The sequence below is a fragment of the Durio zibethinus genome, chromosome 27, assembly GCF_047325235.1.
Source record: "Durio zibethinus cultivar Kanyao isolate XHJ-2024 chromosome 27, ASM4732523v1, whole genome shotgun sequence".
Lineage (NCBI taxonomy): Eukaryota > Viridiplantae > Streptophyta > Magnoliopsida > Malvales > Malvaceae > Durio > Durio zibethinus.
The window spans coordinates 4,967,354-5,039,442 of record NC_143188.1 but is presented as its reverse complement, the minus strand read 5'-3'; the positions used below and the strand labels follow the sequence as shown (position 1 = coordinate 5,039,442).

Below are 72,089 nucleotides of genomic sequence, written 5' to 3'. Positions count from 1 at the left end.
GAAGTGCGGGTAGGTGCGTGGGTCATCGGGTCAACGCACAAATCTTGGATTATCCAAAATGACATCATTCCGGATCAGTATAAAAGGCACTTTCCAACATTTTTTCTTTAGATGCCCTCTGTTTCCTCTTTCCCTACCCTAATTTCCTCTGCCTTTTCTCTAGAATTTTCCAAGAAACCTATCAGAAATTGAGAATTTCACTAGTTTCTAGAAAAGTTGCCAGGAAATTCAACTAAAAACTGGAAAACCCATATGTTTCCAAAAAACTGGTCTGAATATGACTGAAAAATTAATCGATCATCGAAAAATTCATCGAAAAACTCATGTTCATCCTAAAAAACCCAGAAAACCTAGAAATTAAAAAAAAATAGATTTCCCCAAAATTTTTATTTAATTTTATTATTTCTTATTTTAAATTAAAAAAATAAATTACTTATTATTATGATTTTTTAGTACTTATTTATGAAATAAATAAAAAAAAACATTTTAAAATAAGCTTAAAAGAATAAATAAAAAAAATCTTTTTTTCAAATAAAAATCCTTACAAAATAAATTCATGAATTCTACCAAATTATTGCAGAATTTTCATGGATTTAATTTTTAAAATAGAATCCACCAAACTATTGAAAAATTTCATAAATCAGTTTTCAAAAAAATAAAAAATAAAAAAATAATTTTTATCCTCGAAACTATTGGAAGATTGCTTCATAAATTAAGTTCTACCAAACTATTGGGAGGCTTAATGAAATTCTTAAAAAATTTTACAAATCTTTTGGCAATAAAAAAATAATAAACAAAAAAAAATTTATTCTCTAAACTATTAGAGGATTAATTCAAATTAAGTCCTACCAAGCTATTGGGCGACTTAATAAAATTCTCAAAAATTTTGTTTATAAATCTTTTTACAATAAAATCTCATCAAAATATTGAGAGATCAACTTCAAAATAAGTCTTACCAAACTATTGCATGACTTTACTAATTTTTTTGAAATATAATAAATTAATAAATTCGACGAAGGAGCCTCTTTAAAGTGGGACACTAGTCTTTATGAATACTCCTAAGGTGAGAGATTTATCTTAAATTGCTACCAAACTATTGTGGGTAATTTTAAGATTAATTTTCAATATTAAACATTTAGGTAAAGCATAAATATTTTTTAAAGCTTAGATAATTTGAAATCAAACTAGTACCATCTTTGGATGGGCGCTATAAGGGTATTGTAATCTTTCTTACGCGTAACCGTACTCTTGAACCTAAATCTGGTTTCGTGGATCAGATTCAATCAAGTGACCAATTACACCTAAACAAAAAATATTTGTGGTAACTCTTCTAATCCATGTCTAGCAGTAGGTTTATAGATCTATACGTTATGACAGATTGGTAATTCCACTAGGGATATCGAGAATCAAGCCAATAAATAATTTCTTATTATCCAAGCCTTGCTTAATAAACTTGAGATTTTTTTTTTCTTTCCTATTTTTTTCTTTTCATTGTCTATATTTGATTAATTATTTATTTATTTTCACTTCTTCTCATTGATTATATTTGCTTAATTACATGTTTATTGTATATATACCTATCATTTATTTACATATGCATGACATAAGCTTTCCATCGGGGTTCACCTTTAGGAGGGAGTGACGTACCTATACCATCGTGAGATTTTATGTCTCCGCATGGGTTTGCAAAACACTTTCACTCAGATTAAACTCTTTTCACTTATAGCCTATGATGGGTAAGAATTGGAGTACCTTATTGGTCTACAATGATGTAAGGAATAATTTGAGAACTTTTTAGAAGTAATCCAAATCACATATAGCTAACTTTAAGAGCCTAAACATAGATAGAGCCTAACCATAGATAGAGCCATGTCCTTTCACCGTTTATAGTTAACCCAAAATTTAGGGTCATGTTATTATTTTACTTGCTTTATAATGTTTATTCTTTATTTTTATTGAGGTGACTAACTGATCTTTTTATCTTTTTTTTTATTTATTTTCTTCTTATGCATATTCATAAACATACATGTAAATTACATATTATGCTACTAGCCCTTTTTTTGTGTATGCATGCATTCATTATCATGCACAATCTGATGGATCCATAAACATTGTTCTAAATTTGCATTATAATTATGGGGAATCAAGGTTCAAGGATAGATCAACACTAGTACTACACTCAAGCTAGAGCTAGAAAAATGGAGCAAGATAATGCAAGTCATCTTGAAAGGATAAAAAATGCCAAGAAGATACTTGAGGAAAAATTAAGCAAAATTATGGGCGCTCTTAAAAAGATAAAACAAAGGAAAATAGGTGAAAGAAGATGGTTCACATAGAGTTACTGAATCACCAAATCCACCAAGTTTTGGTCCATATCGAACCCAAACTACTTTAAGTCTGTAGCCATAATAGACCAAGTTACAAAATGCCTTATGCACCCAATCAAGATAATGTTTAGAGCTATACCAATCCTATCTTCACTGAAAAGATAGATGAGCCCATCCAAATTCCCAAAATGGATGAGACCAAAGAAAAAATAAAGTTATAGATAGAAGATTCTAAGATCGACCAAGCTATGAGCATGATTGAGGAAAAATTATAAGTGGTAGAAGGCATTGATTTCTATGGATCCATGGATGCTGCCAACCTTTGTCTAGTTCCAGATGTTGTGATTCTTCTAAAATTTAAGGTACCAAAATTTAAAAAGTATGATAGTACCAAGTGCCCTATTATACGTATCACAATGTACTATCATAAGATGACAACACATGTTAGCAATGAAAAACTACTAATGCATGTATTCTAGGATAGCTTAACTAGGTTTGCTACAAGGTGTTATGTCCAATTAGATAAAACTTACATTAAGTCATGAAAAGATTTGACTAGATCTTTCATCAACCAATACCATCACATCATAGATATGGCCATTGATCACTTTTCATTACAAGGTATGGAAAAAAAAACATCTGAGTCTTTCAAGGAATATGCTTAAAGGTGGCGAGATGTTGTTACTCAGGTACAACTTACCTTAACTGAAAAAAATGATAGTGTTATTTGTAAGCACTTTAAAGTCGTTTTATTATGAAAATATGATAGAAAATGCAATAAAGAACTTTGTTGATATAGTGATGTCATGAGAGATTATTGAAAATGCCATTAAGAATGACAAGCTTAAGGAGGGAAAGACCAATAGTGATAAGAAAGGTGGGATGCTTAAGAGAGAAGAGGATACAGCCCAAGTGGTAAGTTTTGAGGGGCAACAATCTAAAAATTATGCTCTATATCCACCATATGTTCATCCTACTCACTATCCAGCAACCAATAATGTTGCACAAGTTTCTTACCAGCCTTATCTCCTAACCATGAACAATATCGCTCTAAGTCCTCCTTAACTAACTTTTCGAGCACTTGCATATGGGCCTCATCCTGTTATTATAACAATTCCAAGGCTAACAATCAAGCGAGTGGTTTAAAAATATTCAGGGTAGTCAAGAAAGACTTATATTGATCCTATCTCCATAACCTATACTAAGCTACTTTCAAAATTAGTCAAGAATGACCTAGTATCCCCAGTCATTTTGCAGCCATTGAACCTTTCTATCCAAAATGGTACAATGTTAATGTTACATGTGACTACCATAATAGTAACATGGGTCACTCTATCGAAACCTACCTTGCTTTTAAGCATAAAATACAATGTTTGATTCAAGCAGGCTTGATGAGCTTCAATGAATCAAGAGCGCCAAATACCCACAAAAAACTTTTGGTCAATCATCCAAGGGCATGACTTTAGAAAGGCTAATTGGAACTGATTATCATCTTATGATTTTTTTAGAATATAGATCTTTTTTATGTACTTAGATTTCATCTTATTTTTTATCATTTTAATAAAAGTGATAGATATGATGCATTTCAATACATTCATCTTTTGTGTGAATCACCATTATCTATTTTTACCTTTTCATACCTCTTTTTCATATCCATTCTTCTTTTTAAAATAATGAATGTTCAAAAAGTCATGATGATAATTCATGATTCGATTTTGAAAATATCATTCATGATGATTGGATTGATAGATGAAGATTATTGATTTATTGAGACTGCTAAATAAAAAGACAAATCTGAAGAAAAATTTTAAAAATGATGCAATACATGATCTTTATAATTGGTCACAAGTCTTCTCTTAGTCAATGAATATTCTTCATTGAGAGTATTCATCTTCGAAATGAGAAATGGCCATCTTTCTTCTATCCTTTCAAAAAAAAAAAATCATCCTTTGTTACCCCGTTTGAGCCTTTTGAAATTTTTTTTGAGGAACCCTAACCAAGGATCACCCTCACATTGGGGGCAAAATTTGATAAATTTTTTCATCCTTAGGGGCAAAGCCTTTTTATGTTCAATTTTTCTTAACAAATGAAAAAATGTAAAAAGAAAAAAGGAAAAAAATTGATGGGACAAAATTTCAATATGCTCTACCAAAAAAAAAAAAAAAAAAAAAAGAAAAAAAATTGATAAAGCAAAATGCCAATATGCTCCACCTAAAAAAAAAACAAAAAGAAAAAAAAAGAAAAAAGAAATTGATGGGGCAAAATGTCAAAGTGTCCCACATTAAGAAATGATCATTGGTTTGATTACCCTTCAAATAGAATTTAGGCTTGTTTTATCCATTTCTTTGGCATCATTTACACTAGCCTATTTTACATCCCTTAAAAGTTTATTTTGATCAAATTTGAATACTTGATTTGAAGAATCATGAATCGAATTAGGGTAAGTTTGCCATTGATTGTGTGAAACTTTGATCAAAGTGTCATTGATGAATAAATGGGGAAAATGAAATGAAAAATGAGAAAAACATACGCAAAAAAAAAAAAAACAAAAAAAAGAAAAAGAAAAGAGACAAATGAGGAAAAAAGAAAACTTAAACTAAAAACTCAAAAAGATGGTTTAAAATGAAAACTTGAAAAAAAAACTTCATGTAAAGGTCCCCGAAATGAGAATGATGATTAGCTCAAAGATTGAAGATATTAATGGAATGTTTTTTTTTTAAGGATAATCCTGAGTTTGAGTTCAAAATTATCTGAACAATCATTATTTTGGATGTTAATGTCTTATTTGAATAAATTACAACATTTTACCTTTGTTCACCTTTGAGTTATTCTTAACCCTAACTTTTGTTCTTTTAATAGTAAAGATCTATTTTTCCTACCCTTCATCAAATGAACATTCCCTGAATGAACCAGAAATATGTATCATGTTTGTCATTAATTTAAATGATGGCAAATAAATGAATGACATTTTTCATAAAGATTTTTTCATTTTTTTAAAAGAAATTCAGGATGAGATAAATGAAAAGAAGCATGAGAAAATTATTTACAAAGGGGCAAACAAGATGACTCAATGATGAATTTAGTGATAGATTGGTTGACATGACTTATGAGTTGTGACTTGATGAGAAGAATGACATAGATCAACTAACAAAATTTACTCTAAAACTATTAATACTAAGAAACAAAAAAGGACTAGAGAAGTCCTGAGAACCTTGTCAACACAATTGAAATTTCATGACATCAACACTACATACATTACATTTGCATAAAGCATGCACTTGCATTACTCTGTTATCACCCATTCGATCTTGGCTCAATCTAGATCATTTCTTATGACTTATGGTTTTGTCCTGGTCATTTATTTTTTACTTCAACTCGATCTTGGTCACCTCATTTTTTGATTCATGATTTCGTCTTGGTCACTCAATCTTGGCTCAGTCTAGATCATTTTTTATGACTTGTGGTTTCGCTCTGGTTATTTATTTTTAAGCTTCACTTGGTCTGGTCGCTTCATTTTTTGACTCATAGTTTTGTCTCGATCATCTAATCTTGGCTCGATTCAAATCATTTTTTTGACCTTTGCAAAACTTAAAATTTTACGAATCTTTTTTTCTTGTGAATTTGAAAGTCCTTGCATCTTTACGAATCTAGAACCTTTATGAAACTTGGAATCTTGTGAATTTAAAAGTCCCTATGAACCTAAATCTTTACGAATCTAGAACCTTTAATTTAGAACCTTTGTAAAACTTGAAATCTTGTGAATCTATCTTTCTTGTGAATCTAAAAGTCTCTATATGCCTAGAATCTTTACAAATCTAAAACCTTTGCGAAACTTGGAATCTAACAAATTTGTTTTTCTTATGAATCTGAAAGTCTTTGTGAACCTGAAATCTTTGTAAATCTAGAACCTCTGTGAATTTTGGAGTCTTGCGAATCTTTCATTCTTGTAAATCTAAAAACTTTTGTGAATCTTGAATCTTTGCGATTTTGTTAAACTTGGAATATTGGGATATTTTAACTTATGTTACGGAACCTCACAAATTTTTGCATGTCCAGATTGTGAATCTTTGGATTTAAAGTTGAAATTGTGAACTTTATTTTTCTAACTTGTGGTTCAATTCCAATCACCTATTTTGATCTCAGTTTAGTCCAGATCATTTTATTTCTTGTTTTGAAGTTCTATCTTGATCATTATGGCATACTTTGATCGCTTTTCAAATCTCAACTTTGAAACCCAAACAAAATGGATGTCTTTTATCTTTGTGCAATTCTTGTTCTATAGTAAAATGTATAAAGAGAGGCAATTATAGACACCTCATTTTCTCCGAGAATATTTTTTCAGAATTAAACATCAATCGTTATTGAGAGATTTTTTAGATTTAATTATAGAATCAATTGGCATTAAAAATGATGTGGAGAGATTGTCAAAATTTAATCCCATAATCAATTCTCATTAAATTGATAGAGAGAGATTTTGGGATTTGATTTCAGAATCAATTCTCATTAAAATGGAAATTAAATAAAATCATAGATTTAATAGAAATTCATTGAGCATGAATTCCTATATAAATATGTGATCAAAGCAAAGGGGGGACATTAAAAAAAAAGATTATGCAGAAACTTTTGAAAGAAAAAAAGAAAAATTTGTTTAGCAACCAAGAGGTTTTAAGTTCTAGGTTTGGTTTGTTTAGATTTTTTAGAATTGGTATTTGGTATTTTTGGGTTTGAATTTTTGTAGGGTTTTGCATTCTAGGGATTCTAGGGTTTAGCTTTCTAAACAATTTGTTGGGTTTCTAAAAATTCTCTGTCAACTTTTGGAATTTATTCATCAATTTCTAAAATCAATTAGAGAGAAAATAAAAAAATAACCATTTTAGAAAGAGGATATACTCAAACACTTATGAAGAAAAGCCTAAAATTTAAGGCATCTAAATCTGTATGTTTTACCATGCACAACCAAAGCTGATCACAGTTATTCTCTTTCTCTTTTCCACTATATTTTTTGTTTTGGTTCTATTTTTCTTATTATGTTTATTTTTATTTAATTTTATTATTTCTTATTTTAAATTTTAAAAAATACATTACTTATTATTATAATTTTTTTGTACTTATTTATGAAATAAATAAAAAAAACATTTTCAAATAAGTTTAAAAGAACAAATAAAAAAATCTTTTTTTTTCAAATAAAAATCCTTACAAAATAAATTTATGAATTCTATCAAATAATTGGAGAATTTTCATGGATTTAATTTTTAAAATGGAATCACCAAACTATTGAAAAATTTCATAAATCAGTTTTCAAAAAAATAAAAAATAAAAAATAATTTTTATCTTTTAAACTATTGGAGGATTGCTTCATAAATTAAGTCTTACCAAACTATTGGAAAACTTAATGAAATTCTTAAAAATTTTTACAAATCTTTTGATAATAAAGAAATAATAAACAAAAAATAATTTTTATACTCTAAACTATTAGAGGATTGCTTCAAATTAAGTCCTACCAAACTATTGGGAGACTTAATGAAATTCTCAAAAATTTTGTTTACAAATCTTTTTACAATAAAATCTCACCAAAATATTAAGAGATCAGCTTCAAAGTAAGTCCTACCAAACTATTGAAAAATTTTACTAATTTTTTTGAAATATAATAAATTAATAAATCTAATGAGAAAGCCTCTTTAAAGTGGGACAATAGTCTCCATGAATACTCTTGAGGTGAGAGATTTATTTTAAATTACTATCAAACTGTTAGGGGCAATTTTAAGATTAATTCTCAATATTAAACATTTGGGTAAAGCAAAAATATTTTTTAATGCTTAAATAATTTGAAATCAAATTAGTACCATCTTTGGATGGGCGCTGTGAGGATGCTATAACCTTCATCACACATAACCTTACTCTTGAACCTAAATCGAGTTTTGTAGATCAAATTCAATCAGGTGGCCAATTACACCTAAACAAAAAAGATTGGTGGCGACTCTTCTAATCCATGTCTAGCAGTAGGTCCATGGATCTATACGTTATGACAAGTATCGATCCCTTAGATTTGGCATTTTCTTGCCCCAAAAAAGTTTCTTATAGCAATCACCTATCTTCCACCATTAGTATTAAGATTCAATACGTTTTGAACATTTCTCAAAACTTCCCAAGAATAGCAATGGAAATTTCCCCACACAACTCTTTTTTGTATGTGATCAAATTTATTAAAAACTAGCGATTACTACCTAAAATAGGGATAATGAATCATAACTTTGGTCTTTCTAATAAGATGCAATAATTTGGCACATCAGGAAGGATCTTAATTACCAAAATAATTTGGCCACTGAATAAGAATAAGAACATTATTTCATCTAGACTCACAATTGAAAATAGTCTTTTAAAGTGCAATCTATTTTTGGCACTCTTTTCAGTTCTTAATATGTGATATTTTAATAAATGTCCAGACCAACTATGCCAAGCTCAAAATTTCAAGTTTGAAAGAGGAACGAGGCCTAAATTTTAAAGAGAATCTTCATAGTGTGATCAATCTGTTTGGGCTTTTAAAGAAAAGTTTCTTTGGTGTTACATGAAAAATCATGAGTTGCTTTCAAAGTTTCAATTTTGTTATAGATTACCATTTTGGGTTTTCACCCTAGAGCTTCATTATTTTCTTTTTGTTTTTTATATTCTTTTCTTTTTTTTATATTCATCATACATCTAAGCATTCAAAATTTATCAAAAATCAAAAAATGATGGTGATTTCCTAAAGAAAAGCTCTTCAATTTAGATATCTATAGTTAATCAAAATGGACTTTTTAAAGGACTTAATGTGGGCTGGGATTTAGGGTTTGAAAGAAAGGATAAATAGACCTAGAAATGTATTTATAGGTGATTAAACTAATGATAATTTCTTTTTCAGAGAAATCTTTCCTTTTCTTAAAAAATGTCTTTTCACCTTTCTCTTTTTTTCTTTCTTTTTTTTTTTTTTGCATTAGTTCAAAAATTTTTAAACTCATCTTATTTCAAGCTTACTCCTTAACATAATGCATTATTTTCTAACCTTTAGCACAAGATCACATGACACCTTAATAAAATCCCTTTCTTCATGAACTTGCCCCCAAATTTGAAGAATGATTCTTAGTTAAGTTTCATTTAGAAAGAATAATCAATAGGCTCAAAAGGGATAGCAAATGGATATTTTTTTCTTTTGTGAAAAGGAATTTGAAAGATAGCCATTTGTCATTTCTAAGTATGGTTACATATTGAAAAATAGTTTTTAAGAGACAACTTGTTTTTTAATTGACTTTAGGTTCATTTAAATGCCTTACATGCATGATTTCACAATCAACTCTCTTTTTTTCTTTTTTTTTTTAAACTCATACATTTTGATAACAAAGCCATCTAAATTTTCATCAATTAGAATTATCAAAAGGGTTATTTGGGACATCAAGTAAATTTAGCTTTTTTAATATATTTGCCTTAAAGTAAGTATAAAAGATCATTTGTGAAGGATTGAAAAAGAACAATGCAAGACAAGCCAAAATACTAAACAAATTGAGAAAATATGGCTTAAGGAATTTTGGTAATAAAGTGTTTGAAATAACCTTGACATTTATTAAATCACCAAAATCCAAAAAACTTAGGAAAGTGCCTTAAAAAATTTACATATTAATCGATCATCACATTGCTCATAGCTCAAATAAAGATCAATAACTTTTAAGGTTCGTCATGATCAAATAGGGTGAGGTTCTGTACCTTTCATCCTTAAAAATTCTCAAGGTTTTTAATTTTTCAATCAAAAAGAATAAAATGTTTAGAAAAATAGCTTAGGATGCTCAAATAGTAATCACAAAAAAATTTTTTTTAAGATTTTTTTCATATGTATTTGGAGGAACCTAGACTCATAAGAAACCAATGACTTCATATTCGAGAAATCAATATACAAAGAACAATCAATCGATGATAAAGCAACCTTTCATTGCTTAAAATGCTCTTGGGTTAAGGTGCCATTATGGATGAGACTTTCAATCTTTTCTTTCAACTACCTGTATTTCTCTATCAAGTGCCCAATAACCCTTATGTGATAATCATATTTACCATTTGCATCATAACTCTTGGCTGATGGATTCGAAATTCCATTCAAAAGTATTGGGGTAAGGTACTGGTACTTTACCAATAGAGGTAAAAGATAAAAAATTAAAAATGAAATTTTTTCTAGACTATTTCTTGATCTTCTTTGACTAATGGTTGAGTAGCAAACTAGGGATAATAATTTATGTGAGGAACTGATTGTTGAGTTGACTGGTAAAAATAAAGATTTTGAGAAAGGTTATTTATGGTAAAGTAATAAAATTGATAAAAATGGTATGGGGTAAAGCCTCGAACCTGTTTCTCTTCATACATCACAGCTTAAATACCTTCTCTTTTGATTCTCGATACACCCATATCCTTTACACTAGCTGCATCATCCTTCTTAAGCTTTTCACTTTTTATGGCATTTTTTATTATCTTCCCTGATATGATAATGTCAGTAAAATTTTTTGTTGTATTTTTTATTATCCTTTCATAGTATAAAGCTTTAAGAGTGTTGACAAACAAGATTGTAGTTTCTTTTTCTATTAAAGAAGGTTGAACTTGGGCAATAGTATCCTTTCACCTTTGAGCATATTCTTTAAAGCTCTCAATGTCTTTTTTTTCCATACTTTTTAAAAACAATCTATCTAGGGCTAACTTTATGATCTACTTATACTGAGTTATGAATGCTTTAGCCAATTCTTTTCACAAAGTAATTTGAGTTTTATCTAACCGAGCATATCACCTAGCAGTAGACCCTGTAAAACTATCTTGGAATACATGAATCAAGAGTTTATCATCACAAGCATGGACAACAATTTTTCTACAATATATAGTAACTTAGGTCATTGGGCATTTAGTCCCATCATATTTTTCAAAATTTGAAACCTTGAACTTGGGCAAAACAATTAGATCTAGACCAGGCAAAGCTCCAATGCATCCATAGATCCATAAAAATCTATTCTTTCGATAGCTCGAAGCCTCCATTTTATGAGATTTATCTTTTTTTGAGCACCAGAATCTTCTATTACTTCAAATGAACTTTCCTTTAATTTTGTTACTTTTTTAGAATCATCAAAAACTAGAATTGGCGAAGCTGTTAAAGGTATTCTGAAATAAGAGTATGCTCTTTCAGGTGGTGCTTGTTGTGATTGTGCCCCTTAGGATGCTTGTATGTAGGCTTCTTTCATTTTTTCTTTCTATTCAAATTTTTTAGCATTTCTATTATCTAGGCCAAATCTCCTCTGATTTCATCTTGAGTGTTCTCCATTTTCTCAATTCAACTATGTTGTTTTGGCTCCAAAAGTGGCAAAGAGATTATCTTGACGATCAGGCTCTTTAACTTTATTACCATAATTGAGAATTCACATGATGTCTACTACAAATTTATGCAATAAAAGAAAAAAAATTATATATGAATGAATGGATGCATGCATTAAATTTATCACATAATAAGAAAAAAAAAGAAAAAAATCTTTAGTTAAAAATTAAAAATTGTTCTAACAAAAACATCCAAAAACATTATTAGGAAAAATTCTAAAATCTATTGTTTGGTCCTATTCTTCAGCTTTAAGATCCTGATATTACCATGGATAAGTTTTTCAACCATTATGACTAGGCAATAACCTTTTAATAATCTTGGGCTTTTTTTTATCCCTAAAACTCAACACACTAGCTCTGATTAAACTTTGCACCTTATGTTTGAAAACAACATAGTTTTTGTTGAATGGCCCATATTCCTAAAGTGATAATCACACTAAGCCTCAGCATTAAACTATTTAGGATAAGAAGGTTTTAGTAGCTCTAGAGAAACTGGTGTGATTAGATAATTTTCGAGTAATGAGAATAATTTAGTGTAAGTCATAATGATCGGATCAATGATGGCTTTCTCTTTCTTTTTACTCAATGATTTTTTAGGTTGAGTAGTTGTTTGGCTCACAAATGCAGGTTTTTGAGTACTGGATAGATTGATGAGTACTGGATAGGTTGATATACCAAAGCGTTCATTGGGAAGCTTAGCTACTAGAGAGGTTGATAAGTACCAGGGTTTTGAAAAGTATAATTCATAACCCGAAAGGTATATAGGTATGGGCCAATCTATGGAGGTTGAACAGGAATAACTTTTGTTTAGGATGCCAAAAAAGGTTGTTTAGGAATAATTTATTGGGAATTTGGGTATGAGCCAATCTGCAGAGCCGGTGCAAGGTTAGAAGGCTTAATCTCTTATGCTTCTTTTCTGACTTGGTCTTTTTTTGGGCCATTAGATGCATTGACATGACTTGAACATGCATCAGTATTGTGAGAGGCTTTTTGATCTTGTTAAGGTGGTTTCTTAATGCATATATGAATTGGAGTTGATGAGAATTCTTAAGAATAGGCCATTTCAAGATTTTCCACCCTTTTCACTAGCTTGGTAAGTTGTATTTTTATTTCTTATAGGTCATGCCCAAATTTCTCTTGGTTGAGTTTCAAAGCTTGGATTTGTGCTTGTAATTGATCTCCCATCTTTTATAAATTGCTACCCTTGATAAGCAAAAGATTTGTATTATGCAATGACATGATGAATGAATGATGATGATCTATGAATGAATGAGATGCATGAAATGAATAAAAATAGATAGGCAAACAAACAAATAAATAAATAAATGCAAACTTAAGGAAGTAACAAACAAGAACAAAGTTAGTATCCAATACAAAGAAAGAAAGAAAAAGTTAGTGTATAACTCAAAAGGTATGTGACTTAATTTGGATTATTTCTACAAAAAAGAAGGACATGGCTCTACCTATGGGTTAAATCCATTATAGCTCACTATATACGATTTAGGATCTTACAAGTTCTCAAATTGTTCTTCATATCATTGTCCATCACAAACTAGTAAGGCATCTCAATCCTTGCCTATCATAGGCTACAAGTGAAAATAGATTTAACTTAAGTGGGAGTGTTTCGCTAGCCTACACGAAAAAATGAAATATTACGAAGGTACAAGTACTTTACTCCTTCCTAAGGGATGGAACTCGAGTATAGAGCTTATGTTATACATATACAAATGACTGATAGATATGAAAAATAATAATAACAACAAATAAAATAAATAAAACACAAACAAGAAGAAAATCTCTTGAATTTATTAAGTTAGGCATGAATAACAAGAAATCATTTCCTGGCCTAACTCTCGGTCCCCAGTACAATCATCAAACTGTCATAACATATAAATCCATGGACCTACCACTACACATAAATTTTAAGAGTTGCTACCAACCTTTTTCATTTAAATGCGATTAACAATATAATTGAATTTGTCTCATTTTAAAGAGGAGTCCTAAGCTTGACTTAGGTATCTTTAAATGGTAGATTCTAGTCTACGAAATCAAATTTTGGGGGGTTCAGGAGTATGGTTACATATGAGAAATGTTATAGACCATCACAACATTTATCCAAAAAATGGTACCAATTTGATTTCAAGTTATCCAAGCCTTAAAACATTTTTATAATTTGCCAAATAATTTAATTATCATAAATCGATCCTAAAATTACTCTAATAGTTTGGTAGTAATTTAAGATAATTTCTCATGTTATAAGTATTTATAGAGACTAGTGTCGCACTCTTAAAAAACTCTGTCATCGGATCCATTAACATATTTTATTTATAAAAATAATCAGTAAAATCTTCCAATAGTTTGGTAAGATTTATTTTGATACAGATCTTCTAATAATTTGGTGAGATTTTATTGTAAAATTGTGTACAAAATTTATTTTAAGAAAATTCATTAAACCTTCCAATAATTTGGTAAAATCTAATTCAATATTTAAATTCTTCAATAGTTTAGTAAGATTGAACAAATTTATTATTATTATTTTACAAAATATTCATTAAGTCCTCTAATATTTTGGTAAGATTTAGTTCAAGATTTAAATCCTCCAATAATTTGGTAAGATTAAAATTTTTATTATTATTATTTTAAAAAATTAATTAAGTCCTTCAATAGTTTGTTAAGATTTAATTCAAGATTTAAATCTTCCAATGGTTTGGTATGATTGAAAATTTTATTATTATTAAAAAAATTATATTATGAAATTCTCCAATAGTTTAGTAAAATTTATAAAAATTATAAACCCATGAGAATCTTTCAATAATTTGGTAGTACTCATGAATTTATTTAAAAAATCATTATCATTTTTAAGTCACAATCTTTAAATTTTATTTTAAACATATATAAAAGATTTTTAAAAAAGTGCAATAAATGAATAAATATACAAATAAACAAAATATGAAAAATACATTAATGGATGGAAGCATGCCCAAAATTATTCCAGGACAAACTCCAAGCTTATTCCAAGTCTAGGATGGCAGGAATCAAGGTCCAGTTGATTTAATTTTTGGCCAACTATTCAACAATTTGTCTTCCATGCTACTACGCTGCATCTTTGAAATTTCCTAGCAAAATGATTTGGTATACACCAAGTTTGAAGCACGTGAACTTTAGATGGTCTCTTTTGCTCATGTTTTCTTCATTTCTCCATTTTATTTTTCTCTTTTTGTGTGTGGTTGATTGGTGTTTATATAAGGCTTTCTGCTAGGAATTTTAGGGATTGCATTGAATGGAAAGGATTACAGATCTAATTATACTCTGAATTGAATTTTTTTATTCTCTTTAAAATTGGTTTAATTAATTTATGAAATTATCTCAATTTTTCTTGATTTTTAGAATCCCTCAAAATTTCCTAAATTTAATCTAACTTTGATTCTCTAATTTGATTTCTTTTCAACTTTCTTTTAATATTTGAAGAGATAATGTTTTAGTCTTAATTGTCGAAATCATCCTTAATTAGTGGTCAAATTACTCCACAAATTTCATTGACATTATTTATGATAAAAATTTAAAACCAAATAAATAAAAGATTAAAACATAAAAAAGGATAAATAATAGATAAGACAAACAAGTATAAAAAAGAAATGTAGGAAATTGGATAATTGGGCTTGAATCGAATCTGGGCCCAATTAGTTTAAGCCCCAGATTAAATAGGGTGTTTACAATCACATGTAGGCATCAGTTGCATTTAATGATTTAGGTAGTTAGGTGCCAAGTGGTTAGTTCTGAAGTGACTATCTTAACAAGTTGTAAGTGAGAGATTGGATGAGCCAATTCCTTAGAGCAAGTGATATTGCTAACTAGGCATGCCTTATTTGGGCAACTACAAGGTATGATTGTGTTGGCCAAGCCTTGACTAAGTTGATCATTAACTAGTTGACTTAGGCATAACAATTGCCCCTAGGTCAAGGGGGTTATAAAGTGACCGCCACTGTTATCCAAAGCCTAAAAAGGAAAAAGAAGAGAAGAGGAGAAAAAGTGCTTTGGTGAGGGATTTTTGTAGCTTGCCGAGCTTGGCATGCGTAATTTGTTGACAAAAGGTTATGCTATTTGAGTATATATACACAATAAGTTTTAAGTCTCAAATTGAATATGATAAGAAGTTATGGAAAAATAATAAAAACATTGCCTTATTCAACCAAAGAATTTAAGGTCTTTTTATAATAATTTACTTGGTGAAAAAGACTATATGATGTATGGTTTACACATTTGGTGGCAATGGCATTAATTTATTAAGATATCTAGAAATATATAAAATGGACAAATATGAAACCATTATGACAAGAATAAAAGTAAAGTGATCACTATGAACTAAAAGAATTTATAACAATTATACAAAGGATATCCATAATAGTTGAATTATAGTAGAAAGAACATTCTTTAAAGAATGGATATACATACATGGTGGGAGTGTTGGTCTTATAAACCTTCAATATACAAATTAGTATAAAAGTTTCACCATGTGGCATGGAAAAATAATATAGCTCTACTAGAAATTTAGGGATGAGATTCAAGCCTATAATATAAAATTAACCATAATAGAAACTCGATTCAACGTTTGGTATAACATCAATTCTTGAGTTCAATGAGCCAAATTACAGTATTTGTATGTGGCTGCAAGCATTATAATATTATATTTTCATCTCAAGTGCTTGGTACATATAATAAGTGAAGAATGACATTATACTCTTAATATACCTATAACATAAATTGTTAGTATTATAGTTAGAGAACACTCCTAATGGGAGCCACCTATGTGAGTGTGAAGAATGGCTGCTTCTAGGAGTTCAAGGGCTTGGCTCTAATAGCATTCACGAAAAGAGGTTGTAGGCACATAGCCAAAATAGTATCCTTAGATACCAAACATTCATTGGGTGTAAAAGTTTTTTATGTGAGATAAATTCAGTTAACCAAAGGAATAGCTTGTTCAAAACATAATCTACTATGCGGTTTTGGTTAAATTTAACTTGGTTTCACTAAGTGAAGGTTCAAATCGAATGATACCTTCATTTATGCAAAGATTTTCAGAATTATAAAAAATTTGAGTTATTTTGAAAATGGTGGGAGATTGTTAGAACATTTTCAAATTATTAAATCACATGAATTGAATGTGATGATGAAAGATTATATCTCCCTAAAAAACACAATTATTTACCAAGAGTTGAGTTTAAAAAATTATTTCTATAACAAATAGATATATATCTGAATAATTATGTTTATGCAAATAGATATTTATTCATTTACATAAAGAGACATCTATTTTATTATAAATAGAACTTTTTTTTTGTTTTTGGAAGATAAAAAATAACTCTATGTTAGAAGAACCAAAAAAAGTGACATATATTTTCTATAACCAAATAAAATAATTTTGTTCTTATATTGGTGAATGCTCGATGAATTGATTTTGTCAATGCAGAACACAGTCAATCATTGAGCTTTATTATGTCTTCAAATTTTATCGCTAATAACTCTTTTGCATAATAATTAATTAAATGGTACAAACAAATAAAACTTTAAGAAAAATAATACTGTTACATACCATGAAACCTTTCCCCAATTTATCAATTTTTTTGAACCTTATGTTTTAGCATCATTGGCTTAATTCAAAGATAATATAGAAGAGGATAAAGCAATCAAACTTCAAGATTCATGCAAGCAATGATCGAAATAAATTAAATCCCAAAATTTAAGAAAGATAACCGGATTATTAAATATAGGCAAATTAATTTTATTACCATTTGTATTTATATATTTTCCTTTTATATTAGTCAACTTGTATACTCTGTTATCATTATAAATAGAACTATAAAGGAAGAATAACTCACTAATTCAGTGGGTTTTTGCTAGAAATCTTTAAATTTTTTTATGGTATCACAGTAGGCCTTTTAATTCTTTAAATTCTTAGCCTCTTATTTGTATTTTAAAACCAGCCATGGTTTTTTCTGCTCTATCTTAAATCATAAACTACTCTTATCCATCTACCTTTAATGTTGGAAATTTTTTATCTTTCAAACTAAAACAAAACAATTTCTTGCTTTAGAAAACCCAAATCATAGGACTCACTAAGTCACAAGATATGATGGGATTTATTGATGGGAGTCTATCTATGCCACAACAATATATAAAAAGTTCGATAGCTGAAGTTGCTATAAAAAATGATGTGGTTGTGAATCTAAAATATATAACATGGTGAAAATCATATATTTTTCTTCATGGATGGGTCACTAGTACATTGTCAAAAGAAACTCTCAAAATTGTTGTTGGACTTGACACATCCATATAAGTATGGAGAGCTCTTTTAAACACATTTGCTTAAAGCACTCAAGAACGTGAGTTTGCTTTAAAGCCAAAACTTCTTCATCATCACAAGAACAGCTTCACTATGGCTAAATATATATGAATATTTAAAGAAATTTGTGATGAATTTTCAGCTATAGGAAAACATATCAAACAACAAAGATAAGGTGTTTTTTCTTCTCACCAGAGTGGGTCATGAATATGAGTCATTTGTCACAACCATGTTGAAACTTGCAATATCAACTTATACTGAATTGTTTTCCCAGCTCCAAAGTCATGAAATTTTTAGAGCTATAAACTCTGATAGTGTTATAAAAGCAAATTAGAATATGGCTTTTATGGTTCAACGTTAAAGAGAAAGACAAAGGAATTTTCCATGCAGAGGAAGAACTCATCGAATCAGGTTTCATCTAAAGGATGTGGATTTACTCACTATGGACAATTCCAAAATAAATCTACAAATTCCCAATCTTATCCACAAGTAAATTCATCACAAAATGGCAAACTAGTGAAAGAGAAAAGTGTGATGTGTCAAATATGCAAGAAAATAAATCACACTGCACTTGAATGCTATCATAAATTCAATCATTCTTGTCAATCTGAATAGATTCCTCAGCAATTTGCAGCACTATCCATAATTGAAAATCCAAACAATGCTTAGTTTCCTAATACTAATGCAAGTAATCATATGACCTCATATCCTGGTAAGCTTAATTCGTTAGTTCTTTATTATGGTCCTGAAAAAATAATGGTTGGAAATGGTAAATTTATTTATATAGCTCATATAGATTCCATTAATTTAAATGTTCGCAATAATGAGATAAAACTTGATAATGTATTAGTTGTATATGATATTAAAAAAAGTTTAATATTTGTTAGCTAACTTGTCATAACGTCTAGATCCGAGGATCTATCGCTAGACATTGACTTAAGGGAGTCGTCACCAATCTTTTTTATCTAGGTGCGATTGGCCACCTAAGAAATCTGTCTTTTCAGGGAACACCTAAGTTTAAGGGTCCCTAAAAGAATAGGTTCAGGTCTACTAATCAGAACAAGGTTCGAGAGTTCGGTTACGTGTGAGAAAGGTTATAGCACCCTCACAATACCCATCAAAAGATGATACCAGCTTGAATTTATGTTATCCAATGAGCCTTAAAATTTTACCAAGCAATTAATTATTAGAAATTATTCTCAATTGACTCTAATACTTTTAGTAGAAAATTGAGAAAATTCCCTCACCTCAAGAGTATGCAAGAAAAACTTCTGTTTCACTTGCAGAGGCTCCATCGTCGGATTATTTAACATAAACAAAAAAAAATTAAAAAAGAAGAAAATAATGATTGTTCTTGTGCAGGAAAAATTGATACTTTCAACTTTTTCCCAAAAATATTCTTTTGAAACTTTAATTTCGAGGAAAATTGATACTTTCAACTTTTCCCCAAAAATTTATTTTTTGAAAATTTATTTTTAAGGAAAATTGATACTTTCAACTTTTCCCCAAAAATATTTTTTGAAAACTTTTATTTTCGAGGAAAATTGATACTTTCAACTTTTCTCGAAAATATTTTTTGAAAACTTTGATTTTTAAGAAAAATTGATACTTTCAACTGTTCCTCAAAAACCTTTTTTTTTGAAAATTTATTTTTAAGGAAAATTTATACTTTCAACTTTTCCTCAAAAAAAACTTTTTTGAAAATTTATTTTTAAGGAAAATTGATACTTTCAACTTTTCTCCAAAAATATTTTTTGGAAATTTGATTTTCGAGGAAAATTGATACTTTCAACTTTTCCTAAAAAAAAACTGTTTTTTGAAATTTTATTTTTAAAAAAAATTGATACTTTCAACTTCTCCCCAAAAATATTTTTTTGGATTTTATTTAAAGAAAATAAAATAATAAAACAAAATAAAAGTGAAAATAAAAAAATAAAAATAAAACAAAAATAAAAATAAAATAAAGATAAAAGAACATTAAATAAACCTAATCTAATAATAAAAAAACAAATAAATAAATAAATTAAAAAAAAATTAGAACGACTCGAACAAGGGCTCGGCTCGGCTCAAGGAAGAAAAACGGCTCAGAGAAGCGGCTCGGGACATCGACTCGGCTCAGCTAACGGCTCGGGGAGGAAGAACATGCGCGGGTCGAAAAACGGGTCGACGCTGGGGTCGGGTCGGGTCGGATCTTGACAAAACGCACGGATCTTCTGGGTTATTAATGCAAAAACGATGTCGTTTTGGGAGGGCATATAAGGCTATTTCCTTTATTTTTTCGACAGAAACCTTCTTCCCTCCCTTTCTCTTCCTTTTTTTTCTCTCCCTTCTCTTTACAACGGTTGAAGAACTCCGATTGAATATTCACCGGATTCTGAAATTTTTTGTCAAAATCTGGGTTTTTCGTCTGAAGTTGGTCGAAAAGTTGGTCGATTTCTGGGAATCGTCACCGAAAACTGGGTAGCTGATCTAAAACTTCAAACTTGGCCGAAATTCTCGTCGAAAAATTCAACCTTTGTCGAAAAATTCAATCGAAATTTGAAAATTTTCAGAAATTCCCAGAAAAAATATCGTAAAAAATTCTCCAAAAATTTCTGCTAATTCCTATAGCCGTTCTAAATGCACCAAAACCTTCCTAACCTTTAAATCTTCTCTGTATCTCTTTTTCTCTCAACCAGTATCCTTTTTCTTCCTATTTTCTGTGTCCGTTCTTCTGTTCTAGAGGATCCCTTTTATAGAGATTGATCAAAAAAATTTCTGATCAATCTCAATTCCTCTTTGGATTAGGATTCAATCATTGAATCCAACATTGACTCTTCTGATTGAATCCCAATCCAATTTCCCACCGGATAAACCAAAAAATAAAAAATAAAAAAAATCAGATGAAAATAAATCAGATAAATCAAGAAAATTAACAAATAAATTAAAATTAAATAATACATAATTTGATATACATAAATATTAACAGGAAAAAAATAATAATAATAAAGATATATACATATTAATAAATAAGTAAATACCTAAGATAAAAATAAAAGAAAAATATATATATATATAAACAATAATAATAATAATAATAATAATAGAAATAGAATAAAAATAAAATAAAAATAAAAATAAAAATAAAATAAAGAAGAAAAAAAAAAAGAACATAGACTTACCTATTTGGACCAGGCCCAATGGATCCGGGCCTATACCAAATTGGGTGTCTACAGCTGCCCCTCTTTGCACATTTTCTGTGAAACAGAAATTACGCAAAGACGTAGACACCCAATCAAGACTCAACTCGACCTTTTTACTTTTAGTTTTAGTTTTTTTTTATTTTTTTGTTTTTTTTTTGTTTTCGATCCAAGCTCCTCTAAATAGAGGCTCAACGACTTTGAGAAACATAAATGGCTCCTCTGATCAGAGGCTCAACGACTTTGGAAAAATAAATGGCTCCTCTAATCAGAGGCTCAACAACTTTTGAAAAATAAATTTCTCCTCTAAACAGAGGTACCACGATTTTGAAAAGTAAATTACTCCTCTAAACAGAGGCACCATGACTTTGAAAAGTAAATTGCTCCTTGGCAATCATGTCCAAAGGAATTGAAAGTTATGTTTGAAGGAATTTCAAGAGATTATGCCCAAGGTTCTTATAAATCAATCTTGATACCAAAAAACATCCTATTTCAAGGATTAGGAACTTACCTGACAAGTTTTTTCTCAACTTTGAAAAATATCTTCATATCTATCTTTTCTATGTGGGATCTTGGAACACCCCTACTTCTTGAATTTATACACTATATTTTCCTGAAAGTAGTGTATGCTATGCAATGCATATGAATTTCAATGCATGCTATGCAAATGTTGGCCAATTAATTCTTATTCAATGCATGGTACTCAAGTTTCTCAAGCTTTTTTCTTGGGCATCAAACTCTTTGATTCTTCAAATATCCAATTACACTACTCTTTTAAGATCGAGCCAGTGTAGCTCTTAATTGTCTCTTCCACTCACATTCTTCCTGTAGAAATCTCTTCCCAAATTCAATGTCCTAATCAGAAACTGAACATCTCGATTCTGCCTTTATCACTCTTGACATATTCAATGTAATGTAAAAATCTTTTCATGTTGTTATTCATTCATCAATCATTATTTCAAACTCAAAAAGTAAGAATGCATTTGCACATTTCTTCCATGATGGGGTACTAAGAAGAAAGGAATATGAATGGTTGAGAAACAGTCATCAGAAAAAGACACAGAATGAAATAAAATGTCTTTTATTAGCAAAATGTTAGCTAATTTTGGCCAAAAGAGAATTACAAGGATGAGTATGGCGACAAAGCCCAAAATGAACAATCAGATAATCATTATAACACATCTCAAAGTTTTTTTTTCTGAAAACCCAACCCTCTGATGTACTTAACAACTTGGAACTCTTCTGAATTTGCTAGCCTCCATGTCAGCGGATTTTTAAATTCGATGCTGTATTTTCTTTATCTAAGCTAACTTTTCAAGTTTTCAACTTAGACAAACCCCCTATGACTCAAACCGCCATTTTAGGGTTTTCGCCTTGAGTCCTCCTTTTTCATTCATTTTTTTTTCATTTTTTTATTTTTTTTATTTTTTTTAAGCATAGTATTTCTTCACAACATCAAAATTTATAGGATGGGGTAAATCATTTCCATCCATCTCAGTCAGTATTAGCGCTCTACTTAAAAAAGTCCATTTCACCATATACGGCCTTTCCTAATTCGGAGTCCATTTTTCTCTACTATCATGCTGGATTGGGAGAATTCTTTTCAAAACTAACTCTTCTTCTCAAAAACAACGAGGTCGAATCTTCTTATCATGAGCCTTCATCATTCTTCTTCGATATAGCTATCCATGGCACAGTGTAGTTAATCTCTTTTCTTTTATGAAATTTAACTGCTCATAATGTTTTTGAATCCATTCAGCTTCTTTCAACTCAACTTTTTTTAAAACTTTCAAAGAAGGGATCCCTACTTTCACTGGTAGTACAGCTTCCATCCCATAAACCAAAGAAAATTGGGTTGCCTCAGTAGAGGTGTGAACTGACGTTTGATATGCATGTAATACAAATGGCAACTTCTCATGCCAATCTTTGTAAGTCTCGATCATTTTTTCTAAAATCTTTTTTATGTTCTTATTAGCTGCCTCAATTGCCCCATTCATTTTCAGACGGTATGGTGCCAAATTATGATGCTTGATCTTGTATTGAACATATATTTCTTGCATCATCTTACTATTTAAATTCTTGGCATTGTCTGAAATAATTCTTTTCGAAAGTTCATATCTACAGATGATCTCTTTCTTTACAAACTTGTAAATTACAAAGCGTGTCACATTTACATATGATGCCACCTCTACCCATTTCGTGAAGTAATATATCATCACAAAAATGAATCTGTGCCCGTTAGAAGCCTTTGAGGTGATTGGACCAATGACATTCATGCCCCACATTGAGAATGGCCATGGTGGTGCCATAACATGTAAAGCAGATGACGAAGCATGGATCTTATCAGCATATATTTGGTATTTATGGTATTTACGAGCATAATCAATGCAATCACTTTCCATCGTCAACCAGTAATATCCTACTCTCATGATCTGTCTCACCATCATATGTCCACTAGTATGTGTCCCACATATTTCATCATGCACCTCTTCAATGGTTCTTCTTGCTTTAGTCTTATTTACGCACCTCAATAATATTTGATCCCTGCTTCTTTTGTACAGGACATCTCCATCCAAAAAAAAGCTTATAGCCAATCTTCGGATGACCCTTTTATCATTTTTTATTGCTTGAACTGGATACTGCTGATCTTTAATATACTATAAGATATCATAATACCAGGGGTTTCCATCCTATTCTTCTTCTACATTAGAGCAATAAGCTAGTATATCTTTAACATCTAGCTGGATGGGCTGAATGTCAGTATTATCATTAATTCAAATCATTATAGCTATAGTAGCCAATGCATCAGCAATCAAATTCTCTTCTCGAGGTAAATGGTCAAACTGGATATCTTCAAATTATTTCATCAACTCTAGAATATACTTATGATATGGAACGAGTTTTGAATCTCTCTCTCCCATTTTCCTTTCAACTGATATATAACTAGAGCTGAGTCTCCAAACATTTTTAGTACTTTCACTCTTCTATCTATAGCAGCTTGTAAGCCCATAACACATGCCTCATATTCAGCGATGTTATTTGTGCAATTAAAATTTAACCTTGCTGTTACAGGGTAATATTGTTCTTCTGGAGAGATCAGAATTGCCTCAATTCCATGTTCCAAGGCATTAATAGCTCCATCAAAGTACATTCTCTAACATTTTTCTCTATGCTCCCTTTCCTCCAGTTGGAAGATAGTCATTAAGTCTTCATCAGAGAATTTCAACTTCATTGGCTCATACTTTTCAGTAGCACGATCTGTAAGAAATTCTGCTATAGCGCCCCCTTTTATTGCTTTTTGGTTTATGTATATAATATCATATTTTGAGAGCATTACTTGTCATCTAGCAATTCTTCTAGATAAAGAAGGCTTCTCGAAGATATACTTAATGAAATCCAGTTTCGCTATGAGCCATATAATATGATAGAGCATATACTATCTGAGTCTTTTGGCAGTCCACACTAATGCACAACACATTTTCTCCAATGAAGAATACTTGGATTTCATATTTCGTGAACTTTTTACTCAAATAGTAAATAGCTCTCTCCTTTCGACTAGCATCGTCTTGCTGTCCCAGCATACATCTTATTGAATTTTCACATACAGTTAAGTATAGAATTAAAGGTTTCCTTGGAACAGGTGACACCAATACTGGAGGGTTCGATAAATATTACTTAATTTTATCAAACGCCTCTTGACATTCTTTATTCCATTTCCTAGGATTATTCTTACGGAAAAGCTTAAATATGGGATCACAATTGTAAGTAAGCTGAGAGATAAACCGAGAAATGTAGTTCAATCTCCCCAAAAAACCTCGAACTTCTTTTGGCGTGCTGGGAGGTGACAGATTTTGAATGGCCTGTATCTTATCTGGATCAACTTCAATTCCTCTTTCACTGATCATAAAGCCTAGCAACTTCTTTGACTTTACCCCAAAGGTACACTTGGTCGGATTTAATTTAAGCTGAAATTTTTTCAATCTCTTAAATAACTTTCTGAGGCTGGTGACATGATCTTCATCCTCACAAGACTTTGCAATCATATCGTCTACATACACTTCGATCTATTTGTGCATCATGTCATGGAAGAACGTTACCATGGCCCTTTGATATGTTGCCCCAGCATTTTTTAACCCAAAAGGCATGACTTTGTAGTAAAAGGTTGCCCACATGGTCATAAAAGTAGTCTTTTTCATATCATCTACAACCATTTTTATCTGATTATACCTTGAGAAACTATCCATAAAAGAGAAAATCGAATGCTTAGCTGTGTTATCTACCAGTGTGTCGATATGAGGCAAAAAAAAGTTATCTTTTGGGCTAGCCCTATTCAAGTCCCGATAGTCTACACACATTCATACTTTTCTATTTTTCTTAGGAACTGGGACTATATTGGCTACCTATTCTGGATACTTAGCCACTTGTAGAAAACCTGCATCAAATTGTTTCTTCACTTCTTCTTTAATCTTTAGTAGCATTTCAGGCTTCATCCGTCTCAGTTTTTGTTAAATTGGCTTACATTCTGGCTTCAGGGGCAATCTGTGCTCCACTATCTTTGTGCTCAGCCCTGGCATATCCTGGTAAGACCAAGCAAATATATCGATAAATTCTTGAAGTAGGTCTACCAATCGTTACCTATCTTCTGATGAAAGTGAAGTGCCCATTCTGACCTCTTTCTTATTCTCTTCATCTTTCAGATTCACTAAGTTCACTACTTCCTAATGAGGCTCAATTGGCTTATTTTTTTGTTCAATCATCCTCATTAGGTCCGGAGGCATAACATATTCTTCAGAATTCTCTTCATTGTCAAGTTCATCAGTGTTAATTGAATTCTCAAAGTTAACCTCTTGATTGTTATCATGATTATCTTCATGTTCATTTAAAGACCTGAAATTGAATGAAATGGGATATGTTGGCAAGATGTGCTTGGAAAGATGGAAATAATGAAGACATAAGAAGAAATGAATGAAAATGCATCCTTCCTATTTTTATTAAAAATAATAAATGATGAATGGCCCAAACAAGAAAGATCACCCCAATGCCTTGGGTAATAGCTATTGGGATGTTACAATTACATTGTTTTAGTCTTAAAAGTCACAGGCATCTCGATAGCATTTCAATTATTCAACTCATAATCTGACGGACAAAAGCAAACCCACTCCTCTTGATTAAGCCCCACTTCATCTCTACTTATAGCATTCATATTATGATTCGGCAAAAGATTTCCATTAATATTCGATGCAGTCACCCCTCTCGTATCAAAGCAAATCATCCCATCCTTGATCAACCGTTGCACTTTATGTTTCAGGGTGGTGTAATTTTTTGTGAAGTGACCAGTAATCCCATAATGATAGTCACAGTGGGCTGTGGGATCGTACCACTTGGGGTAAGTTGGCTTGAGGGGTTCCAATTTACTTGGAGTAATCAAATAACTATTGTAAATCTCCTTATATAATTTCGTATAAGTCATTAGAATTGGGTCAAACACAGGTTTCTCACGGGCAGTTCGTTGCTCCTGCAAACCACCAATGGGGTTAGTTAGGCGATTTTGGGGTCTTGGAGTAGGCTGAGTGTTAAGACTGTACATGGTATTTTAAGGCCTATGAGGGGTTTGATATGTTTGGGGGTATGGTGATTGTGTAAATGGTTGGTATGAGTGAAGGGAAGTATTATTTACAGTAGGGTAATATGGCAGATATTCTGGTGGTGAGTAGGATGGATAGCCTCCAAATTACTATCTATCAAAGCTCATAGCCTGAGCTTCAGTTTTTTTCTTCTTCGGGACTCTCTTGCTAGATGCTTCATTTCTTTCTAGCTTGCCATTCTTGATGGCACTTTCAATGATTTCTTCCAAAATTACCATATCAGTAAAGTTTTTTGTTGCATTCCCTATCATCTTTTCATAATAGAGAGGTTTTAAAATGTTAAAAAATAGCACTGTAGTCTCTTTCTCAATCAGAGGAGGTTGTACCTGAGAAGTAACATCCTTTCACCTCTGGGCATACTCTTTAAAAAACTCGTTTGCCTTTTTCTCCAGATTCTGTAAAGACAAATGATCAGGGGCCAAATCGATAATATGTCGATATTGATCGATGAAGTCATGTGCCATATCGCTCTAAGAGCGAATGCAGGTTCTGTCTAGCTGAACATACCATATGGTCACAGAGCCAGTAAGACTATCCTGAAAGACATGCATTAATAGTTTTTCATCATGAGCATGAGCTGCCATCTTCCTGCAATACATGGTGATGTGGGTTTTGGGGCACTTCGTACCGTCATATTTTTCAAATTTTGGTATTTTAAACTTATGAGGAATAACCACATCAGGGACTAGGCAGAGCCCAGCAGCATCAACTGACCCATAAAAACTAAATCCTTCCACAACCCGTAGCCTTTGCTCTAGCATACTAATTTGGAGCTTTCTTGAGTTTCCATTCTTATTTTTTCTTTCTCTTTTTCTTTCAAATTATCTAGATCAGGAATTGGTTCTACTACCTTTTCAGTGAAGACAGAATTTACATAGCTATTATACTACCCTAGGTTGGAAGCTGATGGCATTCCAGGATATGTTGGATATGTGAAGTGTTGTGGCGGGACCTCTTAAGCAGACTGGGCTTGAGGTGGGCCAAAACCTGAAGGATATAAAGGGTCAGCCACTTCTTGCAATGAGGGAACTTGTTGGCTTGCGTTTTCTTCAACTCTTTTTTTTTTATTCATGTTATTAAGAGCATCCAGAATCTTGCTCAGCTCACTTTCAATCTTTTCTTGTGCTTTTTCTATCTTTTCAAATCTATGAGAATTTTCTTGCCCCATTTGTCTTGCTCTGGATCTTATGTTGTATCGATGGGCAAGGTTCTCGCTAGATAGAGCTATCTTTGAACCTTGAGTACCATACTTATGATTATAAATGTTATGCTATGCTTTATGTATGATGCTTTGATGCACGAATGAAATGTACATTTTCCTTAATGAAATCTAATATGACATGGATGCAAATGATTGTGTTAAAACATGATTATGAAAGTAATGCAGATGCATAAAATCAGACAAACAACATGGTTAGTTCCATGGATGAAATGAAAGTGATGCTGATGCATAATGTTACATGTAATAATGAAAATGATGCACAAAGTTAAACAATCAAAATGATTAGATAAACACCTTTTTTGTGTTTTAATTTCAGGGTATATCTATCATTGGGTAGAAAGGGCTCTATCCTAGGTTTAGGCACTCTTAAGGTTCACTATATGTGGTTTAAGGTCAAAGTCTAAAGGTTCTCAAATTGCTCCTTACATTCTTGTCCATCACAGACTAGTAAGGCACCCTAATCCTCACCCATTATAGGCTACAAACGAAAAAGGTTCAATTTGAGTGGGAGTATTTCGCTAGCCACTGCGGAGGCATTAGACCTCACGAAAGCAATAGGTACTTTCTCCCTCCTAGAGGGACGAAGCTCGGGTGTAGAGCTCATGTTATGCACATGCATATAAATGACATAATTAACAAGGTAAATAAACATGAATGACTAATAACATATATATATACAAACAGGTTCAATTTTATTAGGCTTTTGGATAACACAAATTATTTGCTGGCTTGACTCTCAAAGTCCCCAGTGGAGTCGCCAAGCTGTCATAACGTCTAGATCCGGGGATCTATCGCTAGACATTGACTTAAGGGAGTCACCACCAATCTTTTTTATCTAGGTGCAATTGGCCACCTAAAGAATCTATCCTTTTAGGGAACACCTAAGTTTAAGGGTCCCTAAAAGAATAGGTTTAAGTCTACTAACCAGAATAGGGTTCGGGAGTTCGGTTACGTGTGAGAAAGGTTATAGCACCCTCACAATGCCCATCAAAAGATGGTACCAACTTGAATTTGTGTTATCCAATGAGCCTTAAAATTTTACCAAGTAATTAATTATTGGAAATTATTCTCAATTAACTCTAATACTTTTAGTAAAAAATTGAAAAAATTTCCTCACCTCAAAAGTATGCAAGAAAAACTACTGTTTCACTTGCAGAGGCTCCATCGTCGGATTATTTAACATAAACAAAAAAAAATAAAACACGGAAGAAAAAAATGATTGTTCTTGTGCAGAGAAAATTGATACTTTCAACTTTTCTCCAAAAATATTCTTTTGAAACTTTAATTTTGAGGAAAATTGATACTTTCAACTTTTCCTCAAAAATTTATTTTTTGAAAATTTATTTTTAAGGAAAATTGATACTTTCAACTTTTCCCCAAAAATATTTTTTGGAAACTTTTATTTTCGAGGAAAATTGATACTTTCAACTTTTCTCGAAAATATTTTTTGTAAACTTTGATTTTTCAGGAAAATTGATACTTTCAACTGTTCCTCAAAAAAAACTTTTTTGAAAATTTATTTTTAAGGAAACTTGATACTTTCAACTTTTCCACAAAAATATTTTTTGGAAACTTTGATTTACGAGGAAAATTGATACTTTCAACTTTTCCTCAAAAAAAATCTTTTTTTGAAAATTTATTTTTAAGGAAAATTGATACTTTCAACTTTTCCCCAAAAATATTTTTTGGAAACTTTTATTTTCAAGGAAAATTGCTACTTTCAACTTTTCCCGAAAATATTTTTTGGAAACTTTGATTTTCGAGAAAAATTGATACTTTCAACTGTTCCTTAAAAACTTTTTTTTTTGAAAATTTATTTTTAAAGAAAATTAATACTTTCAACTTTTCCTCAAAAATATTTTTTGAAAACTTTGATTTTCGAGGAAAATTGATACTTTTCAACTTTTCCTCAAAAAAAACTTTTTTGAAAATTTATTTTTAAGGAAAATTGATACTTTCAACTTTTTCCCAAAAATATTTTTTTGGATTTTATTTAAAGAAAATAAAATAATAAAACAAAATAAAAGTGAAAATAAAAAAAAAAGTAAAAATAAAATAAAAATAAAATAAAGATAAAAGAACATTAAATAAACCTAATCTAATAAAAAAATTAATTAATTACTTAATTAATTAAAAAAAAAACTTGGAGCGGCTCGAAGAAGGGCTCGGCTCAAGAAAAAAAAATGGCTCGAAGAAGTGGCTCGAGACGTCGGCTCGGTTCGACTAACGGCTCGGGGAGGTAGAACACGCATGGGTCAAAAAGCAGGTCGACACTGGGGTCAGGTCGGATCTTGGCAAAATGCAAGAATCCTCTAGGTTATTTACGTAAAAACGACGTCGTTTTGGGAGGGTATATAAGGCTGTTTACTTTGTTTTTTCGACAAAAACCTTCTCTCCTCTCTCTCTTCCTTCCTTTTCTCTCCCTTCTCTCTAAAACGGTCGAAGAACTTCGGTTGACTATTCATCGGATTATGAAATTTTTCATCAGAATCTGAGTTTTTCGTCGAAAGTTGGTCGATTTCTGGGAATCGTCATCAGAAACTGGGCAGCTGACCGAAAACTTCAAACTTGGTCAAAATTGTCACCGAAAAATTCAACCTTCGTCGAAAAATTCAACCTTCGCCGAAAAATTCAATCGAAATCTGAAAATTTCCATAAATTCTCAGAAAAAAAATCGTAAAAAATTCTCCAAAAATTCCTGCTAATTCCTAAAGCCGTTCTAAATGCACCAAAACCTTCCTAACCTTTAAATCTTCTTTGTATCTCTTTTTCTCTCAATCAGTATCTTTTTTCCTTCTGTTTTTTGTATCCGTTCTTCTATTCCAAAGGATCCCTTTTATAGGGATTGATCAGAAGAGTTTCTGATCAATCCCAATTCCTCTTTGGATCGGGATTCAATCATTGAATCCAACATGGACTCTTCTGATTGAATCCCAATCCAATTTCCCACCGGATAAACCAAAAAATAAAAATAAAAAATAAAAAAAATCATATGAAAATAAATCAGATAAATCAAAAAAATTAACAGATAAATTAAAATTAAATAATACATAATACATAATCTGATATACATAAATATTAACAGGAAAAAAAATAATAATAAAGATATATACATATTAATAAATAAGTAAATACCTAAGATAAAAATAAAAGAAATATATATATAAAACAACAATAATAATAATAATAAAATAGAAATAGAATAAAAAAAATAAAAATAAAAATAAAAATAAAAATAAAAATAAAAATAAAAATGAAAATAAAATAAAGAAGAAAAAAAAGAACATAGACTTACCTATTTGGACCAAGCCCAATTGATCCAGGCCTAGACCAAATTGGGTGTCTACATAACTTACAAGTGATTTACCTTATAATATTGAATTCTCACATAGTGGATTTATGATAAGAAATAGGAAAATAGGTTCAGTAATTGCTATTGGAACAAGAAGCCACAATTTTTACATCTTGCAACCAAAACATGAATGGCTATGTATTCAAATCAATTCAAGATTGTGAGTATGGAGACTTAGTATCAAAGATTGGGTCATCCCCAATTACAAGTAGTCAAACATTTAGAAAAAAATAAGTCGATTCAAAGTTTTAATAATAAAATTGATAATTTATGTTGCAATTGTCAAATGGCCAAAGCATGTAGACTACCTTTCTTGATTTCTAATGAATTCTCTGATAAACCTTTATAAAAACCTCATTGTGATTTATAGGTCCTAGCCCCAGTTAGCTATTTTTAAAAATTTCAATATTATGTTTATTTTTATTGATGAATGCACTTGATTTTCATGGTTTTTATAGATTTTCATAAATTTATTTTTAATAAATTTGATAAGAAAATTAAAAATTTTCAATCAGATAGTGGTGGAGAATTTTTTGACAAAGATCTTAAACATTATTTAGTAGAACTTGGAATACATCATCAAATGTCATGTCTAGGTACTTTAGAACAAAATGGCTTAGTAGAACATAAAAAAAGAAATATCACTGAACTTGGCTTGACTATGTTATTTCATTCACAAGTACCTAAAAGATTTTGAGTTAATGCTTTTAGTGTTGTTGTTTGGTTAATTAATAGATTACCTACTCATGTTTTGAATGTGAAATCTCCATATGAAAAATTATTTGGTAAGACACCAGATTATGCATCTTTACGAGTCTTTGGTTGTAAATGTTTTCCTTATCTTTGTGACTATGCAAAATCCAAACTCGATCTTCGATCCTTACCCTGTGTTTTTCTTGGATATAGCTACCAATACAAGGTCTATAGATGCTTGTATCATTCTACAAATTGTATGTATATATATATATATATTTCATGCCATGTTGTTTTTTATGAAGGAAGATTTTCTTTTCAAAAAGCTATGCTATTTCTAATCCTAACCTTGATTTTAGTATTTTAGTGAATAGTTTCTAGGAAAATTGTCTGCTTCAATTTCTACATCATCTCTAAAAAGTGAAGCACATGACATTAAAAATTTAGACTCGTCATAAACCATTGAGCATCTCATGCTTACTCTTAACAAGGAAAATACTATTGTCGATGATCTTTCAAACCACATACCATTAGTAGACACCTCACAGCCACCATTAGATGCCACCATCCCAATATCCCATGTAGACCCCACTAATTAAACTTCTCCATCCAACATTACTCCCATGAATGACTTTGTCTCCACCAACCTTAGAAGTGAACAAACAACTCATAAAGCTATATTGATACCAAATGATCTTGAGCCACCTAATCAACTTCAATCCACTAATGGTCATTTGAGGGCCACTCATTCCAAAGTTGGAATTATTAAATCAAATCCTAAATACCTGTTATCCACTACTAGTGTCCTTGTTGAACCAATAACTGTTCATTCAGCTTTAAAACATCAAGGTTGGTATGCTGTTATGCAAGAAGAAATATATGTTTTTCATCAAAATGACATTTGAGATTTACTTCCTCAAACACCAAAAATGAATGTTATCAGATGTAAGTGGGTTTTCAAAACTAAACTTCATGCAAATAAAACACCTAAGTGACTTAAAGCTCGACTTGTGGCCAAAGGATTCACTCAAATTCTAGGTATTGATTTTTTGGAAACTTTTTCTCGAGTTATTAAGCCAGCTACTATACGAGTACTTTTGACTGTTGCATTTGCCAACAATTGGGATATATGCAGATTGGATGTCAAGAACGCTTTTCTTTATGGTCATCTTAGTGAACCAATATTTATGGAGCAACCACTAAGTTTTGTAGATTAAGATTATCCAAATTATGTATGTAAGCTCAAACATGCTTTTATGGCCTCCGACAAGCTCTTAGAGAATGATTTGATCGATTCACCTCCTTTGTTTTATTTATGGGATTTATTTGTAGTGTAGACACTCTATTTTGTTTGGAGATTTTTCAAAATTCATTAGGCTTTGATTTTTAATTTTGATTGTACAATTGGGCCTCAATTGAAAAAGTGAATTTTGAGCCCAAAGATTAAACCGTAAATTTTATTGGCATTTTAATTTTTAAGTTTAATTTTTGGTTTAATTTTTATTTTTTAAGTCAAAAAAGTCAAAGTCAATTGGCAAAGAAAATAAAAAAGGCATAAAATAAAAAAAAATGGGATTTTGCATAGAAAATCTTAGATTCAATTCAACTCTTGGATTCTATCTCAGATTTTAACTTTAATAGTTGAATAATTTTGGAAAGATTTAAGGCTCAATCTATTGAAAAAGAGAAGATTACACAGAGAATAAAATTTGAAGAGAAATTTTAGATTCGGTTGAATTAATTTCTTTCAAATCGAAAGGGATTCAATCCCTATACAAAGACCTCAAATCTAAGATAAAAAAAAGGGGGCCTCAATAGCAATTCACTTCAAGATCAAACAGAGATCATTGAAAAAGAAAGAAAATTTAGGCAAAGTTTTGAACCAACAAAGAAGAAGCAATCAAGCAAAAAAATTTTTGCAAAAAGGTCTAATTGGAGTTTTTGGAAGGAAGGTTAAGATTTATAGCAGAAATCATCATTTTTCGAAAGATGAAAAATTGTTGGAACCCATGATCCTTTGAGGTAATGTTTGCTTTTTTTTTTTTTTTGGTGATTTTTGCATAACTTTTATATATCTAATTACATATTTTGCATAGTTTATATATTATTATTTATATTATTGCATGATTTACGTATTATTATTTGCATGATTATTAACATTATTATTTGTGTGATTATATATTTATTGCATGTCTAATTGCATGATTATTAATTTATTTATTTGTGTGATTGCATGATTATTAATATTTTTATTTGCATGATAATGTATTTAATTACATATTTATTTGCATGGTTTATATATTATTATTTACATGATTATATATTTAATTGCATGATTATTAATTTATTTATTTGTGTGATTGTATGATTATTAATATATTTTTTTGCATAGTTATTTATTATTATTATTATTGCATAATTTTATATTTATTGCATGATATTATATTATATTATATTGCATGATTAATATTATATTTGAATGATATTTAATTACATGTTTTATATTTATTGTGCGCATAGTTGCATGATTATACATAATTACTAATATATTTGAGTGATTATATTTGATTACATGATTATATATTTGTTTAAATGGTTATTAATATATTTGTATGATATTTTATATTATTGCATGATAATATATTTGCATGATATTATATATTTACATGATTGTTATTATTGCATGCTAATTAATATATTTGCATGACATTCTTGCATAAATATTTTAGTATGATTTAGGCATGATATTATTACATGATATTTTATATGATTTATTATATATTTAAATGATAATTTTTGCATGGTATGATTTAATATTTATTGCATGATTACTTGATATTCTTGATAGAATTTTTGTATTATCATGTTTTGTAAATAAATAAAAAGATTGGAATTAATTTATTTATATGATAAGACCATCTTTGATAACGCTTAAATTAGATAATATATAATTAGCTTGGTATCAATTTTGGACATAAAGGGGTACTAATACCTTCCCTATATATAACCGGCTCCTAAACTTTAGTTTTATTGATGTAGATCATGACCTATTCTTTTTAGAGACCCTCAACTTAGGCTTAAGATAATCTTAAAAATGATAGACTCACATAGATAATCAATTACACCTAACTAAAAAAAGATTAGTGATGATTTTATGATTTTTGTGTTTAATGGGTAGAATCTCCCAACCTAAACGTTATAACATATAGTTTTGTAGATTTTTTACCTTCATATATCGTGGTAGTCATAGAATTATTTTATTATTACTTTAAGTAGATGACATTATTCTTACATGTGACAATGCTGAATTTTTAAGATGGTTCATTACCTGTCGTAGTAAGGAATTTGCTATGAAAGACTTAGGACAACTACATTATTTTTTGGGTGTTGAGGTTAAGAGAATATCTAATGGCCTTGTTCTTAGTCAAGAAAAATATGCTAGCCAATTATTAACTCAAGTGCAAATGAGTGGCTGCAAGCCAATCTCCACTCTCATGATAGCTAAAATAAAACCACCCACTAATGATGAGCCTTTTGCAAATCCTCAACTTTATCGCAGCATCGTGGGTGGACTTTAGTATCTGACCTTTACACATCCAGATATATCCTTTAATGTGATTTATGCTTATCAATAAATGCATCAGCCTACAAATTTTCATTTTCAAATTGTTAAAAGAATACTTTGCTATGTTGCATGAACCATTAGTCATGGTGTTCAACTTCATTCCCATAATCCATTGTTTTATATGCATATTCTGATGCAGATTGGGCAGGTTGTCCATTTACTCGATGCTCCATAATCGATTATTGCACCTTTTTAGGAGGAAATTGTATTTTTTTTTTGGAGTGCAAAGAAACAACCTACGGTGGCACGATCTATTGCTGAAGTTGAATATCGTGCTTTAGCCTCCACAACAGCTGAATTAACTTGGATATCTTTCATCTTACGCGACATTGGTGTTCACTTGCCAAAGCTCCAACTTTGTTTTGTGATAATGTTTCAGCTCTCCACATGACCATTAATCCTGTCTTCCATGCTCGCACTAAGCATGTGGAGATAGATTATCACTTTGTTCGAAAGAAAGTTGCCACTGATTCACTTGTTACAAGATTTGTTCCCTCTTCCAAGCAAGTTGCAGATATATTCACTAAGCCACCAAGCCTACTTTTGAAGCTTTGCGAAACAAACTGGCACTTACAGTGTGTTTGGATTAAGGGGAGAGGAAGAAAAGGAAAGTAAAAGAAACAAAACTCTCATTCCTTTATTTGGATAAATTTTTAATTTAAAGAAAGAGAAAAATGTGGAAACCAAATAACCTTTGGTTTTCTTTGTAAATCCAATTTTTTTAATATCCCAATTTAGAGGAAAAGCTAGGAAAAGGAAAGTTGAATTTTTTTTTTTTTTATAAAAAACTATTATATTCATGTTTTTATTAATACTAAAAACCTAATTAAAAAAACTTAAGCAAATCACAATCATCCTATAATTTTTTCAAAACCATCTCTTTTTTCAAGTAAATTTCACATATCTTTTCTAATATAAAAACTTTTTATAATTTTTTGGTGATTTGATTTTGATGAATGATTGAATATGAATAGATATATTTTTTGGGTTTATGAGATGTCAAACTAGCGCAAAATTTATCAATGCATGTTTGTAAAATATTTTCCTATTTCACTTGATTAAAAACCATTGATATAGCAGCAATTATAAAATCAAATAAAATAGCAAACATATCATAGTCTAGGAGTGCTTTAAAATCACAAGCAATGAAAAGTTATAATTGAAAAAAATTATTATAATGAATCATTTGTTTTATTTTTCATTCTTTATCCAAACAATGGTTGTTAGAATTCTTTTTTTTTTCTTTCTTTTATTAATTTTAATTATTCAAACAAGGATTACATGTATCATTTTCTTTCCTTTAAAAAACTTTCTTTTTCTTTTTTTTTTTTATTAATATTTATCCAAACATAGCATTAAACAATTCTCTCCATCTAGTTTGAGGGGGAGTGTAGAAGAGGATAAAGCAATCAAACTTCAAGTTTCATGCAAGCAACGATCAAAATATAAATCAAATCCCAAAACTTAAGCAAGACAACTAGATTCTTAGAGATAGGCAGATTTAATTTTATTACCATTTGTATTTATATATTTTCCATTTATATTAGTCAATTTATTACCATCTGTATTTATACATTTTCCTTTTATATTAGTCAACTTGTATACTCTGTTATCGTTATAAATAAAACTCTCAAGGAAGAACAACTCACTAATTCAGTGAGTTTTTGCTAGAAATCTTAAAAGTTTTTTAGATCGATGTATGTTTGTTGGATTTTTGGCATTAACGTCCCTTGCTCTCTAGTAGATGAACGTATGTAGCTATGTTAACTAATTCTTTTTATAGCGCTGCAATATAAACTGATTTTTTTTCAGTTCCTTTGCTTGTTTAGAGAAGCATTTTTTTATTTTCCTTCTTAACATTTGAAATTCTACTTCTATTGTTATTTCAAAGTTTCTGATGAGTAAACACTTATAAGGTCAGATACACATAAAGTTTCTGATCTCACTAAGGCATGCACGCTCAAAACAGCCTTACTGTTATTGACCTCATTGTACTCTTTCATGTGCTTGTGAACAGTAGCTAATACAAGATTTTTATTTTAAGATATCCACTTATAATATATATATATATATATATATATATATATATATATATAACTATAAACAGATTTACTAATTTTATCGATGAAGAGGATGTCAAGGAAAAAATTTTAAGGGTGTCAGAAGAAAATTTTCCTTCTAATTTTCTTGTTTTCCAATGTTTAAGGTGTTCATGAACACCCTACTGCCCCATTTGGATCCGCCTCTTCTTGCTGAGTTCAAGCTTTCAGGGATTTGCATGTGTGCGTAATCCCACATGACAAAGAGACAGGATTTAGCAGCCTTGTCTGCTAGCTGAATAGAAGTACCTCTCTATTAGCAGAGGAATAAGACCTATTCATTGGTATGGTCTGCATTGCAGAGACAAAAATTAACATGCTTTGGCCAGCCAATGTTGCTTTCACTCCCCATTAACGAAAGGTAATTCACATTATAACAAAACTGTCCAACCATAACTTTGGTTTGATATATGGCAGATTATAATTTGAAACCAAGACACTGTAATCAGTTGCTTAAATATACCAAAAGATGAAAGCTGAACAGCTATATTTTTCACAAGGAAAAGTGCCTCAAAATGATGACATGCCGACCTAATTGTCAGATACATATAATCTGTCATGTTACTTTTCAAGTATTTTATTCACCTCAAAGTAAAAAGGAGCCATTACCCTACTTTTTTCAGTATATCACCTGCAGACTTCTGATGCTTTACCATAAGCTTGACTATTATATCCATGATTTGCAGAGCACCCACCAAAAGTTTACCTCTCAGTTTAATCGAAGAAATGCTGGTTTTTCCTCTTGATTGGTTCACTGGAACAGTTGGCACTGTTTGATTCAGTCAGTTGATAATAAGTAATAACAGAATTGCAGGTTGTTCTCCGAGACATCAAGAAGGCAAGGGTTCACTAAGCAGGCAGCGATACATAATCAAAGACTGTGATTTACAGAAGCAGATTAGACACAAAAATTCAAGATCCAAGAAAATGGTGTTGTGTAATGAATTACAGCAAAACCAAGGAAAGTTTAGAAGAGGACCAAGCTTTTGTCCATTTTTGTATTATAGATATGTCCCAATCACACTCTTCCAGGGGTTGTTTTTTTGGAGTGATTCCTTCCTGAAACTGGGGACCACTCAAAAAACAAAGGAACCAGCATCAAGATATCAGATAACAGCAAATCTGTATGAAAAAAAGAAAAGAAAAGGATGATGAGGTTCTATTTTTCCTTCTCATTTTACATTTTAATAACAGCATTATAAAAAGAACAACGTTTTTCATTTTTAGTCAAAATGTGGACAATTTGATTCGTGTTTTTGAACTTTGAATTATTTAGTATCTTTGTTTGAAGCTTCAATTATGTCTTTCCCATAAGTTGAGATCTATCCCTCCTTTAAAGCTGTCAAGTTTCATGTAGACTTCATTTTTGTCCCTCTTTTGCTTGAGATATAGAAAGGATTATTGGGGGTGACAACATACACTGGTGGCAGCAAAATTGGTGCCCACTCTGGAATAAAATTTTGGGCTAATTGGAACTCAAAGTACTTTCCACATAAAAAAATATAGTCATGACACAGTTTGTTAATTCTAAAATCAAATAAATATAATTAAATTTGTTAATTCTAAAATCAAATAAATATAATTAAATTATATAAAAATTAAATATTAAAATTAAATGAATTAAAAATCATTTACTAATAATAAGAAATTAGATTACGTAAAATATTACCTATTGGTTATTATCATAGCAAGGCATGGCATGGCTTTGTTGGATTTGTTTCAACTTTTAACTTTAAAGTTATAACATTTTATTTTGATTGTTTATTTTATGTAACAATATAAGTATAAATGTAAAAGTACAAATTATATCTATATAATCTTTTTAAATTTTGTTTATAAAAAACTTAAGAACTTTATTTGTTTATTACAACTAATCTTAACATTTATATATTATAATATTATTTTATTTAATAATTAAAATGAATATATAATTTTATTAATCTACCTCTAAATTATATTTTGTTTAAAATTAATAATTATTTTTTATACTTATTACTTATTAGTAAATAATAATAAATTAATAAAATTTTAGATATTAAATTAAATTAATTAATTGATATTTTGACTTTTTCATTGCACAAACAAAAATTTATGTTCAATTTAATTTAAATCATTTTACGTAAGTACGTCAAGTCATTAGAAATTTAAATTAATTTGAATTCGGAACATTTTCAATTCAAATCTAATCAAATTTGAAAAAATTAGACGAATCGAAATTATCAACTTTTTTTTTTTATCAAATCCAAGCAATAAAATTTAGATTTGAACGGACTAACCGAGTTTGGACCAACTTTACCAACTCAATTCCTAAATCATGAACATAGCAATAGGAATTGTACTACAAGATCCAATTGCTTAGTGAGCTTTACCAAAAACAAATGAATTAATGCCTTTTATTGAACAAATAGAGGCCTGAATCTGGTAAAATAGTGGTGAGTTGCTTGAATTTGACCAATGAACATCCAACCAGAAGGCAACCATTCATTTAGATGTCCAGCCAAAGTGACTAATAAGGTTCCCTCTTTGGTAGCTTTGAATTGAACTTAATCTTCCTTTTTCTGTCTGTTTTTTTTTTCTTTTTTTTTTGGCCCCCTTCTTTAACCATATCTTGAACGGGAAGCACAAGCCGCTTGCCTCTATTTTTGAAAGCAATGTATAAAAATTATCTCCCTCGGTTTTATGCCTCAATTACTAAGCAAAATTTTTTTTAATAAAAAAATCGCAGCTTAAGAATAAAAGGCATGCAGCGTATGCCTCAATTACTAAGCAAAAATTTTTTTAATAAAAAAATCGCAGCTTAAGAATAAAAGGCATGCAGCGTAAGAAGGTAAGTCCATGTTTTTATGTTAGTTTTTTAAGGGGATTATATAAAGGCCACATTCCCACTTTTTCTTTTAGTTTAATATTCCCAATTCCAACTCTTGCTTTTACTTTCTCTTCATTCCATACAGGTAAGAACAAACCAATAATCTGGTGCACTCAGTAGAGGACAAAGGTGAGCATTTGAAAAAAAAAAAAAAAAAAAGAACACTCTTTAGAGATAGAAGTCTCTTAATCATGGCTGCCTCAAACCTGCCCAGCTTGCAAAACCATCTGGTGCTTTGCTGGTTTGTTATTCATACAATAACCAAAGAAAAGCAGTAAACGACAGTGCAGATTTTAGATTATCAAGGAAACCAACTTTTCCGGTAAAATCATTAGCAAAAGCAGTGGGGAGAGAGAAGCATTCTCATTTCTATTATCACTTCTTTTTCTTCTCTTTTTTATACATTTCTTTTATCAAACTTTTTATAAAAGAGATTGCAATCTAAAAAAATTAGAAGTCATGAGTTTTGAATCTTAAATTTTTTTATGCCACTTTCTAAAAATAATCGCATAAATTAATTGATTTCGGATTATTTCCTCTTATCACTCTTGGTAATGAGTATCCATCAAACCCTTTACTTCTCTTTGCATTTAAAACAAAAAGTACCCTAATGATTATATTGACCATACTTCATCTTTCTTTAGCTCATAAAAAAATTCCCTAAACTAACAAAAGAATCATCATGAATAAAAAAATCTTAAGCTACCCACTTTGGCAGTTCTTGATAGCGCAAGTTCATCCTGCAAAAAACCCAAAAAAGTTCTTTCATTATCACAAGCAAATATTTTCTTTTTAAGTATAAGTAATCACCATAATGAAAAAAGTATGGTACCTAATCATTGTTGAGAATTATCCATATGCATCAGGAGCTTTGAGATACCGTAGAAGTGGCTGCTTGTTTGTCACTAAACTTAATTATGCATTGCACAGAGACTGGTATGCTGTAAGCTCACATCGGTTTAGATTAGTTGGAATTTGCAATGCGTGAAGTTAGTTAACCAATCAATTACAAAATTTACACCTGATCAAGAAACGTCGGGATAAGATTAGTCGAAGAAATCAATAAATAGTAAAAATAAAAAAATAAAAAAGGGAAAGAGAAGAGGACCAACCTTTTTTGGTTAGGAGGAAATGGAATGTCTCCATCACCCTTAAGAACGAATGTCCTCAAAGTGATTCCTACCTGTATATGGGGACCAAAATTCTACTTAAGTATTAGGAACGAGTGGCTCTTTCTCGACAAAATTTTCAAATGGGGAAAGAGAACAAAAATATCAAAAACTTTCATCATATGCCAAGTACATTTTCTTTTTCCAGGCTCGATTTTCGTATAGATTCACATAATCCATTAGCCAAGTGAACAAAAGCTAGAGGCATGATTTTCTTGGAAGATACGTTGAGTGTATCTCTTCCACGTTTAAAAGCTACGGGAGTCAGGGGTTAAGCCCAAGGACCACTAGCACAAAAGAGCCTTGTGTGCTAGACATTTGTTTATTTTAGACAAACTTGATGTACAAGACTGAGAAAAGAAAAGTAGACAAAAAAGCTCGACAGGCACTTACCTGATTGATTCTGAATGCAAATTATTGCTGATATGCAGAAGCATTTTGGAGTTTCTCCAAAAAGATATTTACACTCCTGGTTGTAAACCATAGGAATCACTTAGTAATGGAAAAAATGAATATTTGCTATAAGAATGGGCATTCATACCATGACAAATTATTCCTTCAAAGATTAGTTTTATAATAGGGAAACGAGACAACTAAAACCTACGTGAATGCACCATCAAAGCATGTGTGCCCAGTCCACGGGTGACAGCTGTTAGGTTAATATATAATATTATAGATTTTCAAAAATCGATTTAAATTCAAATCAAATATCTTTTGAAATTGATATAGTTTGAATCAAATTCTACCATTTGGTTCATCAGATTTAAAACTTTTTTAAAATTTTATATTATTTTAATATAATTTTTAATATATTTAAAATAGATTTAGATATAAAATAATTATTTTTATTTTATAAAAATTTAAACTATATATAAACTAATAAAATATATAATTTAGTTCGGTTTGAATTCTTTTGTTTTTCATATCCTGATCCAAAAAAATCTAAAACTAATCAAAACATTTACTATCCAAACTTAAACTGAAATGAATAAGAAAAAAAAAATCCAATCTGAACCGAACACTATGATCTCGAACCGATTTTCTCCATTTTTTCTCACCCCCATGTGTCAACCTAAAAGATGTACAGTTAAACAGACACAATGAGAGAGAAAGAGAGAGAGAGCATACTTTGAATGTGGATCATAACCATTTCCTCATCCTTCAAAAAAAGTTTAGCTCAGTGTATCCGTGCGCATATGGCAAAAGCTCCTCTACCTCAATCCTTGAACTAGAGTAACTCATGCTTTTCTTCAATCGCCCATGGCTTGACTCGACCTCAGCCCAAAATATACCATAAACTGGTCTGTGATCTGAGAACCTAGATTCCCCTCGGACATAAGATACTTGCTGGAGGCCTTCTCCATACCACAAAATCCGGTCACACCTTTGTGCAAAAAAGTTAAATTAAGTGAGCACCTTAAATGATTAGTTTAAAAAAAAAAAAGAATACAAAAGAGATGTGGAGGGGGAGTATATACTTCCTTTAATAAGCCAGTTTTCTTTATAACACAATCATTTTGTTCTGCTTCATAGCTATGAATTTTAAGTACTTTAGTTTGCCTTATGGCAGGAGGCACTTTCTTACCAAGCAGGAGTTCGGCGTTTCTCCTTTGGGTGCATATCATCACCTGCATATCTGTCTGAATTAGTTGAATACTTGTATGTTGGCGGGAAGTAAATCTTTCCTTCATTCCATCCCACAAAAACACGCCCTCTTTTTTGCTCTATCCTTAACTGCCAAGAAAATCATCAATGAAATATTTTCTTATTAAATTTGACGGTAAAATTTATGATATGTTTTTCAAACCTGTAAAGAAATTTGGCCAAAAATAAACCTGTGAAGAAACTTATGGCGTTTGTAACAGGACGGTAAAGCATACCTGGTCATTTTCTAGCAATGCCCTCCAGTTCTGCATCTCAACAAGTGCCTTGGCAGACCGGTAAGAGAGGGCAATACGATAATTCAAATCCCCAAGCCAAATTATTCGACTGGATTAATATATAAATAGTCAGTATATGCAAACAAAAAGCAGGGGAAAAAGACAATAATCCAGAAAAAGATAACATCAGTAGTTTTTGCATATACAAGATGGATTCATTTTTGCATCAATTTTACAGGTTCTTATGTTGATTTAGAATTGAAACTGCAACAGTAATCTCAGGCAGGCAGGGAGATGGGGTTTTAGAAGTTGAAGCACAATAGAATCATTTTAAGTCAAACATAAATAATACTCCAATAAGCCAATTCAATTTATCATCAAATTGTAATGAGTTTATTTATTTCTAAATGTAGTTTCATAGCTATTCGTGATCTGTTTTCAAATTCCATTTTTTTTTCCTGATGCATTTCTAATTCACTGAAGTAATCTTAAAGAACAAAAAGGAATTTAATTGACGCTAGACTAGCAAAGGCCTTACTCATGCTCAAGGATTGTTTCAGGGGACTTCTCATCAGCTGCATTATGAACCCGTGGAAACCTCGTTTTCTTAAGAATCTCCACGACATCAGAGTTCCTTCTTAGCTCGTCACCCTCCTTTTGTCCCGAAGTTAAATGTGTACAGATGAAGCAAAAGCTTGTTTGATGCACCAACATACTAACAGATATAGAACCCTGGAAAAACAAGCCACAAGGCAAGTAAATTATATGAAAAGTAAAGTGAGAGACTACCATTTTTACAGTCAAGTAATACCTTATTTCCGAGATAGCCCATCAATCCTCTGCCAACACAAGATACTTTCAGGTTTTTAACATGATCTCTCAACTCATTTCTCACCCAAATGGTGAGAAATATGCCGACCATTTGCTTACTAGCCACTAAGCAGTACCTTGAATACCCAGGCATCCTATATCCCTGTTCATTGGATGCAGATCCACCATAGGACATTGGAGAGTGCAATACAGTACTTGGTGAATCCGCAATCCCATTATCATCATCTGAAGAACCCCATCTGGAGTAATCACTAGGCCTGGAGTAATCACTAGGTCGGGAGTAATCACTAGGCCTATTACCCCATCTATAACTGGAGTCATAGTCACTTTGTCTATGACCAAATATTACCCGATCACAAACACTGAATCGCCTGTCAAGTCGGGGTTGCAAAATCGAGGGGTCATTGTCCATTCTCCAGCTGCTGGTTGTCTGAAATGATCGGCGATGAAAGAAAGATGAATTTTTCTGCCTTGATGACCCCTCAAAATCAGCATTTATCTCAACAATGGGCTGAGGAACAGGAGATGGCGTATAGCACCCCCCTCCTCCACTTGTTCCAGGAAGATTACTTAGAGTCTTTCTAATGAGAGACAGCCATTTTTTGGCAGGACCATTGTCTTCTGCCCCCAAAATATTCCCAGCATTCAAAGGTACTATCTCTTGAAACCTGTAAGAAACCAAAATGGGAAAGAAACTATTCTATAACCAATGGATCTACAACAGAGTTCGGAAAGCAAGACACGAAGATCAAAACTGTCAAAACATACCCAAGGACATATATATCTGCAGGAGGTGAGGCATGAAGCCAATCATCTAGATTCAAATTAATGGGTGGGGATCTTCCAGCCACATTCCATGTAGCTACAAAAATGCTGCTCCAATGGAAAAGAAGGGCAGTTGGTACTGATGCATCAAAAAAGGAATAGAAGTGATAAAATAATACTATACGAAATTTAAAAGAGAAGATACCTATAGTTTTGGACATCTATGATTCGAGGGTGATCAAGATTCATTCTCCCTCGCCGGCTTTGCTCTGTATTCTTACTAAATTTTTCTGCACATCAGAATAATATTTAGAAAATTAATAATAATAAAGTCCTAAGCACAATTTCCTTTTAGAAACAGACAAAAAAATCCCCAAAAACTGGTGAGCTTGGGAACCTGTTTTACTCTTTTTGATAGTGCATGGCTCCCTTTCTGAGAAGCTAGTCCTGTATTCCACTTCACCTCCTGAAGAATAAAAAACAAAGAAAAACATTGTTAATAGTTAATACGTCAATACAAGTCATATTTACAAGTTATGAAACAGAGCAAAAACTGTAGCAAAAAAAATCATACAAATTGAAGCTGCAAATGAATATTCAACTATGCCTTGTATGGCTGATGAGAATTGCATGAAAAGAAAAGTTATCAGAATCTTGCGTACTGATAAATAGAATCCAGGAAAAGACAAGCTTTTAATTAACTAAGTAATCGATGCTAAGTTGGCATGTTCTAATGGGATAAAGGAAAAATATTCTCTTTCCTTCATTTGTCGCAACAACTAAGCTGTCTTCTTCACTGGCTTGAAAGCTTGAGATCCTAACTACTTCCATAATTGATGAATATTAAGCAATCATTGTGAAAACAGAAAAAAAGCTCGAGTACCCACCTCCATAGACATGATCATCTGCCTGAAAGTCCTCAGTTTTGCTCTTGATATTGAACCATTTTCTGACCATTTTTTTGGACCATGAGAGCTGCACCAAAACAATAAACACCCAATAAAGGAAAACTAATCAGTTAACTCAACAACTCCAAAAAAAAGAATTTCCATAAATTTGAGTACAGAAAACCAGGGGAGGAACCAAAAAAAATAAATAAATAAACCTTGCTTTTCTTGGGATTCCCATCTCTCATTGTTAGACTTCTACTTCATACAGCTCCTAATTTACTCTTATTATTCCCCAAACTCCTAGCCTTGCTTGTAATCACCAAAAAGAAAAGTTTTACTGGAACCCCATAGGCAGCACACTCCTTCGGTCCTTTCCCAATTTTTGGGCTTTTTACCAGAGTAAAACAAGCTCAAAATAAGCGAACAAATGTCTTTATCTTGCTTGCTAAAAAGATGGTTAAAGTTGAACCAAAGAGAAGTAAACAAGAAAAGGGGATGGCTTAGTTTCTTCTTTCCAGTGCTGCTATGGATATGAAAGCAATGAAAGAAGCGAAAAACCCAGAAAATATGAAGGTCCAACGACTACAGAAAAAGAGATAGAAAGAGAAAGGGAGACAGCACTTTAATGCGTGGAAGTGAGCTGAGAAGAAGGGAGATTCTTGAAGTAAAACAAGACAATGCGGCAGACATAAAGAAAGAGAGAAGAAAGCCTTGAGAGAGAAAGGTCATAAGAACAAACAAGCAGCCCTTCTATTTCTTTGTTAAACAAAGAGAGCCTCGTTCTCAGTAAAACAGCAAAGTATCGAATTTGAACAGAATAAAGTGCAGTAGAGAGAGAAACAGTCTCACTCTATCAATATGTTGTATTTTTTTTTTTTCTTTTTGAAGGGGTTTTAGTCTTTGGGACCTATCGAAAGTCTTTAGTTCCTCATATCTCAAGGAAATTCGAATATGAGGAGGATTTGACGACGCAAGGGGGGCAAAGAGAAATGTCGTTTTGTTCGAAGTTTTGTATTTTAAAACGACAAGGTCAGTTTAAGGGAAAGGGCTCCCCGGGTGAGCAAAGTGTTTTAGGGGGTGATAAGGGGACATGTAATTTATAATAATTATATTATAATTAATTAACTAAATTTAAAATTATATAAGATCTGTTAAAATATTATGCAAAATTTACTTTTATAAGTGATGAAATTCATATAATTCTTAATTATCATTAAATAATTATAATATTATAATAAAAATTATAATTAAAATTCTCCCGGTGGTGGCAAGGTATATACCATGCCCACCACCGGCAGCTGTCCATTTCTCTTCTCTAAACGCTCGGCCAGTTCTTGGTCTTCGATCAAAGTAAAAAGGCAGTTAAAGACGGAAAAAGATAAAGGGGATGTTTTGTAGCAGTAGTACTACTGCATTTTATTTTGTTTCTCTCTCTTTTTGTCTCTTATTTTTTTTATTTTATTCTTTTCTTGGGTACGAGAACTTGAAAAAGAAGGCTTTTTTTTGGGAGGCTGTTACCTATAAGTAAATTTGGCCCTTCATTAATTATTATTCCATAATTTGTATTGCGTGTATTTTACAAATTATAATTTTATCTTAAATATAATATTTATTTTTTATTTTTATTAAATTTATATAATTTTTATTATAATTTTAAATTATATTATTTTTATTATATTATGCGTATTGTATAAAATTACCAAATCCATCGGTGATCGGCAAAGGGGTGCTTCTCCTGTATACAGTATCTGATAAGCAGGCAAATATAGCCTGCAAGAATTATAGGCTTTCAAGATTCCCTGGAAACATATAAATTTTTTTAGAAACGACTTTTGACAATGTGGAGCAATGTGAAAGTGTAAGATTGGCTCTGCAAATTGATTAATTAAAGGAAGTGATTGGCAAGGTGTGTAAGGAATGTTGTTAACCAATCTGACTGTTTTCATTCAATCTCAGCTGTGCCCTCAGAAACAAAGGCAACTGTCCCTGTCTTTAGGGTGTTACTGTTCTTTCTTCTATATCACTGCCCTAGTTAATAGAAGCTACGATCAAACGCCCTTTTCTGGCACTGGAACATATATATAAATATATATATATTTTAATGTAATTTTCAACTTTTTCTCTTAAATTTTGGCCATTAGTGTGAGGGGAAAGCATGCTTATATTTTTCTTTACTAGAGGAAGAGCCCCTAAAGTTTTTTAACGTGTAAATTTGATAATTTTAAATTTAAATATTATAATAAATAGTATAATTTAAAATTTTAAAAAATATATATTTAACATTTAACGTATTAATATATATTATAATATAATAATTTTTATATTTTATAATTATTAAACAAAAAATACACAAATATAAATATCCAAATAATTAATTTTCCACCTCCAACAGTCTTTGACTACTTTAAGCTATTCTATTTACATATTAAAAGCAGTCAAAACATGGTTAATTGAAGCCGCTCAAATTTTAAAAAATGCTTTGCTATTTTGACTAGTCATGGCAAATACATTTGATTTTCACCATGAAAAAGAGGGGGCTGTCTGTTAACCTTTGTCTTGTTTCTCTGCCTCAAGGCTGCTGAGCCGAAACTAAATTAATTTTAGCTGCAAAAATTTTAGAATATGATTTAAAGGCTTTTTTTTTTTTTATTGAGCTGACGGCGGAGGAACATTCCATGTTGGGACACCGTAAAGGGCTTGAAACCAAAGCATCAAAAAAAAATTGCAAATGAAAAAAAAAAGAAAAAAAAGCTTAGAAACTTGTTAACAGGGGCATCCCACTAAGCTCATAAGTGAAGGGTTCTCCGCCATCTTAAACCATTGTCCCAATTAAGGACTGGCAAGAGATTGTTTAAAGGTGTCTGGGGTCATAGTTATCTAGAATAGGATTAGCCCACCCTAGCTGTCCTGTCCCCAAACCCACTGAAACTTGTGGCTAATCCCTTTTCTTCCCCCTAGAAAAAAAAAAAAAAAAAAAAAAAAAAAAAAAACAAAAACAAAGGTACATCACTTCGAGTTAAGTAGGGTTGAATTGAGTAACCCTTGATAAATCAAGATATGGACAATATAAAATTCATTCACTTACCTTAAAAATAAATATTTAACTAATTTAATATTTATAATTTTTTCATTTTCATGATATAATTCTGTGGAAAAAAATATGTAAATTTCAATCACATTTTTGAGCCCTTCATCCCACCACTTGATTGAAACCCAACTTTTATTTTTAATTTTTATTTACTCAAACCAAACAAGTTTATGAGATTCAAATCAATTCCATTTTCAAACATTAGATTTTTAATATGATGCTTTTATGAAATTTTTCAATATCCCAAGCCAAATAGACACATACATAGCAATAAAATGCCAAAAACTTTTTCACCAAAAAATAAAAAAATAAAAACAAAAATATTAGCTCAAGTAGCAACGGACCACATAGAATGCCTTTGCCTTACAAAATTTTCTAAACATGAATAATGAGTGGACTTCCATTTGTTCAAATCAAGGTTATCTAATCAGCATAAAATCAATTGCATCCACGAAATGGGATTTCAATTTGCATTTTTTTCTCTTTTTGTATGAAATTTAGAACATGTTTTGGTGTTTTGCCCTGTTGTGATGTGGGTCTCTTTGGGAATCATTTGGAGCAATAAGCAGAAAAAGTAAAAGATTGAATAATACAAAGAAACTAGTAAAGTGATAACTTGTATCAAGGACTAAAGAAAAAAACAAAAGAAACACAATGGGCCATGTTTTCGGGTTTTGGATATCTAAAGAGCAAAGGTGGTGACCCTACTTTGGGAATTTCCATTTTTTTTTTTTTTTTTGCATTGACAACTTGAACTTGATCCATCTATTTTTTTTTTTCAGATGCCAAATGGTATCTAAGAGACCAGCTTCTTTTAGATTCCAGAAAAATATGATGAAAGAGGAAGTTGGATTCTTTTCTGCCTCATTGTATGGAGGAGAAAAAAGAATATTTGTCTAGTATCACTTTTTCCATTAATTCGGTTTGGTTGTATATCAATGAATATTGTACTTAAAAATAAAATTGTATTAATTGAAATTGAATTATTAAAAAATATGAATCCTTATATTAATTTCAATGGCTAGAACTTGCAAAAGAAAAAAATATATATATATTACATCCGTAAAAGGTTCGACAAATATAAGATTTCCTTGATTTTTCTTTTATCACTTTAAAATTTATCAGATTCAAAAATTAAAATTTTTGACAAATGATAAAAGCTTGGACACTTAAGATTTTCATCAAATACCATAATCAATTAACAACCCATTGATATAGTTTGTGTAAACAGAATTTTTAGATCAAATTTTGTTAGAATTTTGAATTTTTGTGAGCTTAGCTAAATGAATTTTTGTGATTCTTCTAAAGGACAATAGGTCCAAATTTTTGTGAAGTAGGACATGAAAACCGGCATGGTTGAACCACCTGAGGCCCTGCCCTGCCCTGCATTTGTAATCATGAATATTTGAGACCAACTTTCATCTATTTTTCAGGCTAGGGAGCCCCAGATCGGTCTCATCAATAGGGTGTCTAAGGAAACACCAAATTTATGTATTCAACAAAGACATTATGAAACAATTCATGATTCTCAAAAAAAAAAAAAAATTCTTTATGGGTTGACTATAAATCAGGAATTGCAAATAACACCTCAACTATATAAAATCAGCAATGGACTGCAAACTCAAAGAATCATTTCCTCCTTTGGAAACTATGGAGAACAAAATATTCTATACTATGATAGCTATAAAAATGGAAATCATATAACAGTTCAGGTGTCTTTTTGACGCATGCATAGTACCAATGGTAGATATTATTATGTCAAGTAAAAAGTACTATGCCATGACATTCAACTATTTTTTTTCCTGATTTGTTAAAAGTTGGTTATTATGTAATAATCAACTTTTCTTGTTATTAAGTTAAAAACTATTAATCACATTGAGGTAATCATCTTATATGTATTTTATTATTCCCCTAATGATCAACTATTAATCTTATCCGATAAAGGCTTAAGTATAGATATGTAAGAATAGGAATGATAGTGGACAGAGTATTGACTATTTTTGAAATACTCTTATTCAAATTCGAGAACTAAATATAATACTTATATCCAATCCGAACATAATTAATTAGTAGTGCTTGATTAAAACTTAAATCCTCGAACCCTTTTATTTAGTTAAAGAAGATATAAATATTCATTATAAATGCTTGGTTTAACTCGAATTCGGTAATAAAAATTGAATTTCAATTACTTTATGTATTTTATTAATCAATATTAAATACATAAATAAATTTTATATCTAAATAATTTATAAATTTTAATAATTAAATGATTTGTCAATTATAAGTAATATATATACACTAAAAATAGTATAAAATTAAAAATTTTATTATTTATAATCGAGTTCAAATAACAAAAATCCATTTATATGGGTCATTTTTTATTTAGGAGTCAATTAACAAGTGGAGATAATTTGGTATCTATTATGTAATTTAGTTAGATCCTGTTTGTTATTTATTATTTTAAAACATGAATAGAATGAAAAATAAATAATAAAAATATCAACCATACAAAATTTTATTAAATTAGAAAATGATACATCTTTTAGTTTATTAGATTTCTATATTTATACCTAAATCCATTCATACAATCTTTTATTTAAATATACATAATTTTGTAAATATCAGCCTAATTTATGTTTATAAAGAGTAATTACATATAATTTTCATTTCTTCTATTTTTTATGTTATATTCAAAGCTATCAAAATTTAAATTTTGATCATTAAAATTAAGAATTTAGTAATCTATCAACAATTGTTAACATTTTTTTAAATTTCCATATAACAATTTGCATAATTTTATCTGTCTAATTTATGTCTATAAAAAGAAGAGACGTGTTGTTCACTTGATTCTAATAAAAAATAAAATCATTAAGTGAATTTCATAAATAAGAAAAAGTAGACCCAAACAATGTCTTGGCTATGAAGTCAACACTTCATTTAGCTCTTAAAACGTTTTTAACAGTGCAAAACCCATAATTAGAAAAAAGGCATAATTTATTGACAATTTGACATGAAATGAATGATGCTAATTTAAAAAATATTATTAAAGCGTCAAAAAGCTAAGTTCACAATTGAAGTTTGTTGTAAGATTGGGTAACTATCAAATACTATAATAATAATAATAATGTAAAGTTTAATTCAGTTATTTATATAACGAGATTTGTCAATTTACATATTTATACTTTTTTTATTTTGTGTTTAACATATGTAAAATATGAAAATTATTGTGTCATAATTTTTATCGACACGTTAAACATAAAATATATTTTTTATTTTCACCAAACTTATATATGATATTTATTAAAATTGTAAATTATATTATTTTAATATTATTTTATATTATTTTAATATATTAATTTAAAATTATCAAATCTACATTCAATCACCTTTAAAAAATGGTATCGACTTAAAATTTAAATTTTAATGTTTATAATCATTTTTTATTCTTAAATTATGACTTTTTTTTATTAAAAATACTATAATGATAATATTCCATGGACTGGTAAAGAAGATACTACAGGAAAAAAACATAAAGGGTAAAAAAACCAATAAAGAATCGGCAAGAAGATTTGGTTTGCTTTTTCTTTTTGAATCTCCTTGGTGAATTGTAAGGCTAAAATTATTAAGATTTACGAGGCAGTCAAAGAAGGCAAGAGTCGATTTTCTTTGAGATTTTGTTTTGGTGCTTTTTCCCATTCTTCTTTCTTTATCTTTACCAAGGTTGTTTTTAAGGTATGGCATTTGCCTGGCCCTTTGATTTTCAAAATGATGTTTGCTAAACCCTTTTTCTTTCACATGTCACTTTCTTTGGCATCTGTTACAGCTACATGCGTCTCCATTGTCCCCCCCACCCCCCCACCTACCTCTATATATATTTTGTTGTACCCTTGCTCTAATATGAATCTAACCATTTTCTATTTTTTTTTAAATACAACTAATATAGTTTAGAAAGCAAAATTCAAAATCAAAACTATCTATTTTGAGGAAAAAAGATTGATAATAGTATAATTATTTGAAGCAAAATTTTATGAGTCGAATTTATATAGCATATACACAATGATAGAGAGCATAATTTGCAACATTTTAAATTCTAATAGTTTAAAATCAAAATTCAAACTTGAAAAATCTATTTTGGAGCGAAATTTACGAGTCGAATTTTTATTAAATATACAAAATTGTAATGAGTACAATTTGCAAAAAGTTTAGAGATGATTTTTTTTTTTTTTTTTTGTCTTCCATTTAGATAGTATAACTGCAAATTAAATGACACAACCAAGTTCCATTCATGAACCAATGGTGCTTTAAGTGCTGAGTATGTACTGGCCATACAATCTACCCCACCACCCAAAAAGAAATATGAATGATATGAAAACAAAAAAAAAAAAGGTTGAAATCACTATTTTGGTGCATGAGTTGAGTGCTTATATCTCAAGCATTAAGCAACATGTGGTGAGACTTCTCGTGCATTTGCATGTCTATAGTCGTTTTACAAGTTGGTAATTTTAATTGTAGTGAATAAAATTTAAATTTTGATAACTTTAAATAAAAAAAAAATGTGCATGTAAAAAAAATTCATAATTATGACAATTAACGAGCCCACTTTAGAAATCTTGGTGGTAAAAAGTTTGTAATAATTAGTTGAAAACATATTGAAACAAGCGATTTGTTATATTCATATATTTTTTAAAGGTTTTTATTTCCCTCACCTGTTATTGTGAAATGATGATTAATTGAGCCTTTTAAAAATAGTTTTTCTTCATGCTACAATTAAATAATTATAACTGTTCTAACAAAAAAAAATCATAGAAATTACTGAGTCAGAGGTTTATTACTTCTCATCTTATGGAAGTACTTGAATATTTTATTAATAGTTTCTCTTTAACAACAACTGCTCACTGGACTCAACAATCTAAATTGCTCATAGCAAACTGGGCTTAATAATTACTATGATTGTATTTAAAATTCACCTATTATCATTGCACTATAATTAATTAATTATGTTTTTAACATATAATTTATCATATTTATTAATATATATATATAGAAATAATATACTAATAAAAATATGATGAAAAGATAAAATAATAAAATGAAAATATTATTACGATGACATTATACTTTTAATAATAACATAATTTACAATTAATTATTGAATTAGTAATTATATAAAAAAAAATTTTGACAATTTAAAAGTGAAATACAAAGGTATGAATAAATCAATCATTAAATATTTTATCAATGTAGACATTCAATTTGATCTAGGTCTGGATCAATTAGGTTTAGTCCAAATGGGTAAGTCCATTGCAGTTTGTTTTATTTTATTTTTTATTCTATACTTTGTATTTTTTATTTTTTGTATTTTAATTATTTATTATTACTATTTATTAATATATTTTTTTATTATTACTTATCTGTTTATATATCTATTATTATTATTATATATCTATTATTATTATTATTATTTATCTATTAATATTTTTATTTATCTAATTATTTTCTTTCAATTATCTATTAATATATATTTTTTTATTTTATTTTTCTTTTTATTCGGCTAGGATTGGGATAAGAATCTAAAATTCTACCGTGAATTTGAGATTCAATCAGAGTTCATATTGGATTCAATGATTGAATCTCAATCAAAAAAAAAATAAGGATTGATCAAAAATTCTTCTGATCAATCCTTACAAATAAGTGTTGGAACAGAACAGAAAGAACACACTGACAATGAGAGAGTGAAAAGAGAAAGGAAAAAGCCGTTCAGAAAGGTCAGAAGTAATTTCAGGATTTTTTGGAGAATTTTAGGTGAATTTTTTTTGAAAATTTTTGGAAAATTTTCAGATTTCAGTTGAATTTTTTTGCCAAGTTTGAATTTTTCAGTGAATTTTTCGACCAAATTTGAATTTTTTGGCCAGTTACCCAGTTTTCGGTAACTATTTTTAGAAATCAACCAACTTTTCGATAAAACTTTCGACGAAAAACTCATATTTCGATGACTTTTTTCAAAATTCGACAAGATTCAACCGGAGTTCTTCATCTGTTTAGAGAGAGAAAGGATGAAAGAAAGGAAAGAAAGAGAGAGAAAAGGGGAGATCTGTTGAAAAATCGAGAATATAGTCTTTTATACCTGTTGAAAATGACGTCATTTTGGCGTTACTATTCCTAGAGGATCCGTGCGTTTTGAAATTGGGCGACAACCCGAGCGTCAACCCGTTTTTGACCCACGTTCGACCTGAGTGCGAGCCGTTTTCGAATGTGAGCCGAGTTGAGCCGTGTTTTTAAGTTGTCCTTTTTTCCTCCAGCTGAGTCGAGTCGAGTCGAGCCGTTAAGCCGAGCTGTTTCCAGGTTTATTTATTTATTTATTTATTATTATTATTATTATTATTTATTGATTAGATTAGAATTGTTTAGTACTTTTTATTTTATTTTTATTTTTATTATTTTCTTTAAATAAAATTCAAAAAAATATATTTTTAAAGAAAAGTTGAAAGTATCAATTTTCTTTGAAAATAAGCTTTCTAAAAAATACTTTTGAGAAAAAGTTGAAAGTATCAATTTTCTTTGAAAAAAAGTTTTTCTAAAAAATATTTTTGAAAAAAAGTTGAAAGTATCAATTTTTCTTGAAAATAAGTTTTTTTCTAAAAAATATTTTCGAGGAAAAGTTGAAAGTATCAATTTTCTTCGAAATTAAAGTTTCTAAAAAATATTTTGAAAAAAAGTTGAAACTATTAATTTTTCTTGTACAAAAACAATGAATTTTTGAAGAGAAAAGAGTTTATATCTAAAGCAATCGTTTTTTTTTTCTTTTTCCTTTTTTATTTTCTTGAATTTTTTTAATATTAAATAATCCGACGATGGAGCATCTGCAAGTGAAACAATAGTTTTCTTGCATACTCTTGAGGTGTGAGAATTTTTTCAATTTTTTGCTAAAAGTATTAGAGTCAATTAAGAATAATTTTCAATAATTAATTACTTGATAAATTTTTAAGGCTTATTGGATAACACAAAATTAAGTTGGTACCATCTTTCGATAGGCGTTGTGAGGGTGCTATAACCTTCCTCACACGTAATCGAACTCCTGAACCCTGTTCTGGTTAGTAGACCCGAACCTATTATCTTAGGGACCCTTAAACTTAGGATAGATTTTTTAGGTATTCCCTGAAAGGATAGATTTCTTAGGTGACCAATCGCATTTAAATAAAAAAGATTGGTGGTGACTCCTTTAAGTCAATATCTAGCGATGGATTTCTGGATCTAAATGTAATGACAATCAAAACAAGAAAACTAAATATGCTTCTAAAAAAATGAAGATGAAATTTTGATACAGAAGTTTAATTTTTTTTGGTCCTTTTGTAAAGTAATTCAAATATGATTTTTTTTGTTGAAAAAAGAATTACAACATATGATAGAGATCTAAAGTAAAAATAAAAGTAAAAAAATAATATATGAAAAAAAAGAATTGTTAACAAATGTCAGAATTTACAAGTAATAATTATTGAATATAATAAATAAATAAATATAAATGTAATTTAAAAATCTTTTAAATCATTGGGGGGGGGGGGAAGAGCCCCTCTGGTTTCCATTATGATTTGCCATTGATAATTTAGAATTATATGAAGTTAATTAAAATTTTATATGAAATTTATATTTATAAAATGATAACTTTTTATATAATATTTAATTAATTAAATAATTATAAAATTATAGTAAAAAATATAAATAAAATGTTATGAATAGATCATAAACTTAAATCTAAATGAAAGAATTTAAGCAATATTATTATTCAATCAATAACATCAATAATATCATAACATGACATAAAAGTAAACTTTGGCAATTGAAATATAAGTCGACACTTATCTAAGTCCATTTGAGACACTCACCACTCACTCATGTTTGACAACTATGTGGTGGTCACTAATTTTCAACCTTCCAAGCATTATATCACCTTCCAAATTGCGTATCAAATCATGAGGTTTCTGTCTATTTCAAAGTCTTCTCCCTCCACAAAACTCTCTACTTGGCATTTATTTATTTCTGTTTTGATTGGGATTTCAAAACTTTATCTTTTCCTGATCTCACTACAGCAACCACAAATTTGTGAAGCTGCGATCCACCCAACATCAAAATCTATGGACCTGGAGATAGTATTTGAGGCTTAATTTTATTTTTCTTTCTGATGTCTGCTTTACAATTCAATCCACTCCTGGCTAGTTTATCCCCAATCAAACTTTTAATGTTTTTCCATATTGACTTATAAATTCTAATGTTAAGATATTATAGTTAAATTTGACAATTCATATATTTATATTTGCTTATTTATATTAAATATATATAAAATATAAAAATTATTATATCATAATTCATATTGAGATATTTAAATACAAAACATAAAATATATTTTAAAGTTGTTTTCACACACTTTATCCATACATTATTTTCTAAAACTTTATTTTATATCATTTTCATATCATTTCATATAATTTTATTGTATTGTATCTAAAATTGTCAAATTTAATTATGATATATACTTACAAATTTGGGGTGTACATATCAGAGCTAGATGTGCTTGAACTTGATATGTGAAAATGATTTTAGCCTTGAATAATTTGGTCAACTATTGTTACACACAAGAAATCTATAAGCCCATGTTATTTTGAGCTGGTTTAGACTAGGACAAATATTTAACAGCCCAAAAACAATGTGGGTTTTAATAGTTTGGGAATGACAATTTTTTTTTTTTTTGCATGGAGATTTCATTGTTGCATTGTTTCCTCTCCTCTTTCTTATACATATTTGAATTAATTTTTATGTCCTGGTCAACGGTTTTATGAATGCAGATTTCATCAGTGTAGCCAGAGATTTAATGGTTTAAGATTGTTGGCATGGGAAATGTTGAAACGATTGAACAAAGCAAAAGTTCCCTCTGATCTAATTACAGGCCAAAAGAATGAAACATCTGATTCCCATTGTGCTGTTATTGATGAAATACAAGAAAGTTTATAATAGTGAAACATTCACAGACCATATTTTACCAAGCTCACAAGGAATGCTGCTGTTAATTAATTTGTCAGTGGTGCATGCAAAGTTATTAAACATATAGAACAATTTATATGATTCTCATGCAATTTTACACAAACTGTATAAGCTTTTTGTTTTCTCTGAATGGAAGGACGTCATTTAATTTCCAGTTAAAATTTCTCTCTCTCTGCAGATGTTGGGCCGTAGGACTATGGGTGTTTTCACATGCCCTGTTGGGAATTGCTGCTGATGAACGTCATCTTTTTGGAGACGCAGCTGCTGTTCCTCTCATTCTGGAATTATTGAAAGTGAGCGGTGATGATGTCCGGTAATGCAATTTTGTGGAAATGTGTGGTCAAGTTTTTCTTTTTGGCTTGTAAACATCAATATTTATGCCACAACAACTCCTTTTTGGATGGAGACAGTTCTTTCTACGAGCTAAGGTATTTTATATGCCTGCTGCAGCCAATTCTTTTAGGAGGATTAAGACCTCCTGCTTTTAGGCTTACTATGAATCTTGTTAGTTCGCTTTTGGCCTTGGAATATATAAATAAATAAATATATATATATATATATATATATAGTGTTTAATACATTTTTTTAATCAATAATTTCAATAGATTCAAAAGATCAAATTAAATCAATTTTTGTATTTTTACTAATTTCTCTAATCACTTGAATCTATTAAAATTAATGGTTAAAAAAATATATAAAATTTTTTATTTTATAGTGTGCAAGTGAATATCTCCTCATATATATATATATATATATATATATATATACACATTTAATTTTGATTCAAAAGCCAAAAATTGTGTAACTCTTATCAAAGCTATGTGTGTATGTGTATATATACACATATTCATATTTATGTATACATATTTGTGTGTGTGTGTGTGTGTGTGTGTGTGTGTGTGTGTGTGTGTGTGTGTGTGTGTGTGTGTGTGTCTCTGAATTTAATTTTGATTCAAAAATAAAAAAAATGTGTAACTCTTATATTAATGTAAGTAAATCCTTACTATCTCTCTATATATTTTATCACTAACTTCCCTTTTAACATGTACCAATGTCTATAATATATACATATATATATATTATATCTATCATTTTGTAATTTCATATTATAATAATAAGTGCATATTTACATGAATTTTATTAATTAGAAAAAGTTAATTTATAAAATATATTCTAAAAAATTATGAAGCTATCAAGAAATATTGGTATCTCAATTTAATCATCAATGAAGTTTTTTTTATGTATTTAAAATGAATATTTACTAAGATTGCTTTTAATCTCGAATATTAAGTCTTAAAAAGCCACTAAACATACATAACTTACATAAATATATTACAATAAGAGTATGAATAACTCAATTATACTTGATCCTAAATCAAATAGTTTTTTTTTTATGTTTTTTAAATATTGAAATACTTTTTGCAATTAATTTTGGTTCAATATTATTATTGTTTGTTACATAAAGAAATACAAGAATTTTAAAATTAATAAGATATGACATTTTAGACAATTTTCAAAAAATATTCTTATATTTTGAAGGTAAATTTTGTTTTAAATCTTTTAGACTTTAAACTTGATAGTGATTTTTTTAATATTTGAATTTTTTTTAAATTAGAATGGAATAATTTCTTTATTTGATAGACAGTTAAATATATATATATATATATAATATAAGTCGTATAAAAAATTTATCATTTAACTAATATTATTATAAAATTATAAGTTATAGAATTCATACTATTATTATTGTTGTTATTATTTTTATTACATTATATATTTTGATTTAAAAATATTATGTATTCAAAAAATAACTTATAAGTAATTTTTCTATGGTACTTTTTAAAATAAGTTTAAACTCATTTCTCTCTTCATTTTAAAGCTATCCCTAAAGACAATAATTTTTTGTTTAGTTGCTACCAGTGTTATAAAGATTACCGCACAACACAATAATTAATTTTAGTAAAGAGTTAAAGTTAATAGATAACAATTTATTACAATAAGTTGTCAATAATTTACTATGTTATGTAATTGATTTACTATTAAGTTATTAATGATTTACTATTAAATTATCAATGATTTGTTACTATTTATCAATGATTTACTACTAACTTGTCATTAATTTATTATTAAGTTATTACTAATTTATTACTAAATTATTGATAATTTACTATTTAATTATTGATGATTTACTATTAAGTTAATACTTATTTATTACTAAGTTGTTATTGATTTTCTGCCATTAGTAATTTATAATTAGTTATAATTGATTTAGCACTAAATTATTGGTGATTTGTTACTTTTAAAATCTTAATTTGCTTCCAATCTTGCACATCAAAATTTTACATTTTGGCTTCCCTAAAATTTATAATTTTCGCTCTTCTCAGTTGTAAAGTAAATATTAATTACTAAAACTTCAAATAAAAATATCATTTTTAACCGAGATAATTTTTAAATAATTTAGAATTAATTTGCATTATCCCTAAGATAGGTGTTAAATGGATGTTAAAATTTTCTCCATACGTAATCAAAGCACTTAATCTAATTCTAATAATTAGATCAGAACTTATTCTTTTAAGAGTTTTAGTCAAGCTTAAACTATCTTTAAAAAGAAAGATTTATTATGTGACTAATTATACCTAGATAAAAATAATTAGTGGTGACTCATAAATTTTATGTATAGTGATCAAGTTTTTGGGCTTGTACATTATGATAATAATTAATCCTCCATTGTTGCTTTCATTGAATGAATGTAATTATATATTCTATCAATTACATGCTTAATTTTTCTGTTAACTGAAAATATTTGTTACACATGAATTTTTATTATATATAAATATTAAAATACAGAGTTTTAAACATAAAATAAAATGGATTCTAACCTTTGTAACTTATCTTGTTTTCTTCCTAAGTAAATTTCAATCATCAGCGTAGCAAACTTGTTATATAGCACCAATGTAATTTATAAAATTTTTATTTTTAGTATTAATAATATAAATTTTCATGAATAGATATAAATTTGGCATAAATACATTCAAAAGATGGTTCTAATGAATTTCATTCTACCTTGAAAGAATTCATTAAAAATAATTTATCTTCCTTTACTTAATAATTCTCTACTTAAAATAATTCGCAATAGCTCTTTCAACCAATTAGATGACAAAAAAATGGAAGCAATTTAATACAATTGAAAAAGATTCAATCGTTTTGATAGAAATTAATCATATATAAATATATATAAATATATGTGTATATGTATACATGCGTAGATCATGATAAATATTTAGAGGAAATTAAATCACTCTCTCACTATTTTACTCAATGTGAATAATTCTATTGGAAATTTGGCGAGATCCAATCTTTAATTATTGGAAGCTTATCACTTTTTAAATCATCTAATTTTACAGGTGTGAAGTTCAATTGAAATGTTCAAATTGTTAAATGAATTACAAAGTACTAATTGTTGATAACAAGCATGTAATTAATTTGCATTTGATTTGATATTATTTTTATTCATGTAATTAAAATCTTAATTTGCTTCTAATCTTACACACCTAATTTTTACATTTTGGCTTCCCTGAAATTTATAATTTTCATTCTTCTTACTTGTAAAGTAAATATCAATTTCCAAAACTTCAAATAAAAAGATCATTTTTAACCAAGATAATTTTTAAATAATTTAGAATTAATTTATACTATCCCTATGATAGGTGTTAAATGAATGTTACAACTTTCTTCACACGTAACTGAAGTACCTAATTTAGTTATGATAATTAGACCATAACCTATTCTTTTAAAAATTTCAATCAAGCTTAAAATATATTTAAAAAGAAAGATTCATTAGGTGACGAATTATACCTAGATAAAAATAATTGATGGTGAATCATAAATTTTATTTCTAGCAATCAAGTTTTTGGGCTTGTACATTATGATAATAATTAATCTTCCATTGTTGTTTTCATCAAATGAATGTAATTATATATTCTACCAATTGAATGTTTAATTTTTCTATTATCTGAAAATATTTGTTATACATGAATTTTTATTATATATAAATATTAAAATACATAGTTTCAAACATAAAATAAAATTAATTCTAACGTTTGTAACTTGTATTATTTTCTTCTTAAGTAAATTTCAATCATCAGCATAGCAAACTTGTTATGTAGTACCCATGCAATTTATAAAATTTTTATTTTCAATATTAATAATATAAACTTTCATGAATAAATATAATTTTGGCATAAATACATTTAAAAGATGGTTCTAATGAGTTTCATTCCACCTTGAAAGAATTCATTAAAAATAATTTATCTTCCTTTACTTAATAACTCTCTACTTAAAATAATTCACGATAGTTCTTTCAACTAATTGGATAACACAAAAATGGAAGCGATTTAATACAATTGAAAAAGATTCAATCATTTTGAGAGAAATTAATCATATACAAATATATGTGTGTGTGCGTACGTACATGCATGTGTGTGTAAGTGTGCATAGATCAAGATAAAAATTTAGAAGAAATTAAATCACTCACTCACTCGCTATTTTACTCAATGTGAATAATTATATTGGAAATTTGGCACGATCCAATCTTTAATTATTGGAAGCTTATCACTTTTTGTATCATCTAATTTTACAGGTGTGAAGTTCAATTGAAATGTTCAAGTTGTTCAATGAATTACAAAGTACTAATTGTTGATGATAGGTATGTAATTAATTTGTATTTGATTTGATATTATTTTTATTCATGAGAATAACAATTAGCACATTTTAAAAGAAAAAATACATTAAAAAAATTAATTATAGAGATTACATTAAACTGAAAGAATAATATGTATTAAAGAATTATTTAATAGATTAAATGAATCCTTTATTTTGATGAAAGTTTAGATTGACTTGATTATTTCATTATGGTCTTTTGTTTGTTGTTCATAGTTAATTATTCTCAACTTGAACATATATTGTTAAAGTTGGAGGGATTGAAAATTGAAAATTGAAAGAATGAATAAAATGTGGAAGAGGAAAAAAAAAGAAAAAAAAATAAATGATTTTATTTTTAAAATTAATGATAAGTAATTAAATATAATTTTTTAAAAAACAATAATATAATTTATTCCGCTCTTAATCACGAAAAGAATCCTTTTTAATATGCCTTAAAATTAAAGTATTCATAATATAATAAAAAAATAATTTAACTTTGAAGTTAAAAACAAAGCGTTTATTGAAGAAGTAACATTTTAAAGTTAAATGGCTTTACTTTGGATAATTTTATTTTTTATATTTTATTTCACGTAAAAATCATACTTTTAACCCATATACATATATTCATTTATTTATTTAGGGGATCACATAACCCTTACAAGGAAAAAGGAGGAAGAGACCTTGACTAGAAACTAAGACTTCTATGTTTTCATAAAGTCTCCTTATCCACTAGATCATAAGGTGGAGGACAACTCCCGCTCATATCTTTTGTAAGGCATATTATGGTATAATCTTTGAAATTTTTTTTATCATTGTCATATTCATGGTTATCTCTTTGTGCTGTCTCCAATTAACAACAGGAAGAACTACCTCCTATGATAAATAGGATAAATGGAATTAAGTTGATAATCCTTCTGCTGCACTACTTAGTTGATTTCCACTTCTTTATTCTCTATATAAAAATGCACTGTTGAATAGGCAGAAAAATTGCTTTCTTGTTAACCGTGTTTGGTTGCTAGATTTGTTGAATAGCCAGAAAAGTAATTTCGTTATTGCTACCATGCTTGCAGCCTACTTTGATGTATCAGTTTATATTGATGGTATTATACATCTTCTTGTGTTTTTAATATCCCAGGTTGCAGTTTATTTTTGTTTATCGTTAGTTAATACGTTCTTCAGGATTGCAGGCAACAATGTTTAATGATGCAAGCAGTGAGGTTGATGTTCTTGTGGCCAGTGATGCAATTGGGGTACAATTGCTAAGTTTCTTCAGCCATGTTCCCTTCTAATTAATGGGGGAGTGATGATAGGAAACTCCTTACAGAAGGAAATTTGTTGTCAGATAACATTATCTCTCCTTATGAATCGATGGTTATCATGTGTCTATTTCATATTGATTGCTAAAAGACTCTTCATTGTTATCAGAAAGTTGCCACTGTTAGTGATGAACTGCATGCCTCTCGGTTGCAAGATATGTAACTTCTGCGTCAGGTAACATCTTTGATATTTCTCCCTCCAACAACCCGAAATTTGGTATTGAGTTTGCCTGTTAGTTTTAGAGATGCAATTTCCTGTTTGCTTATTATTATTTAACTGCTTGGAATCGACTGGCTGGGCATAGTATGTAGCAGATATGAAGAACTAATTGATTATTTTCTTATGCGGTAGTTCAATTTTTGTGCGGTCCAGTTGACATGAACGATGAAATTTCATCTCAGGGACTCATGTAATTGAAATTTCTTGTTGTTTGCTACTGAAGGTCTTGGAACTCTATGTTTGGTTGACTTCTCGATAGTTGGAGGAATCATTCCCTGACCGTGACCGGGCTTTTTCAAAGAAGGCCATCTGCATTCTGCAGTTTGTGAGTACACTCTTTGCCGTTCCTGTCATTTGGTTTGCTTTACATTGTTACCTAATTACTACCAATGTGGAATATGTAGGTTAATTGAGGATTTCCTTGGTAGAGACCAACATCATCAAGAGAGTTGACTTCGCACACAAGTTTAAATTCATTAATTGCAAACAACAAAAGACAATACCTATGTGATTAAATGTAAACTAATAGATGTATTTATTCATTAAACCTATTCCTTTCATCTTGAATTTTAACTCAAGATCTCTAAGTTGGAATCTGAAATTTTAACTGTTGAGTTGTCTCAGCCTTTAGGCTACCACATTGATAACATGACTCCACACACAGATTCTTGAAGACGGCTTTACCATATAAAATGCATATGCAGCGGCCGGATTTCTGATGAAAATGAAGAATAACATCCCAGGAAGTTCTAACGAACAAGTCTATTGCACCCATTCAGTTCATCACCTAGAACTAGACCTAGAAGTTGAACTATTGGATCGCCCTCTGGATGCCAATTGTCAAGTCCTACGAACAACTAGAAGAATTTGCGGTTTTCTACCTCAAATAACAATAAAGATGACATAAGAAAAGCAAATATTATTGCATGTATCAAGGTTCAAGAGGCCCAAAGGACCAGGACATATAAGAAAGTTTATGTAGATATGCTAAGCATTCAAGTAGGCCAACGGGGGATGCATGTGTGTCTGGAAGAGATACATTGGTTGGTTGATTTATTCTGAATCTAAACAAGCATTCTCAGAGGAAATACTATGTTCTTTCTAGCTCTTTCACATTTAGCAGCAATTCTTGAGTATGTTGTTTTGCTTCAGTCATATTCTCCTTCTCAAGTTTCTCTAACAGCATCTTACGTATGGAGTCCTTGGGTATCATTTCCTTCAGCACCATTTCTTCAAAGAATACACAAGCTTGCTCAAGTTTCCCACTATTACAAAGCCCACGGACCAAAGCAGTATAGGTTGCATGATCTATACTGATGTCGTTGTTTAACATGTGGCATAACAAAAAATTGAGTACCTTCATCCTCTTCTTCCTACAGCACATTTTCAGTAAAGGCACATAAGTTGAAATATCTGGCTTGCATGAATCCTCTTCCATCCTCTGAAGCAACTTCAATGCCTTCTCTTCGAGTGAATGCCTACAAGCAGAAGAAATCATTGTAGTATATGTCAATGCATTTGGCTTAACACCTTGCTTTTTCATGTCCTCAAAGATTTCATCCGCATCTTTAAGCCTGCCAGCCTTGCTTAGAATGAAAATTAACGAGCTATAAAACGAAGAATCTGGTAAACAACCATCATTCTTCATCTTCTCATGAACCTCCAATGCTTTCCCGACCTCCCCTGCCTTCCCTCTGGCATGCATAACAATAGTATAAGTCACTGTATTCGGCCTGCACCCTTTCTCTTTCATTTCATCCAAAACAGCATCCACATTGCGAAAATCCTTTTCGCGACAATAAGCCTCAATTAAACAAGTATAAGAAACAACACAAGGCTTAAACCCATGTTCCTCCATCTCATTCAAAATCTTCCTAGCATCATTTAATCTCCTAGCCTTACAAAATCCATGTACCAAAATATTAAAACTACTAGAATTCAAAGGTATACATTCCTTTAACTCAACAAAAACTTCATAAGCATGCTCTACACCATCCCCTTTAACCAATGCATCCAACAATCCATTCAAAGCCATTACATCTTTTTCAACCCCATATTCCTCTACCCTTCTGAAAGCCTCAATAGCCTCACTAAACCGACGAGCATTAGCTAATCTCCTCATAACGTTAACCATTGTATCCAAACTAATATACCCTTTTAACTGATTCATTTCCTCAACTAAATCAAACATTAAACCAAACTTTTTAGCCTTCCCCAATGCATCAACAATGAAGTTGTACAACTCAGGAGTATGCGTATAACCTGGTTGATTTTTCGCCCAAATGAAGACCCCATAAGCTGAAATCCAGCTATTACTAAAACGCTTCAATAGTTGCTCAATTAAGACGTTGGAAACACTAAAAGTAGACCCATTTAAGACTTGGACAACTTTATCAGGTGAGGGGTAGGGATTTTTTAGGATTTTAGTGAGTTTGTCTACTTGGGTTTCAGGTTTTTTGGTTGGAAAATGTTTTACTTTGGGGTGGTTTTCGACCCAAGAGGCTAGTGAAGGGATGACAAAATCGTCATCTTCCGAGGTTTGAGTTTCTGTTTTTTGGTCAGTGACCCAACTTGGAATGTCGGGCGACTCGGATATGGTGGATGAGTCAGGGAAAGATGATGGGCTAGTGTTGATAGTGGTGAAGAGAGCGGAGAAGCAGTAGTGATTCAGAGAATTGGCATTCAGGCTTCTTCGACGATAGGAGCAGGAAATGAGGTTCAAGAATTGGTGTTTTGGAAGCATTTTTTGAGGTGATCATTAAAGAAAACCAAGCATGGAGAAATGCAAATGACCACGAATATGAGCCGACTCGCGTCTTTGCGAGGAAGCATAGGTTTTGTTAGGTTTTGTTTGGTTTGCACTTTTGTAGGGCTTTTTTATTATTATTATTATTAATTTTAAACAATAATATTTATAAATAGAATATTGAGAGGTATTAAAAAACTATATTATATGATTTATTCATAGAGTTTATTGAAATAAAATTTTTCATTGAAAGTTCATAAATGATTTACTAAATTAAATTTATCATTTTATTGATTTTTATTTTCAATCACAATTTTCATTTAATTATAATTTTTATAGCCAAAAAATTATACCAAGTATTGTCCTTATTATTTTGAGAATTATTTTCACATGAAATTTTTTATTAATTGTAAATAGCAAAGTTGATGATTTTATGCATTAAATAAAAATATTTTATACTAACTTTTTTTAACCAATTAAAATTAGAAAAAATCTTTATTTTTTTATATATAATTATTTTCTTGAACAAGACTAATAAGAAATATAAATTGATGTATTTTTTTTTTTTTTTCACAAAAGAGAGGGTGAGCCCACTAACAATCTAAAGGCTCTAAGCCGTGCCATTCTTAAAATATCCTCCTCTATAAAATTTCATAACATCAGGCGAGGAATAGCTAACCCTCCACAAGCTTCATTCCCTTAAAGGCGAAGTAGCCAAAATTTTCCCACAAAAATTAGCTTTACGAAATATATGTCTAGTCCTATAATTTTAATCTCTACATAGGAATTGCTTATATTAATAAATCTCATTATACAAAAGATCTTTTTCATGCAAATCACCAATATCTTTCGACATAACCAATGAAGAATCCGATTTAATAATCAAATTTCGAATATCTATATCCTAAGCTAATGATAATTCCGTCCGGATAACATGTAGTTCAATAAATATTTAATGTATTCTTATCATTATATGTCTATTTTTATTTATAAAATTGTTTAATTAATTTAGTAAGTAATAAGAAAAAATATAATAAAAATAAATATTTAATTATTTATTAAACAATAAGTATAAAATATAAAAAAATTAATTAAATTGAAAATTAATTATAATTATTTAGAAAATTTTCTCAAAATGGAAATTTTAGAAATGCTATAAATGACAATTTTTGAAATTTTTTGCAAGTGAAGAGGGAAAAAAATCAAATTTGTTTGGGTAAATTACATTCAAGGTTATGAAAGTTTGAGGTGAATATCATTTTTGTTCTCGAATTTTAAAAATGTAACATATTATTTTTTATATTTTAAAGATCGTAACGACCATTAATTGAACTATTAAATGAAAAGATAAAAGAAAAATTATAAAATAAGATAATAGATTGATAATATTATAAATTTAAGGTTAAATGATAAAATAATTATAAAGATAACATTATAAGTTTAAAAAAATTTATTTTTATATTAATTCTTTTTTTTATTGTTATTTTTGTGATGTTAATTTTTCAATTAATTAATACTTTTTTATTCTTTCAAGAAAAATTTTGCTGAGTTATAATCAAACCTATCCATAAATTTAATTGTCAACATGATTTATTCGTTAGGCTCAACTCAAATTGAGTTTTAAACATAATTTTTAAAGACTAAGTTTGATCTAGTAAAATTATTATTTTATTAATAAAAATTTTTTATTTAATTTATATTTTTAAATATATTTAAAAAATATAAAAATATTAATAAAAATATATATTTTTAATATTTTAATTTTGAATAGTAAAATGGAATATTCAAATTTTTAATGAACAAATTAAATTGGATCTTGAAAGAAACTTTGAAAGTATCACCTAAGATTAGCTTGATTCACGAAAATCTCTAATTGTAATCCAAATAATTGAATTTATCATTTTATTTAATGAGTGATAGTGTGAAATTTATAATATCTTATTAAAAATTGTATACTAATATTTTATAATTAAAAAAACTTGAATTTGGAAGAAATATTTTATGATGATGAAATATTAAAAAATAAATGACAAATATACAATAAAATATTTTATGATGATTTATAATCTAATTATATGTTTTAAACAAATTAAATAAATTGGAAGAAAATAGTTAATTTTTATTTTCCAAATATAAACTTTTTTATCTTAAAACGAAACTCAAAAAAGTATTTATTAAAAAAAATTAAAATAAAACAGTAATTTTATTTTTTAAATAATTATCAAAATTATTAATATTAAATTGAAAAGTTTTATCGTCATCCTTTTTTATAATTTTAGTATTTAACGATTTAATTGAAGGTTTTGTTGACGAAAATATCCTTTTGTTACGACCATCGTTACATTTAAAATTCAGGGACTCAAATGATACTCATTTCAAACTTTAGGATCGTGAAAGGAATTTACCCAATTCGTTTATATTCTTTTAAAATAGAAAATTATTCAAATCTAAGCAGGTCCATCTACCCAGGAGAGGAATAATATTTTGTTAGGGTTTATGTTAAGGAAACTTGAAGTCAGATTTCCCTTTCTCTCTCTCTCTCTGTTAACAGGAGAAATTTCGGGTAAGAATATTTCAAGGTTTTTTTTTTGTTGTTTTTTACAAGCCTGAATTGAAATATTAACTTTCGATTTCATTTCGTCGTTTTTATTTCATCTGGGTGTCTTTTTATATGGGTTTACCTCGGAATTTGATTATCTGGGTGATAATTTGTTTTACTTCAGGAAGGCTGCATTGTGAACAGCATGAAGAGGGGATTGCCATGGAGTGACCAGGTTGATGTAATTTCATCAGATGAATCTTCCTCATCATCATCTTCTTCTTCTTCTTCTTTAGATGTTGGGTTTCAGGTCAATGATGGAACTACAAATGTCACAGTTGATCAACCTCCTAAAGAATCATCTTCTGAAGGTAGTTTTCTTAAATGGGTTTCGAATTTTCTTCCAATTGATTGATCCTACAATTATTTCTTTGTCTAAATCCTTTCATTTTCTCTGTTAGAACCAGACAGTTCTGTTTTGATTAACAAGATGATTATTAATTGTGATATGGAAAGCCATAGGCAATTTTATCTTCAATTCTTCAAACAAATCTAGTGTTCCGCCCGTGTTGTTGTTTCTGTTAAAATCAAGAGTCAAAAATGGTTTTTGTATGGCCAAAGGCTTTGTGGTCTGATGTTAGAGTGTTGCACTGATTTAGATTTGTTGATCTTGAATCAAATCCTAACATTTTCAAATACCCAAAAAAATGGTTTCATTATGGGAATGCATTCTTTAGGGATACTTCTTGTTCTTATAAATATTCTTGTTACATAAAATCAGGATTGTTGATCAGAAAGGCTGAAGTTTATCAGGAATATATGAAGCAATTACCAATTCCGACACACCGAGGCTCTATTATTCCGTTCACCACATGGATGGGATTAGGCAGATCCATCAAACAATTGTATGGGCAACCTCTGCATTACCTCACTAACATTCTCCTAAAACAGTGGGATCATTTGAGGATCGGCAGTGAGGATGAGCATAGCCCCCTGGATATTGTCATTCACCCCTGCAAAGCAGAAGCCACTGTCTGGCTCATTGAAGAACTCCATCGACAGACCTCGTCTTATCATCACATAGCCAAACTATGGCATTCAGATCCAATGCGCCATGCATTCATTGATTCCATTTTTCCGCAATTGTGAAATTCATGTACAAGGGTCCATAAGTTTTCACATGCCCATGCCCTGTGCCTGATTCTGGGGTAAATTGTCTGAACAACTCAACAAAAGTGATGGATCCAAAGTAGGAGAGGTTGAAAACATGAGTATCTGTCTTTCCTCCATTTCATCCGGTAAAAATGTTGTTATTTTGTTAATACGGTTTCAGTCTTTCAGAGTACATGAAATCAATTCACGATGAAAAGTTCTTGTCCACCCATCTCTTTTCCCATGGACGTTTGTAGTGTCAACCACATTGCATAAACTTTTTGGTAAACATGTAGTTTGGTTGTCAAGCCTGCTAATGTCTTCTGCATCTAAATGAAGGATAATTATGAAGTTCATTTCAGTATTGCAACTAAACAGGTGTATGAATATAACAAGAAATTTTTATTTGCATGTGAAAAATATACAAGAATCATTAAAGTTGCAAGTTTTCTTTACTCTCTGTTACGGTATTACAAATAATCTTCACAAGAACAGACCCCTCTACGAAAAAGGTGAAATCTGTAATTATCTCGGACAATAATTTCTGTCATATTTTTTACACCAATTTCGCAAATGAATGGCAGTAAGAACAGCGGAACATTAGTTAGATCATGAGCATGGCCGGCAGCCCTTATCTGCAGTGCATTTCGTCCAGCATTGGTGCTATATGGATCATCTTGATGTGATTCATCACCAGAACTGAACTCATGACTCTCTCCACTTATCTCTATTGAGCTTGATAGAGGCACTTTTCGTGCCACCTTTTCCTTCAACTGCAGTCTCACCTATGCAGCATCAGCCCATTTACCGGCAGAGGCATATATGTTAGATATAAGAACCCGTATACCAGTTCTCTCTGTATATCCTGCCATATCCAAATTTCTGTGCATCCTGCATACAGCTAAAAGAGACCCCCAAATTACATCATTAGGTTCCATCGGCAAGCTTTTTATGAGATCTAGAGCTTCTTCCAACATTCCAGTGCCGTCAAACAGATCAACCACGCAACCATAGTGCACAATTTGGGGAGCGATTCTGT

At 29.8% G+C, this 72,089-nt stretch overlaps 3 protein-coding genes and 1 long non-coding RNA gene across 5 annotated transcripts in view; 1 reads left to right on the top strand and 3 right to left on the bottom strand.

Moving 5' to 3' along the window:
* Positions 1 to 41,222: 41,222 nt before the first annotated feature.
* Positions 41,223 to 47,313, bottom strand: LOC111279585 (type IV inositol polyphosphate 5-phosphatase 7-like). The gene is made up of 14 exons (XM_022866537.2): positions 46,471 to 47,313; positions 46,253 to 46,340; positions 45,763 to 45,831; positions 45,571 to 45,655; positions 45,369 to 45,473; positions 44,581 to 45,268; positions 44,308 to 44,501; positions 43,770 to 43,878; positions 43,475 to 43,623; positions 43,018 to 43,273; positions 42,283 to 42,358; positions 41,833 to 41,903; positions 41,553 to 41,741; positions 41,223 to 41,460 (listed from the first exon to the last, which is right to left on the bottom strand). The coding sequence occupies exons 1-10, from the start codon at positions 46,498 to 46,500 to the stop codon at positions 43,051 to 43,053; spliced, it is 1,740 nt and encodes a 579-aa protein (XP_022722272.1). The 5' UTR covers positions 46,501 to 47,313; the 3' UTR covers positions 41,223 to 41,460; positions 41,553 to 41,741; positions 41,833 to 41,903; positions 42,283 to 42,358; positions 43,018 to 43,050.
* Positions 47,314 to 65,512: 18,199 nt separating this feature from the next.
* LOC111280191 (Pentatricopeptide repeat (PPR) superfamily protein) lies at positions 65,513 to 67,454 on the bottom strand. Its single transcript, XM_022867381.2, has one exon. The coding sequence runs from the start codon at positions 67,354 to 67,356 to the stop codon at positions 65,704 to 65,706; it is 1,653 nt and encodes a 550-aa protein (XP_022723116.2). The 5' UTR covers positions 67,357 to 67,454; the 3' UTR covers positions 65,513 to 65,703.
* A 2,238-nt stretch (positions 67,455 to 69,692) lies between these two features.
* RDM1 (RNA-DIRECTED DNA METHYLATION 1) lies at positions 69,693 to 71,278 on the top strand. 2 transcript variants are annotated; one of them, XM_022866271.2, is made up of 4 exons: positions 69,693 to 69,922; positions 70,083 to 70,133; positions 70,209 to 70,269; positions 70,680 to 71,278. In XM_022866271.2, the coding sequence occupies exons 2-4, from the start codon at positions 70,104 to 70,106 to the stop codon at positions 71,045 to 71,047; spliced, it is 459 nt and encodes a 152-aa protein (XP_022722006.1). In that variant the 5' UTR covers positions 69,693 to 69,922; positions 70,083 to 70,103; the 3' UTR covers positions 71,048 to 71,278. The 2 variants fall into 2 exon arrangements, with proteins under 2 accessions (XP_022722006.1, XP_022722005.1); XM_022866270.2 differs by having other exon boundaries at positions 69,698 to 69,922; positions 70,083 to 70,269.
* A 71-nt stretch (positions 71,279 to 71,349) lies between these two features.
* LOC111279357 (uncharacterized) overlaps positions 71,350 to 72,089 on the bottom strand; it is a 4,210-nt gene continuing 3,470 nt past the window's right edge. The window contains exon 3 of the long non-coding RNA XR_016334831.1: positions 71,350 to 72,089. This exon is cut by the window's right edge and continues 880 nt beyond it. This is a non-coding gene — a long non-coding RNA (uncharacterized LOC111279357).

Coding starts and splice junctions, on each gene's coding strand:
- LOC111279585 (XM_022866537.2), bottom strand. CDS start 46,500: ATGAGAGATGGGAATCCCAAGAAAAGCAAG. Junction 45,832..46,252: donor AGATGATCATGTCTATGGAG/GTGGGTACTCGA, acceptor TTTATTCTTCAG/GAGGTGAAGTGGAATACAGG. Junction 43,624..43,769: donor CATTGCTAGAAAATGACCAG/GTATGCTTTACC, acceptor TTTTCTTGGCAG/TTAAGGATAGAGCAAAAAAG.
- LOC111280191 (XM_022867381.2), bottom strand. CDS start 67,356: ATGCTTCCAAAACACCAATTCTTGAACCTCATTTCCTGCTCCTATCGT.
- RDM1 (XM_022866270.2), top strand. CDS start 70,104: ATGAAGAGGGGATTGCCATGGAGTGACCAGGTTGATGTAATTTCATCA. Junction 70,270..70,679: donor TAAAGAATCATCTTCTGAAG/GTAGTTTTCTTA, acceptor ACATAAAATCAG/GATTGTTGATCAGAAAGGCT.